At 43.9% G+C, this 63811-nt stretch overlaps 2 protein-coding genes and 1 long non-coding RNA gene across 3 annotated transcripts; all 3 read left to right on the forward strand.

Moving 5' to 3' along the window:
• The first annotated feature begins 2781 nt into the window (after positions 1 to 2781).
• On the forward strand, positions 2782 to 20339 carry LOC112241354 (sialoadhesin-like). The gene is made up of 12 exons (XM_042313663.1): positions 2782 to 2850; positions 11946 to 12024; positions 12705 to 13049; positions 13212 to 14452; positions 16204 to 16422; positions 16565 to 16924; positions 18310 to 18561; positions 18772 to 19035; positions 19510 to 19606; positions 19700 to 19739; positions 19933 to 20013; positions 20108 to 20339. The coding sequence occupies exons 4-12, from the start codon at positions 14083 to 14085 to the stop codon at positions 20204 to 20206; spliced, it is 1782 nt and encodes a 593-aa protein (XP_042169597.1). The 5' UTR covers positions 2782 to 2850; positions 11946 to 12024; positions 12705 to 13049; positions 13212 to 14082; the 3' UTR covers positions 20207 to 20339.
• A 1521-nt stretch (positions 20340 to 21860) lies between these two features.
• LOC121843817 lies at positions 21861 to 22531 on the forward strand. The gene is made up of 3 exons (XR_006081755.1): positions 21861 to 22073; positions 22281 to 22370; positions 22472 to 22531. It is a non-coding gene; the product is annotated as an uncharacterized LOC121843817 (long non-coding RNA).
• Positions 22532 to 23483: 952 nt separating this feature from the next.
• LOC121843816 lies at positions 23484 to 57619 on the forward strand. Its single transcript, XM_042313662.1, has 11 exons — positions 23484 to 23584; positions 26706 to 26755; positions 37864 to 37941; positions 38210 to 38557; positions 38704 to 38922; positions 39151 to 39492; positions 39635 to 39859; positions 41175 to 41507; positions 41618 to 41848; positions 57268 to 57528; positions 57615 to 57619. The coding sequence occupies exons 3-11, from the start codon at positions 37887 to 37889 to the stop codon at positions 57617 to 57619; spliced, it is 2019 nt and encodes a 672-aa protein (XP_042169596.1). The 5' UTR covers positions 23484 to 23584; positions 26706 to 26755; positions 37864 to 37886.
• Positions 57620 to 63811: the final 6192 nt, after the last annotated feature.

Here is a 63811-nt window from a genome sequence, read left to right on the forward strand (position 1 = left end):
ACGTCTGTAGGTCACTGTGGTGACAATGTCGGCGATGCACTTATTAATGAAGCGGTGAAAGACGTGGTCAATTCCTCAATGTTATTGGATGAATCCCGGAACATATTCTTTTCTGTGCAAGTGAAACAGTCCTGTAGCTGAGCTTCCACTTGATCGGACCACTTCTGTATTGAGCGTGTCTCTGGTACGTCCTGTTTGAGTACTTGCTTGTAGGCAGGAAGCAGGAGGACAAAGGTATGGTCTGATTTGCCAAAGAGAGGGCAAGGGAGGGCCTTTTATTAATGTGTAGAGTATAGGTGAACTAGAGTTTTGTTCCTCCTAGTTGCACAGGTGAGGATCCAAAAGTGTTCTTCGGCTGTCCTCATAGGAGCACCCTTTTTGGTTCTATGTAGAATTATTTTTGGTTCCAGGTAGAACCTTTTTGTGTTCCATGTAGAACCCTCTGTGGAAAGGGTTCTACATGGAACCCAAAAGTGTTCAACCTGGAAACAAAAATAGTTCTTCAAAGTGTTCTCCTATGGGGAGAACCAAATAACCCTTTAAGGTTCTAGATAGCACCATTTGTTTTCTAAGAGTGTAGACAAATCAGCAAGATGTAAATCCACAATGTAAATCCATGATGTAAATCCACGTTCAGCCACGACTCTGAGAAACATATATTACAGTTATTCAGGTCCCGTTGACAGGATAGTCTTCGAGCTCATCCAGTTTGTTGGTCTATTTGTTGGTCTATTTGATCTCGTCAGGATGCCTGCTCGCTTGACTCATGGCTACCGGGGATCAGGGTTGCCGGGGATCAGGGTCTGGTCCGGAGTAAGCAGAATGTCCAAAGTTGCAGACTCGTTGAAATTTTAGTCCAAATTAAGTTTAGTGATCACTGTTGTGATGTTTAGAAGCTGTAGGCCAAAGGAAATGTGTCACGACTTCCACCGAAGTCGGTCCCTCTCCTTGTTCGGGCGGCGTTCGGTGGTCGACGTCACCAGCCTTCTAGCCATCACCGATCCACTTCCATTTTCAATTTGTTTTGTCCTTGTCTTACACACCTGGTTTCACTCCCTCAATTACTTGTTCATTATTTAACCCTCTGTCCCCCATGTTTGTTAGTGAGTGATTGTTTGTTGTATTTACGGTCCGTATTGTGGGCTAGGTATTATTGACTATTTTTAAGTCTTGAGTAAAATGACGTGTATTATTTATCTCTGCTGTCCTGCGCCTGACTCCTCTGCCACAGCTACACCCAGACCTATTACAAAATGATGGCAGAGAGATTAAGAACACAAAAAGTTAAGACCAGCATAAAAAACACAAATTAGCATCCACTGCAGCACCATCTCCTTCTATCACCAGCCTCCTCTGCTGTACATAAGGACCAACATTGTAACATAATATAATAGTGGCTTATACTACTATAGACATCAGTGTTTGTGTGCTTAAATGTGACTTGGTCAAGTACTAGTGTCGTGGAAAATTGGTTCAAATATGACGCAATCAAGAACTTTGTGAAAATCAATAGGCTTTTAATAAAAAGATATCGCAAGCCGGAGTGGTCCGCGGAACACACCCTTTTTCAGAGCACTCGCTCTGACTTTATACACCCAATACATGAGTCCATCCTTCATGCAAAATGAAGTTACATCCCACTCCGTGCATCCTGCTTGTTCAGCCCAATAACGCCCACATCTGCTTTCCATTAGATCCTAATGATGACAAGACCCTTGCTTTGTCCCTTCACTCAGCTTAATGCGTTCTCCTGTTTGTGTGTTATCTAGGGTCAGCAGACTATGTGTCTCCTCTGTTTTTAGCGTGCTCAGCTATACTAAAAATACTATACATTCCTCTATGCTATAGGCTTTTATCCTGTATTTAGCTCCATCTGTTCCTTTGTATGTGTGCCTTTATTTCGGATCAATAGACTGTGTGTCTCCTCTAGTTTTAGTGTGTCCAGCTGTCCTGGCACCCATGTGTTGCCCTCTCTCCATGTGGTTACTCTGGCTTCCTGTCCTATACAATAGCCAATGCATTTTACCAGAATGGCAAATGCACTCTATAAATGTATCTCTCTTGCGCCAGAGTATATCGTTCCTCCATATATGTACATCATTCTCCCAAACTAGCCAGTGTTGTGTTTCATTAGTTTGTTATGTTGTTATTGACCCAAAATGTTTGAGGACATTATTATTAGGTACCGGTACTGTACACAATGAAACGAACGTGCAGCTTTGTAGGGCTCAAAATCAACAATACAAAAACAAGATCCCACAAACAGGTGAGAAAAGGCTGCCTAAATATGATCCCCAATCAGAGACAACTATAGACAGATGCCTCTGATTGGGAACCATACCAGGACAACATAGAAATACAAAAAACTAGAGTACCCACCTAGTCACACCCTGACCTAACCAAAATAGAGAATCAAAAGGCTCTCTAAGGTCAGGGTGTGACAGCACCCCCAAGGTGCGTTCTCCGGCCGCAAAACCTGACTCTATGGGGGAGGTTTTTACTCCCTTTTCATCAGTTCTGGAACCTTCAGTACCAGCTGATGAGGAGTGATGGGAATGGGTCACATGTTGTCTCTTGTAAAACATGTAGGTCCACTCCTCATATAAAGAAATGCAACTACAGTATTCTGACTTTAGACCATTTTCTATTTTGATACAGTAACATCCCTTATGTGACATGTTGTTGCTGCATGTTAATGACCTGACTAGACTACTCGATAAGTGTCAACCACAGAACTCACACTTAGGCTATGCCTGCTTCTACTAATACTCACAGTAGACTACTTCTTGTTTCCACACAGTGACAGTAAGTTGACTGACTGTTCAAGACCTCTCCCCTTCACTTCACTCTGTAAGTACACTTGACGGAATCTTGAAATATGGTTTACTTTTGTTGTTTTTAGCCAAACATCAAATTACTTACTGTATCTTTGTACTTGTTGGTTTATTTTGAACTGTGTTTTGGTTGTTACATCAGGGCCTGTATTCATAAAGTGTCTCAGACGGTCCATATAATTATGATCTAAAAGGCTAAACTGATCCAAGATCAGCTCTCCTACTCTGATACACTTTGTGAATACTGACCCTGGACTATGGTTATGTTTAGTTTAGTTCAGTTTATTCATTTACATGGTTAAAACATGATCAGTAGAGTAGAGTATGCCAGTAATACCCAGATCTCCATTCAATGTTCACTGTTTAACAGTTTAATCTGATTGTTGGATACAGAGTCATGACCAAAATGATTTGCACCCTTGACAAATACAGAGATATATTGTATGTTATAAAAAGATGGGATGTACATTGTACATGTGGTTTCACATAAAGACTTGTGCATGCTGTTTTAAGAGCTCTGAGAGTAAAACGTTTTGAAAATGGCCTAAAGCGTGACAGTAAGAGTGATTAAGTGGATTCTTTGTAAGAGCTTTAGGAGTAGTATAAACCTGAGACACAGTGATGGTGGTTGTGTATAGGAGTAGTATTAACATGAGACACAGTGATGGTGGGTTGTGTTTAGGAGTAGTATTAACATGAGACACAGTGATGGTGGGTTGTGTTTAGGAGTAGTATTAACATGAGACACAGTGATGGTGGGTTGTGTTTAGGAGTAGTATAAACCTGAGACACAGTGATGGTGGGTTGTGTTTAGGAGTAGTATTGACATGAGACACAGTGATGGTGGGTTGTGTTTAGGAGTAGTATAAACCTGAGACACAGTGATGGTGGGTTGTGTTTAGGAGTAGTATTAACATGAGACACAGTGATGGTGGGTTGTGTTTAGGAGTAGTATTAACATGAGACACATTTATGGTGGGTTGTGTTTAGGAGTAGTATTAACATGAGACACAGTGATGGTGGGTTGTGTTTAGGAGTAGTATTAACATGAGACAGTGATGGTGGGTTGTGTTTAGGAGTAGTATTAACATGAGACACAGTGATGGTGTATTGAAATGCTGACTAAACGGGTCCTTTCCAACAATGCAGAGTTAAAGATAAAAATACAGAGCATTCGGAAAGTATTCAGGCCCCTTGACTTTTTCCATATTTTGTTACGTTACATCCTTATTCTAAAATGGATTCAATTGTTCCCCCTCATCAATCTACACACAATACTCCATAATAATTCATGCAAAAACAGTATGTTATACATTTTTGAAAATGTATTAAAAAAATGTAAACTGAAAATATCACATTTCCATAAGTATTAAGACCTTTTACTCAGTACTTTGTTGAAGCACCTTGTCAGCAATAACAGCCTTGAGTCTTCTTGTGTATGATGCAACAAGCTTAGCAAACTTGAATTTGGGGAGTTTCTCCCATTCTTCTCTGCAGATCCTCTCAAGCTCTGTCAGGTTGGATGGGGAGCATCGCTGCACAGCTATTTTGGGTTTGTCCTTCCTCTGGCTGGGCCACTGAAGGACATTCAGAGACTTGTCCCGAAGCCACTCCTGCGTTGTCTTGGCTGTGTGCTTCGGGTTGTTGTCCTGTTGGGAGGTCCTGAGTGCTCTGGAGCAGGTTTTCATCAAGGATCTCTCTCTACTTTTTTCATCTTTCCCTCAATCCTGACTGATCTCCCAGTCCCTGCAGCTGTAAAAACATCACCACACCATTATGCTGCCACCACCATGCTTCATCGTAGGGATGTGCCAGGTAACCTCCAGACGTGACACTTGGCTATTGAGGCCAAATACTTCCATCTTGGTTTCATCAGAACAGAGAATCTCATTTAGGTGCCTTTTGGCAAAGTTCAAGCTGGCTGTCATCTGGCTTCCATCTGGCCACTCTACAATAAAAGCCTGATTGGTGGAGTGCTGCAGAGATGGTTGTCCATCTGGAACGTTCTCCCATCTCCACAGAGGAACACTGGAGCTCTGTCAGAGTGAACATCTAGTTCTTGGTCACCTACCTGACCAAGGCCCTTCTCCTCCGATTGCTCTGGTCTTCCATTTAAGAATGATGGAGGCCACTGTGTTCTTGGGGACCTTCAATGCTGCAGACATGTTTTGTACCCTTCCCCAAATCTTTGCCTAGACCCAATCCTGTCTCGGAGCTCTACAGACAATTCCTTCGACGTCATGGCTTGTTTTTTTTCTCTGACATGAATAGTCAACTGTGGGACCTTATATAGACAGGAATTTACCACAGGTGGACTCCAATCACATTTTAAGGATGATCAATGGAAACATGATACACCTGAGATCAATTTCGAATCTCATAACAAAGGTTATGAATATTGTGTAAAAAAACAGTTTTGTTTTGTCTTTATGGTGCATCCTGTGTAGAATGATGAGGGAAATGGTTTATTTATTCCATTTTAGAATAAGGCTGTAACGTAACAAAATGTCGAAATAGGTAAAGGGGTCTGAATACTTACACTGTCAAATGTTTTGAGGGAAATAGTGACACAAGGAATAAATACAGAGTGATGAGCGAATATCAATAACGAGTAAAAAATAACATCTGTTTCACAGTACAGAGTCGATGTGCAGGGGTACGAGGTAATTGAGGTGTTTGTGTACATACATATAAGGGAAAGGGGGATACCTAGTCAGTTGCACAACTGAATGCATTCAACTGAAATGTGTCTTCTACATTTAATTCAACCCTCTGAATCAGAGAGGTGTGTGGGGCTGTATTAATGGGCGTAATCGATGCCCGGGAGCAGTTGTTGTTGTGGGTTAACTGCCTTGATCAAGGGCAGAACTGCAGAATTTACTGCTTTTGCCAGTTCAGGAAGTCAAAACAGCAACCTTTACTGGCCCAACGCTCTTAACCGCTAGGCTACCTGCTGCCCCATAGGGAGGGGTATAGTGACTAGGCATCAGGATAGATAATAGACTAAGTGAGCATAGAAGTAATTTACTGTAGCTCGTCTGGTGGACTTGTGTCACTGGGCAGCTCGCGCTGGATTTCCTTTGTAAATCCATGATAGTTTGCAAGCCCAGCCACAAGCTTCTCGCTTCAGAGCCAGCATAGTAGAATTCAGCCTTAGTCCTGTATTGACGCGTTTCTGGTTTGATTGCTCATCTAGATGTGGTCGCAGAATTTCTTTATGCGTCCGGATTAGTGTCCCGTTGCTTGAAAGCGGAAGCTCTACCCTTTAAATAAAATAAAATCAAAATCAAAATCAAATCAAATCAAATGTATTTATATAGCACTTCGTACATCAGCTGATATCTCAAAGTGCTGTACAGAAACCCAGCCTAAAACCCCAAACAGCAAGCAATGCAGGTGTAGAAGCACAGTGGCTAGGAAAAACTCCCTAGAAAGGCCAAAACCTAGGAAGAAACCTAGAGAGGAACCAGGCTATGTGGGGTGGCCAGTCCTCTTCTGGCTGTGCCGGGTGGAGATTATAACAGAACATGGCCAAGATGTTCAAATGTTCATAAATGACCAGCATGGTCAAATAATAATAAGGCAGAACAGTTGAAACTGGAGCAGCAGCACGGTCAGGTGGACTGGGGACAGCAAGGAATCATCATGTCAGGTAGTCCTGGGGCATGGTCCTAGGGCTCAGGTCCTCCGAGAGAGAGAAAGAAAGAGAGAAGGAGAGAATTAGAGAACGCACACTTAGATTCCCACAGGACACCGAATAGGACAGGAGAAGTACTCCAGATATAACAATCTGACCCTAGCCCCCGACACATAAACTACTGCAGCATAAATACTGGAGGCTGAGACAGGAGGGTTCAGGAGACACTGTGGCCCCATCCGAGGACACCCCGGACAGGGCCAAACAGGAAGGATATAACCCCACCCACTTTGCCAAAGCACAGCCCCCACACCACTAGAGGGATATCTTCAACCACCAACTTACCATCCTGAGACAAGGATGAGTATAGCCCACAAAGATCTCCGCCATGGCACAACCCAAGGGGGGGCGCCAACCCAGACAGGATGACCACATCAGTGAATCAACCCACTCAGGTGACGCACCCCTTCCAGGGACGGCTAGAGAGAGCCCCAGTAAGCCAGTGACTCAGCCCCTGTAATAGGGTTAGAACCCAGTGGAAAGAGGGGAACCGGCCAGACAGAGACATCAAGGGCGGTTCGTTGCTCCAGAGCCTTTCCATTCACCTTCCCACTCCTGGGCCAGACTACACTCAATCATATGACCCACTGAAGAGATGAGTCTTCATTAAAGACTTAAAGGTTGAGACCGAGTTTGCGTCTCTGACATGGGTAGGCAGACCGTTCCATAAAAATGGAGCTCTATAGGAGAAAGCCCTGCCTCCAGCTGTTTTCTTAGAAATTCTAGGGACAATTAGGAGGCCTGCGTCTTGTGACCGTAGCGTACGTGTAGGTATGTACTGCAGGATCAAATCAGAGAGATAGGTAGGAGCAAGCCCATGTAATGCTTTGTAGGTTAGCAGTAAAACCTTGAAATCAGCCCTTGCTTTGACAGGAAGCCAGTGTAGAGAGGCTAGCACAGGAGTAATATGATACATTTTTTTTAGCTCTGTGCAGATGTTGCCTGTAATCCATGGCTTCTGGTTGGTACGTCTGTAAGTCACTGTGGTGACAATGTCGGCGATGCACTTATTAATGAAGCGGTGAAAGACGTGGTCAATTCCTTAATGTTATTGGATGAATCCCGGAACATATTCTAGTCTGTGCTCGTGAAACAGTCCTGTAGCTGAGCATCCACTTGATCGGACCACTTCCGTATTGAGCGTGTCTCTGGTAGGTGCTGTTTGAGTATTAGCTTGTAGGCAGGAAGCAGGAGGACAAAGGTATGGTCTGATTTGCCAAAGAGAGGGCAAGGGAGGGCCTTTTATTAATGTGTAGAGTATAGGTGAACTAGAGTTTTGTTCCTCCTAGTTGCACAGGTGAGGATCCAAAAGTGTTCTTCGGCTGTCCTCATAGGAGCACCCTTTTTGGTTCTATGTAGAATTATTTTTGGTTCCAGGTAGAACCTTTTTGTGTTCCATGTAGAACCCTCTGTGGAAAGGGAACATGGAACCCAAAAGAGAACCAAATAACCCTTTAAGGTTCTAGATAGCACCATTTGTTTTCTAAGAGTGTAGACAAATCAGCAAGATGTAAATCCACAATGTAAATCCATGATGTAAATCCACGTTCAGCCACGACTCTGAGAAACATATATTACAGTTATTCAGGTCCCGTTGACAGGATAGTCTTCGAGCTCATCCAGTTTGTTGGTCTATTTGATCACCGACGTAATCTCGTCAGGATGCCTGCTCGCTTGACTCACGGCTACCGGGGATCAGGGTTGCCGGGGATCAGGGTCTGGTCCGGAGTAAGTTGCAGACTCGTTGAAATTTTAGTCCAAATCAAGTTTAGTGATCACTGTTGTGATGTTTAGAAGCTGTAGGCCAAAGGAATCGTGTCACGACTTCCACCGAAGTCGGTCCCTCTCCTTGTTCGGGCGACGTTCGGTGGTTGACGTCACCAGCCTTCTAGCCATCACCGATCCACTTTCATTTTCCATTTGTTTTGTCCTTGTCTTACACACCTGGTTTCACTCCCTCAATTACTTGTTCATTATTTAACCCTCTGTCCCCCATGTTTGTTAGTGAGTGATTGTTTGTTGTATTTGTGGGCTAGGTTGTGGGCTAGGTATTATTGACTATTTTTAAGTCTTGAGTAAAATGACGTGTATTATTTATCTCTGATGTCCTGCGCCTGACTCCTCTGCACCAGCTACACCCAGACCTATTACAACATGATGGCAGAGACATTAAGAACAAAAAAAAGTTAATACCAGCATAAAAAAACACTAATTAGCATCCACTGCAGCACCATCTCCTTCTATCACCAGCCTCCTCTGCTGTACATACGGGCCAACATTGTAAAAATAATATGATAGTGGCTTACACTACTATAGACATCAGTGTTTGTGTGCTTAAATGTGACTTGGTCAAGTACTAGCCAGTGTTGTGCTTCATTAGTTTGTTATGTTGTTATTGACCCAAAATGTTTGAGGACATTATTATTAGGTACCAGTACTAAACACAACGACCAACAGTGGTTGTGTGTGTGTGTGTGTGTGTGTGTGTGTGTGTGTGTGTGTGTGTGTGTGTGTGTGTGTGTGTGTGTGTGTGTGTGTGTGTGGGTGTGTGTGTGTGTGTGTGTGTGTGTGTGTAGTTTTACTATCGTTGGACCAGAAGTTCTCACAAGGACAGAAAAACAAGGAAAAGTTGGACAAGTGGGTACATTTCACAGGTCCACACAAGGTAAAGTTGGACAAGTGGGTACATTTCACAGGTCCACACAAGGAAAAGTTGGACAAGTGGGTACATTTCACAGGTCCACACAAGGTAAAGTTGGACAAGTGGGTACATTTCACAGGTCCACACAAGGAAAAGTTGGACAAGTGGGTACATTTCACAGGTCCACACAAGGAAAAGTTGGACAAGTGGGTACATTTCACAGGTCCACACAAGGACAAAGGCTATTTTTGTTTGAGGGTTAATTTTCGAGTTAGACTTAGGTTTAGGGGTTAGGATTAAGGTTAGGGTTAGTGGTTAGGAAAAACATTTTGAATGGGAATAGATGTTTTGGTCCCCACAAGGAATGAACACAACATTTTGTCTGTGTTTATCATTAGTTTACTCCAATTAGAGGAGGGGAGGTAGGGTAAGGGGAACATAATAAAGATTCAGATTGTTTAATAGTCACATGCACAGGGTTGCAGGTGTAATTGCAGGGTACAGTGAACATCTTAGGCTTTGAGCTCCAATATGCAGGACTAGTGAAATAAAATGATGAAAAATGGTAATGAAAAAAACAGAAATAGAAATAGAACTATATAGATAATAACTCTGGCAGTGATGAATAATGACCATTGGGGTGGAGGCAGAGTAAAGACTGTAGAGGGGGTGGGGTTGAATGACCATAGGGGGAGCAGCAGCATGATCATTGAGTGGAAAATATATATTTTTTAAATATATAAAAACTGAGCATAAAAAGACTTTATTTACGTTTATTTTCAGCAAACTTAACATGTGTAAATATTTCTATGAAGATAACAAGATTCGAGGACGAGCCTGCAGGAAGGGTACCACATGAGGGAGGAGGATGTCTTCCCTGAAACGTACAGCGTTGAGATTGCCTGCAATGACAACAAGCTCTGTCCAATGATGCTGTGACACACCGCCCCAGACCATGACGGACCCTCCACCTCCAAATCGATCCCGCTCCAGAGTACAGGCCTCGGTGTAACGCTCAGTCCTTCGACGATGAACGCGAATCCAACCATCTCCCCTGGTGATACAAAACCGCGACTCGTCAGTGAAGAGCTCTTTTTGCCAGTCCTGTTTGGTCCAGCGACGGTGGGTTTGTGCCCATAGGCGACGTTGTTGCCGGTGACGTCTGGTGAGGACCTGCCTTACAACAGGCCTACAAGCCCTCAGTTTCAGCCTCTCTCAGCCTATTGCTGACAGTCTGAGCACTGATGGAGGGATTGTGCATTCCTGGTGTAACTCATGCGGTTGTTGTAGCCATCCTTTACCTGTCACGCAGGTGTGATGTTCGGTTGTACCGATCCTGTGCAGGTGTTGTTACACGTGGTCTGCCACTGCGAGGATGATCAGCTGTCCGTCCTGTCTTCCTGTAGCGCTTAGGCGTCTCACAATACGGACATTGCAATTTATTGCCCTGGCCACATCTGCAGTCCTCATGCCTCCTTGCAGCATGCCTAAGGCACGTTCACGCAGATGAGCAGGGACCCTGGGCATCTTTCTTTTGGTGTTTTTCAGAGTCAGTAGAAAGGCCTCTTTAGTGTTCTAAATTTTCATAACTGTGACCTTAATTGCCTATAGTATGTAAGCTGTTAGTGTCTTAACGACTGTTCCGAAGGTGCATGTTCATGAATTGTTTATGTTTCATTGAACAAGCATGGGAAATGGTGTTTAAACCCTTTATAATGAAGATCTGTGAAGTTATTAGCATTTTAAAAATTATTTTTGGAAGACAGGGTCCTGAAAAAGGGACTTTTCTTTTTTTGCTGAGTTTATATGACATATATGATGTATACTGTACATTTATATATATATGATATATCCTGTATATATAGTAATATATATTAAATATAATGTATATATATATATTTAAATGTATATATTGTATATATTTACAAAAATTATAAATAGGGAATTGGAAATGATTCAGACAATTACATTGATGGAAGCCACAATCTATCTGCAATATTGAAGCTGAGCTACCCCCTTAAAAAAGTGTGTGTGTGTGTGTCACTTGCTGTTTATCCTGACAGCTTGGTGATAGCAGCTATCATTCAACCTGGTGGTCAGTCTTTAGGCTGCTGTACAGCTTGGTGATAGCAGCTATCATTCAACCTGGTGGTCAGTCTTTAGGCTGCTGTACAGCTTGGTGATAGCAGCTATCATTCAACCTGGTGGTCAGTCTTTAGGCTGCTGTACAGCTTGGTGATAGCAGCTATCATTCAACCTGGTGGTCAGTCTTTAGGCTGCTGTACAGCTTGGTGATAGCAGCTATCATTCAACCTGGTGGTCAGTCTTTAGGCTGCTGTTCAGCTTGACGGACCGTAAAGGATGGAACATTTATCCTCCTATATTTGTGGTTCTGAGACTAAAACAGCTTCAGAACTATCAATGTAGAAATATGTGTTTACAGTAATACAGATCTGTTCAATATGTGGATGTTGTTGTTGATGATGATGATGATGATGATGATGACTTTATTGTATCCATTAGGAAATAGATTTTTGCATCATACATCATGTCATCTTAAATAGACAGATGTAGACAGACATGCAACACATCACACACATTACAGACAGACAGTATTCACATAGACAACCATATAGCACAATACAACACAACACAATATGAGCCTGGTTCATTTTCAGTAATGAGGCCCTGTACCCCATTTACAGTTTATACTTCAATGTATCAGGTGGAGTTATTCACCAGCTATAGAGTGAGTTGTTGTTTATGTTTCTAGGACTGCAGGGTGGGAGATGTAACAATGGCCTTGGGAACAGCAGGAAGTGTGTTGGTGATCTTTCTCTGGTCTGTAGCAGGTATGTGTCACGTTCTGACCCTAGTCATTGTGTTAATTAGCTGGTCAGGACGTGAGTTGGGTGGGCATTCTATGTTTTGTCTGTCTAGGTTGTTTTTCTGTGTTCGGGCTAGTATGGTTCTCAATCAGAGGCAGGTGTCGTTAGTTGTCTCTGATTGAGAATCATACTTACTGTAGGTAGCCTGGGTTTCACTGTTTGTTTGTGGGTGATTGTTTCCGTGTCTGTGTTTTACACCACACGGTACTGTTTTCGGTTTTCGTTATTTCACGCTGCGTTTATTGTTTTGTATGGAGTTCAGTTTATGTGTTTTAATAAACAACCATGGACACTTACCACGCCGCATATTGGTCCTCCGATCCTTCTCGCCTCTCCTCTTCAGACGAAGAGGAGGAAAACCATTACAGTATGGTCTCATTCTTATCTTTTAGTTGCTCTGTTTAACAATCTACAGACATTTCTAAAAGGATAAGAATCATAATGTTATTCTGGTGTGTTCTGTTAGGCGTCTCCACTTCACTTTAAATAGTTATCTTTCACACCTCATTGAGTGATGCTTTTCTACAGTTTCCATTCACACTCAGCAACTACAGCAACAAAGTGTGAACAAACCCTACTTTCAGTGTGAGCCGATTGGCCTTGGCTTAATTCTGATACCATTGTGTTGTGTGACTGTGTTTCAGTGGTACTGGGTCAGGATGGCTGGAGTGTGACTTACACCACTCATAGTATCTGTACCTTGAAGGGGTCAACAGTAGAGCTGTCCTGCTCTTACACATATCCCAGTGGTTATACAGTCACGACAACCTACTGGTTCAACAAATATGATGCTGTTGGTCCTGTAAGTCTGAGTGATGACCCAGACTACAAAGGACTTGTGACGTACCGTAAGGATAAAGAGAATGGTCACACCCTGACAATCACAGACCTGAGAGAGAGTGACTCAGCTACGTACAAATTCAGATTTACAGATCAGACTGGAACATGGAGGTATACTGGCGATCCTGGAGTCACTCTGTCTGTCACAGGTACAGTTACATTCAATATAGTTAAACTGTTGAATTCCATTTAGTTCAGGAACATTGTCTTGGTTTGTATTTATGTCTGAATAACATAGGATTTCTTCCATCTTTGTATTAGAGTGATAAGTCAGTGATAAAGGGATTTACAGTGATATTGTTTTTCTCCAGGTCTTCAGGTGAAGGTGACTGGTGGACATCAGGATAAGACACTGACCTGTAGCACCAGCTGTACTCTGACTGACAACCCCACCTACATCTGGTACAAGAACGGACACAAAGTAAAGGAGGACACTTCCAGCCTGTATTCAGACTACTTTAGTGATGCAGACAGCTATTCCTGTGCTGTAAAAGACCATGAGGATCTCCTCTCTCCTGCAGTGTTTAAGTGTGGACTTTTACATACAACATTTGTTTCAGGTTGTCAGACAATCATTATTGAATTTGCTGTGAATGTGACGTCCACTTCTGCTTTAGTTCCGTATGCTTTGCCACGCAGTGTTGAATGGGCTTCAAGATATATAATCAAATTCATGAAAATGCAGTCAATGGATGAATTTACTTCTGCCAGATACCTTTCATTATGTTTTTGCACTTGTACACCATTGCACTACATTTTTGAGCAGTGAAGACCCATGAACAAAGAAAAAGTTTAAAAACTACAAAGCTGATGGGATAGTCACTTCCTGGTTACTTTCACAGCATATGATTTAAACATGATTATTTATTTATTTTCATTTATACTTGGAGGTGAGGTGCCCTGATTGGTGTCACTCGTTAGTCAGAATGTGTTACAACTGGGGGGTTTTATTTTGTTTGCCTCTTCTTGGGTAAATGTTGTGGGCGCTCATGTCTTTTTGTTCCAGTTGTTGTTGATAGTACATTTTCAATGGACTCCCCCATGAGTGTCTTTCAGAGCCCACTGGTCTCATTTTTGTCTTTGTCAGTGACTCTTTTGTTAATTCCCCCTTTTGTTTTGGTTACATTTGAGGTTTTCTTGCTGGGGAACGTAACAGCATAAGTGTATACAGTAGATATTGTAATGAAAGATTTTTATAAAGGTGTTATATTGTCTTGTATTTTAGGTCAGAAGTGTTGGAGTGTGACTTACACCCATCAGAGTATCTGTACCTTGAAGGGGTCAACAGTGGACATATCCTGCTCTTACACATATCCCAGTTATCATGAGATCAAACAAGCTTTCTGGTTTACTAAATGGTCTGGTGTGGAGCCTGAAGATCTGAGCTCAGTGCCAGGGTATGAGGGTCATATAGAGTACCTTGGGGATAAGGAGAGTGACTGTACCCTGAGAATCACAGACCTGAGATTGAGGGACTCTGCTGGGTTCAGGTTCAGATTGGTAACATCTGGGGAAAGGTTTTCTGGCTCACCTGTCTACCTGACTGTCACAGGTAATCTGTCACTCATCTCACATCTATTACTGTAATTACCTTATTAAGGGCAGTCATACAGACATAATAGTGGTATGTGATGGAAAAATACTAAATCTAGTATTTCACATAAGAGGACATATTGCACACTGAACAAAAATATAAACACAACATGTAAGGTGTTTGTCCCGTGTTTCATGAGTAGAAATAAAATATCCCCAAAATTTGCCATACGCACAAAAACCGTTTCGCTCAACTTTTGTGCAAAAATGTGTTTACATCCCTGTTAGAGAGAATTTCTCCTTGGCCAAGATAACTCATCCACTTGACAGGTGTGGCATATCAAGAAGCTAATTAAACAGCATGATCACAACACAGGTGCACCTTGTGCTGGGGACAATAAAAGGCCACTCTAAAATGTGTAGTTTTGTCACATAACACAATGCCACGGATGTCTCAAGTTTTGAGGGAGTATGCAGCTGGCATGCTGACTGCAGGAATAGACACCAGAGCTGTTGCCAGAGAATTTGATGTTAATTTCTCTACCATAATTCACCTCCAACGTCGTTTTTGAGAATTTGGCAGTAGTTCCAACCGGCCTCACAACCGCAGACCACGTGTATGGCCAAAATCAACACCCTGATCAACTCTATGCAAAGGAGATGTGTCGCGCTGCATGACGCAAATGGTGGTCATACCTACTGGTTTTCTGATTCACACCCCTACCTTTTTTTAAGGTATCTGTGACCAGCAGATGGATTTCTCTATTCCGAATCATGTGAAATCCATAGATTAGGGCCTAAGGAGTTTATTGAAATTTCAAGGACTGATGACCTTATTTGAAATATAACTCAGTAAAATCTTTGAAATTGTTGCATGTGTGAAACAAGCATTTCGCTACACACAATAATTTTGCTACACTTGCAATAACATCTGCTAACCTGTGTATGTGACCAATGTGTATGTGACCAATAAAGGTTGATTTGATGTTGTGTTTATTTTTTTCTTTGTGGTATTAAATAGATAAGAATAATAACAGAGTTATGTTGAAAACTAACTTATATCCCGGGTGACATGGCTGAATGTATGATGCATAAAACAGGCCAGTCAAGTTCTTCCACACCGATCTCGACAATCCATTTCTGTATGGACCTCACTTTGTGCACGGGGGGCATTGGAAAGAGTCTTCCTCAAACGGTTGGAAGTTGGAAGCACAGAATCTTCTAGAATGTCATTGTTTGCTGTAGCATTAAGATTTCCCTTCACTGGAACGAAAGGGCCTAGCCCGAACCATGAAAAACAGCCCAGACCACTATTCCTCCTCCACCAAACTTTACAGTTGGCACTATGCATTCGGGCAGGTAACGTTCATTTAGCTCATGAAACACTTCACCTGTTGCATTCATATTTCTGTTCAGTGTAGTTGAAACAAAGACCTGAGAGAGACTGTCATGTATTATCTATATAATAGTTGAATCAGATCCAGGAGGGCAGTATGACATGGAGTTACTCTGTCACAGGTAATACCGTGTAAATACTAGAGTAATTCAATACAAATGTGCCTAATCAATCTACGGACTAACATAATTTGAATTCAAACAAAATTAATAGTTTTACTGTAGGTTAGTTCAACATATCTTGATTTGGTTTATTCAGTATAAGGGTCAGGATGATAGTCTGTACAAACTGTAATAGGACTGGCTTGCATCATTTCTTCAGAAGAGAACTCAATAAATTGATACAGTATTTTCATGTGTTGTATTTCTCTCCAGATCTTCAGGTAAAGATGACAACTTCACTGTTTTCAAGGCAGGTGACACTGACCTGTAGCACCACCTGTACTCTGACTGACAACCCCACCTACATCTGGTACAAGAACGGACACAAAGTAAAGGAGGACACTTCCAGACTGGACTCAGACTACCGTAACACTGAAGACAGCTTCTCCTGTGCTGTAAAAGGCCATGGGTACCTCCACTCCCCTGCAGTGTGTGAGTGTAGATTGAACTACAGTATTCCTCCTCATTAGGCTATATTCATTCATGTTGGTGAATTACACATCTGAAACACTCATCACACAGAAAGATCTGAAAAGAATACAGAAAACACTATATTGTCATGTTATTGTTTAAGGTGTCCGTGGTCAGAACTGTTGGAGTGTGACTTACCCCCATCAGGGAGTCTGTGCCTTGAAGGGGTCAACTGTGAATATATCCTCCACGTATGACAGTGGTTATGATACAATCACATCATCACACTGGTTTAGTTCTAAACAAAGTTCCAGCTGGAAGGATAAGTTGGTCCCTGAGGACCTAACCACAGACCCAGAGTATGCAGGTCGTGTGGAGTATGTTGGAGAGAAGGAGAGAGGTCACTCCATCCTGAGAATCACAGATCTGAGAGAAGAGGACTCTGCTGAGTACAAGTTCATATTCAACACACAAACCTCAGGATGGGGGTACAGCTTCCCTGGAACAACTCTGACTGTCACAGGTAACACTGCACTCACAACCTTCAGGTAAATGTGACTCCTGCCTGGTGATGCAACATTTTGGTAACTTTCCCCAAATTCCAGAAATCCTGGTTGGAGGATTATTTTGTTCTGATTCTGGGAATATTGTGTAAATCATGGGGATTTTGGGAGAGTTGTTGAACCCTGTTCCTGCCACAGTGACAATGCAGCAGTGGGTGGATGAATATCTTAACATATTATTTAACATTGATACAATAGGAACCTTCTGTGTAGGAAAGTCTTTGTTAATTGGAACAGACATCAGGTGATTTAGCTTTTTAATGATGTTTTTTACTCCTAGTTTTCAGGTGCGGTTTAAGGATCCGTCTTAGGGCTAGGGGGCAGTATTTTGATGTCTGGATGACAAGTGTGTCCAAAGTAAACTGCCTGTTACTCAGGCCCAGAAGCTAGGATATGCATATAATTGGTAGATTTTGATAGAAAACACTCTGACGTTTCTAAAACTGTTAAGATAATGTATGTGAGTATAACATAACTGATATGGCAGGTGAAAACCAGAGGAAAATTCATCCAGGAAGAAGGATTTCTTTGATGTGAGTGTGTTTTCCATTGAATGCCTATTGAATATGTTATAGGTTAGGGCCCAGATTGAAGTTCCTATGGCTTCCACAAGATGTCAACAGTCTTTAAACATGGTTTCAGGCTTGTTTTCTGAAAAATGAAGAAGAATGAGGCCTTTTGGTCAGGGGATGTTGGAATCATGCAGTACTGGTTTGTGCGCGTGACTGTGTGTGCGCTCTTTGTTGTTTTTCCTTTCTATTGAATACGCTATTGTCCGGTTGAAATATTATTGATTATTTAGATAATTGACACCCTGAGGATTGGTTATGAACATCATTTGACATGTTTCCATGAACTTTACCGGTACTATTAGGATGTATTCGTCTGCATGTTTTGACCGCCTTTGAGCCAGTGGATTAATGAAAACGCGCCAACAAAACTGAGTTTTTGGGATATAAAGAGTGACTTTATCGAACAAAATTGCCAATTATTGTGTAGCTGGGACCCTTGTGATTGCAACCAGATGAAGATCTTCAAAGGTAAGTGGTTCATTTTATCGATTTTTCTGACTGTCGTGACTCCTATACTTGGTTGGAAAATGTTAGTATGCTTTTGTAAGCGGGACGCTGCCCTCAGATAATTGCATGGCTCTCGCCACAAAGCGGCTGGATTAACAAGAAGTACATTTTTTTACCGATGTATAACACTTGTATTTTCATTCATGTTTATTATTACTATTTCTGTCATTTTAATTTGGCGCTCTGCAATTTCACCAGATGTTGGCCAGATGGGACACTAGCGTCCCACCTTGCCCTAAGAGCTTTTAATGATGTTTTTACTCCAGGTCTTCAGGTGCGGATTAAGGATCCAACCAACATCATAGAGGGAAAGGGTCTTTGTCTGTTCTGTGAGTCCATATGCTTTCTGCAGGACAACCACTCTTACATCTGGTACAAGAACGGACAACGTCTGATCAGGCATGAGACCAAGTACCTGTACCTAAAGCCAGTCAGCAGTGAGGATACAGGCAGATACTCATGTGCTGTAGAAAACTATGAGTATCTCCGGTCTCCTGAAGAGGCTCTCACTGTCAGATGTGAGTATGTGGGATATAATTCTAGAACTATACACTGAGTATACAAAACATTAAGAACACCTGCTTTTTCCATGACATAGACCAGATTTCCACAACTGGTGGTCTGCAGGCCAAATTTGCCCCCACTCAAGTTTTCTGAAGAAAACATTTACATATTTTGTTGCATTATACAAAGTGTACTCTGACCTTTTCTGTCATCCTCTTTACCAGATGGCCCAAAGGTCACCTCAGTGTCAGTCAGTCCCTCTGGTGAAATAGTGGAGGGCAGTTCAGTGACTCTGACCTGCAGCAGTGATGCCAACCCACCTGTGGACAAATACACCTGGTACAAGAAGAACGTAACCTCACCAAAAGCATCAGGACAGAGTTACAGCATCACTAACATCATCTCTGAGGACAGAGGAGAATATTACTGTGAGGCTGAAAATAAATATGGACGTCTCAACTCTTCTTCTGTGTTTGTGGACGTTCAGTGTAAGTTCACCTAATCTTCATCTATTCATTGATAATCACACAGGTCAACAACAATAAATAATAGTTATCAATGTTACACACGTATCCTACCATATGACATAGTATTAGTAATATTACACACTTATCATACCATATGACATAGTATTAGTAATATTACACACTTATCATACCATATGACATAGTATTAGTAATATTACACACTTATCATACCATATGACATAGTATTAGTAATATTACACACTTATCATACCATATGACATAGAATTAGTAATATTACACACTTATCATACCATATGACATAGTATTAGTAATATTACACACTTATCATACCATATGACATAGTATTAGTAATATTACACACTTATCATACCATATGACATGGTATTAGTAGGCCTGTATTTAAATAATTGTTTTATTTTCTTCTTCCCTGGTTTCTTCTATGTTAAATCTCCACCTTGCATTTAAAATCTCAAGATACTACAACATTGTTTCTCTGGGTTCCTGTGATGGGGGTGGGGGCTGTCCTGACTGTTGGAGCTCTTCTAGTCACCATCTACTACTATATGAAGAGGTGAGACAGCCATTTACATGAACTCTATTCGTAACATATCAACTTCCACTAGAGGTCAGTAGAGAGCAGAACTCACTCTGTCCCTCATTACAGGAGACACACAGGAGGAAGTGATGACACAGCAGACAGACAGGTAATATTGTCAACAACCAAAGCTATTTCAATCCCAATGCCACAGACATAGACAGTAAGTGAATGGATTCTAGTATTTGTGTTCTATGCAGTATTGAGAGTATTTGTGTTTCTCACTCTCTCTCTTTCTCTCTCTCTCTGTCTCTCTCTCTGTCTCCCTCTCCCTCTCCCTCTCCCTCTCTCCCCCCCCCCAGAGTGTACATCCTGACCCCAACAGTGACATGTACACATCTCTGAACATGAAGACCAGGTCACCAGAGTATGACACCCTGGCAGTAAGTCTCTTATAATGCAGTCTGTGTGTCTGTGTACATAAACGTGTTAGAGGGAGGGGTTTGTATAGTTCTCATTCAATGTGTCTCCTTTCAGAATGTGAGGGACTTCGCAGTGACACACACAGGCCCTCAGATACATGCTGAGCCCTCCGATTATGAGAACTTAAGAGAACCACCACAGAACCTGGACTGAAGAGAACCACCACAGAACCTGGACTGAAGAGAACCACCACAGAACCTGGACTGAAGAGAACCACCACAGAACCTGGACTGAAGAGAACCACCACAGAACCTGGACTGAAGAGAACCACCACAGAACCTGGACTGAAGAGAACCACCACAGAACCTGGACTGAAGAGCAACAGCATCAAACCAAAGCTAGGCCTCACAATGTTATTCTCTTACCATGATATTGCTTTTTAATCTAGAAGGTTTGAGACAATGAGCTTTAACTTCTGAGTAAGTGCTGGAATTTGGATTGTTCTCCTAATGGGGCGGCAGGGTATCCTAGTGGTTAGAGCGTTGGACTAGTAACCGGAAGGCTGCAAGTTCAAACCCCCGAGCTGACAAGGTACAAATCTGTCGTTCTGCCCCTGAACAGGCAGTTAACCCACTGTTCCTAGGCTGTCATTGAAAATAAGAATTTGTTCTTAACTGACTTGCCTAGTTAAATAAAGGTTAAAAAAATTGATAAATACAGTATGTGCACTACCATTCAAAAGTTTGGGGTCGCTTAAAATGTCCTTGTTTTTGAAAGAAAAGCAAAAAAAAATGTCCATTAAAATAGCATCTAATTGATCAGAAATGCAGTGTAGACATTGTTAATGTTGTAAATTACTATTCTACCTGGAAAATGCAGATGTTTTATGGAATATCTACAAAGGCGTGCAGAAGCCAATTATCAGCAACCATTACTCCTGTGTTCCAATGGCACGTTGTGTTAGCTAATCCAAGTTTATCATTTTAAAAGGCAAATTAATCATTAGAAAACCATATTGTAATTATGTTAGCACAGCTGAAAACTGTTGTGCTCGCTGATTAAAGAACCAATGAAACTGGCCTTTTTTACACTAGTTGAGTATCTGGAGCATCAGCATTTGTGGGTTCATTTACAGGTTCAACATGTCAACTTATCTGTTTCCTGTCTGTAGATTGTATTGCTTATCTTTTTTATGGGATTTTGCCAAATTCAGATTTTTATAACATATAAAGTTTTGGCTTGTCTTAGTGACACAAAAATGAATTATATTGACAATAGTTTTAAATATTTGTATCTCTGGAGTTGTTCCTGATGTGTTAAAATATGTTTTACTTTGTATTGCTGTCAGTCATTACTGGTCATTTTATATTTTATATTATGTAATACTATATTGTTCAGTGTCATGATATTCCTTGTTTCATTATCAAATCATTAATAATGACATATTTTAGATACAATGAATACAGTATAAGCATCATGTTGTAAATAAGCTCAAAGGTAGACAATAAAAAGACAAATAAATGGATTATTTTGTTAATTTACATTGAATCATCACTACATCCATTCAGCTTGTTTCTTGTATTTCTGCCCATTGGACACATGAGGGGGGCATTGAACCACATAACTATGAGTGGCTAGGGGCGCGCACACACACACACACACACACACACACACACACACACACACACACACACACACACACACACACACACACACACACACACACACACACATACTTACATGTCTAGATCTTGCCAGATTCTTTCCCAGTAGTTCAGACATTGTATGGGTGTGTTCTGGTTACTTGTGGATGCCTGTGTGTGATAGGGGTATGTTGCTCCCTAGACCATTGAAGGAGCTATCAAATTTAAGTTGTCAAACAGATTTTCTAGGTGGCAAAAGATCTGGACTATTTCTACTTTGATCTCATTTCTTGTATTTCTTTGAGAATGGTTTGTCCTCCTAATGGTGTCTGGAGCTCTACCCCTCTGCCCTATCAGATGCTCAGAAGTCCATCCAGCTCGCCCCTGATTGGCCAAAGGGATACTTCCTCAAGGGGAGTGCACTGATGGGGTTAAAGGTCAGTGTCTGAGCTCTCTACTGTGAAAATGGAAATTGCTGTGTGTGTGTGTGTGTGTGTGTGTGTGTGTCTGTCGGTGAAACCTGACTCTCAATCTCTTCGCCCTCTCCCCACTTATCTTATGTCCCCTCTCTCCCATCCTCTCTCTCTCCCTCCCCTCTACCCCCCCCACTCATGTGTCCCATCCCTCCCCTTTTCTCTTTCCAGCTGTATGGTGAAGCAGAAAGGGCCATGGAGCAGGTGATAAAGCTGGATCAGGACTGAGATGAGTCCTCCACTGAGGTCTTCAACTGCAAGGTCCTGAAGCTCTGTGAGGGGAGACAGGGTTGAAATCTGACTCTCAATCTCTTCGCCCTCTCGGAACCCAGTGGTGGATCTTATCCCTCTCGGAACTCCAGTGGTGGACCTCTCCTCCCTCTCAGGACTCCAGTGGTGGACCTCTCCTCCCCTCCCCTCAGGACTCCAGTGGTGGACCTCTCCTCCCCTCAGGACTCTACTGGGTGAGTATGTTTAAGTCTGGTTATCATACCTGGGTTGTTAGTGCGACTCTAGACCATGCTAGCTCACTGAGCTAAAGTCTAGGCATTAGCCCTGAGAGCTAAAATTAATCTCCAGGTCTCAGACAAGGTTATCTCATTATTACAGACCAGTTTGGTTCACTGAGACCAACTCCACTCTGTTGTTTGGTTATTCCACATCTAAATTATGCATGATTTAATATGAGTATACATACCTATGTTTATAGATTCTATAGACAGTCCCAAATAGAACCATATTCCTATATAGTACACTACTTTCAACCGGAGCCCTATGGGCCATTTAGAACCGTAATGTGTTGTTATAAGGTTGCTTTAATGGATTTATTCTGACCATGGTCCTTCCCTCCCTCTACTCTCATCCTCAGGTCCCCCTGTCCCTCTCACTGGGTGGGGAACGTCACCATGGACCTCACTGGGAAACACATATGGGACCTCTTCAAAATGTATGACCACCACACCCATCTGTTTTAGTTCTGTGTCTGCATCTCTAACTACATATTATTAGTCATTTAACAGCCGCTCTTACCCAGAGTGACGTACAGGAGAAAGTAGGGTTAAGTGCCTTGCTCAAGTGCAGTTTTTTTCACCTATTTGGCTCAGGGATTTGAAACAGCAACCTTTCTGTTATTGGCCCAACACTCATAACCACTAGGCTACCTGCATATCCACTGCTTGGTTTCTCTTGCTGTGAGTTTCTTTGTTTCTGACATGGTGTGATAACCATCAAGTAACATAACATTAACACTTTAAATGGTTCACTCAAAATGGCTGCCGGTCCCCCATTCTAATACTATGACATTTATCTCTGTCTGCTGAGTTGGAATGAGAATCATCATTATTGTACATTCAAATTCAATGTCCTTTACTGTAGGTGTGGGGAGATGGAGTATCATTGTTCAGCATGAGAGATTCTGTGCCTTTGTCAACATCAAGAATGCCAACATGGCCGCTGTCACCTTAGAGAGGCTCCAGGTGAGTGGTGGGATGAAACATAATGCTGTCACCTAAATGGCTTCAACTAGTGGTGGATGAAACATAATGCTGTCACCTTGGAGAGGCTCCAGGTGAGTGGTGGGATGAAACATAATGCTGTCACCTTTCCAGGTGAGAGTTTGAAACATAATGCTGTCACCTTGGGAGGCTCCAGCTATTGGATGAAACATAATGCTGTCACCTTTTGGGACAACGAGTGGTGGGATGAAACATAATGCTGTCACCTTGGAGAGGCTCCAGGTGAGTGGATGAAACATAATGCTGTCACCTTGGAAGGCTCCAGGCTGGTGGTGGGATTGCTTTGCAGCTGTCAGTTATCCACTGAGTTGGGATCAAACCACTCATTGTCACCTTGAGGCTCCAAGGTTGTGGTGGGATGAAACATAATGCTGTCACCTTGGAGAGGCTCCAGGTGATGAGATGAAACATAATTTCACCTAGAATTTCTCTCATATGACAAGGATGAAACATAGATGCTGTCACCTTGGAGAGGCTCAGGTGAGTATGTGGGATGAAACATAATGCTGTCACCTTGGAGAGGCTTTTGAAGGCTCCAGGTATGATGAAACATTGACATCATTTGAGGCTCCAGGTGAGTTTTATCATAATGCTGTCACCTTGAGGCTCCAGGTGAGTGGGGATGAAACATAATGCTGTCACCTTGGCAGCACCAGGTAAGGTGCTTGAAACATAATGCTGTCACCTTGGAGAGGCTCCAGGTAGATTTTGTGGTGGGATGTCCCCATGAATGCAGAACACTGAGCCAATCACAGGTGAGAGGTGGGATGAAACATTATGTCACCTTGGAGAGGCTCCAGGTCAGTGGTTTCCGCTGGCTGTCACCCAGGCACCACTGAGTGGTGGGATGAAACATAATGCTGTCACCTGAAGGCACCTGCAGTTTGGATGAAACATAATGCTCACCTTGAGAGGCTCCAGGTGAGTGGTGGGATGATTGTCATGGAGAGGCTCCAGGTTTATTAACTCAATGATTCACCTTTACAATGTTTGTAAACATAATGCTGTCACCTTTGAGACATAGTGGTAATGAAAATAACACGCCAAAAGTGGTGGGATGCAACATTGCTTCAGTTAAACAGGTGGGGCTGGGATGAAACATAATGCTGACTAAATGCCTTCAACTATGTGAGATGTGTCACCATTAACTTAATCTTTAGGAGTTTGTACTTTTGGGAAAATGCTATTGGTTCCATTGTACTTTTGGGACTATGCTTAAAGTCCAGATTTGTCCATCGGACTGCCAGAGGCTGGTTATTGCTTTGCAGCGCTTGCAGTTATCCACTGATTCCTTTCAAACCACTCATAGTTGAATTTGTGATTTCCAACTTGTTGTGTAATGTTCATGTCCATTGTCTGCTTTAGCTAAGATTTTGAAGTATGATGTTGGCATTGTCAAATCAAAGGTAGATATAACTTGATTTGATGCCATTTTATCTGTGGCCATGACTTTGAGCCATTACCTGGATGGGCACCGGACTAACAGTTCTTGTGCTGAAGTTGCTTCCAGAGACAGTTTAGAACTCAGTAGTGAGTGTTGCAACCGAGGACAGACAATTGTTACGCACTACACGGTTCAGCACACGGCCTGTTCTGTGAACTTGTGTAGCCTATGACTTCGAGGAGAGCTGTTGTTGCTCCTATTCATTTCCACTTCACAATAACAGCATTTACAGTTGACCGGAGCAGCTCTAGCACTGAAGAAATTTGATAAACTGACTTGTTGTCAAGGTGACATTCTTTGACGGTGCCATGTTGAAAGTCACTGAGCTCTTCAGTAAAGCCATTCTACTCCCAATGTTTGTTAACAGAGATGGCATGGCCGTGTGCTCGATTTTCCATATGTCAGCTAAGTAGAACCCCCAAACGGCTTAGACTTTTAGAGGTTCAGAAACCCAGTGTCAGAGGGAGCAATGTTCAGTACCTAAACACACAAATCAAATCTAATTGTATTTGTCACATGCGCCTTAATACAACAGGTGTAGACCTTACTGTGAAATGATTACTGACAAGCGCTTAACTAACAATGCTTTTTATGGAAGAAAATATTTTTGTATTATAAAAATGCAAAAGATATATGTATAAAAAAATCACACAAAAAAATATCAATAATGAAGCAATAACCAATTACATGAAATACTATTCATGGTCATTTTCCAAAAACACACAATAGGACAATAATCCCAGACAGAAAGACAGACTTAGTTATATGGATGTCAGGGTTCACTTTGGGTCCGTTGTTCTGAAGATCAGTGAGCTGAAGACATCTCTTTCACACAAGAACACACTGGAAATACAGAGCAGCTTGCCTTGGCCTTGGCATAATGACAGCTCACTGTTGTCTGTTGTTTCTAGCTAGCTAGCTAACTACGATAGCTAAAAGTTAGGTAACTAACTAGCTCACAAGCTAACTATGTGGTCTTGCTGTAATTCAGCGGCAGCACATCATATTGTTCACAATCCAGTACATTCAGAGTAGCTGTGTAATGCAGAGAAATGCTTGTTTATCACTGAATAACAGCCACTTCATGTAGCTAACAAGCTAGCTGAGCTCACTAGTTCACTCAATTCAAACACCAGTTCAATTTAACTCCCAATAACACAGTATTTTCACATGTGTGCCTGGTTTATTCTATATATATATTTACATTTTCAAATGTTATTTCATCTTAAATTGTGTATATTTTCATCGGACTAGTAGGGACATATGAGGCCTGGAAGCTGCAGTAATGTTGAGATGTCAGTAGGGAGAGCTCTAGTCTAGAACACTGGAACCAAAGATACTCCCCTTTCATCTGTTCTGGAACCTTCAGTACCAGCTGATGAGGAGATGGGAATGGGTCACATGTTGTCTCTTGTAAAACATGTAGGTCCACTCCTCATATAAAGAAATGTAACTACAGTATTCTGACTTTAGACCATTTTCTATTTAGATACAGTAACATCCCTTATGTGACATGCTGTTCCTGCATGTTAATGACCTGACTAGGCTTCTTTAAAATGTGTCAACCACAGAACTCACACTTAGGCTATGCCTGTTTCTACTAATACTTACAGTAAACTACTTCTTGTTTCCACACAGTGACAGTAAGTTGACTAACTGTTCAAGACCTCTCCCCTTCACTTCACTCTGTAAGTACACTTGATGATATCTTGAAATATAGTTTTAGTTTTTATGTTTTTAGCCAAACATCACATGACTTACTGTATCTTTGTACTTGTTGGTTTATTTTGAACTGTGTTTTGGTTGTCACATCAGGGCCTGTATTCATAAAGTGTCTCAGACGGTCCACATAATTATGATCTAAAAGGCTAAACTGATCCCAGATCAGCTCTCCTACTCTGATACACTTTGTGAATACTGACCCTGGACTGTGGTTTCATGTGTTTAGTTTAGTTTAATTTATTCATTTACATGTTTAAAACATGATCAGTAGAGTTTGACAGTAATACCCAGATCTCCATTAAATAGGGTCATGTTCACTGTCATAGTATAACAGGGTCAATGATAACTGTGTGTGTGTGTGTGTGTGTGTGTGTGTGTGTGTGTGTGTGTGTGTGTGTGTGTGTGTGTGTGTGTGTGTGTGTGTGTGTGTGTGTGTGTGTGTGTGTGTGTGTGTGTGTGTAATTGTTGTACATGTGGTTTCACATAGACTTGTACATGCTATTTTAAGAGCTCTGAGAGCAACAGATTGTTGTGGAGACATTTTGAAAATGGCCTAAAGAAAGAGTTAGTGGAGTAGTATTAACATGAGACACAGTGATGGTGGGTTGTGTTTAGGAGTAGTATTAACATGAGACACAGTGATGGTGGGTTGTGTTTAGGAGTAGTATTAACATGAGACACAGTGATGGTGGGTTGTGTTTAGGAGTAGTATTAACATGAGACACAGTGATGGTGGGTTGTGTTTAGGAGTAGTATTAACATGAGACACAGTGATGGTGGGTTGTGTTTAGGAGTAGTATTAACATGAGACACAGTGATGGTGGGTTGTGTTTAGGAGTAGTATTAACATGAGACACAGTGATGGTGGGTTGTGTTTAGGAGTAGTATTAACATGAGACAGTGATGGTGGGTTGTGTTTAGGAGTAGTATTAACATGAGACACAGTGATGGTGGGTTGTGTTTAGGAGTAGTATTAACATGAGACACAGTGATGGTGGGTTGTGTTTAGGAGTAGTATTAACATGAGACACAGTGATGGTGGGTTGTGTTTAGGAGTAGTATTAACATGAGACACAGTGATGGTGGGTTGTGTTTAGGAGTAGTATTAACATGAGACACAGTGATGGTGGGTTGTGTTTAGGAGTAGTATTAACATGAGACACAGTGATGGTGGGTTGTGTTTAGGAGTAGTATTAACATGAGACACAGTGATGGTGGGTTGTGTTTAGGAGTAGTATTAACATGAGACAGTGATGGTGGGTTGTGTTTAGGAGTAGTATTAACATGAGACACAGTGATGGTGGGTTGTGTTTAGGAGTAGTATTAACATGAGACAGTGATGGTGGGTTGTGTTTAGGAGTAGTATTAACATGAGACACAGTGAAGGTGGGTTGTGTTTAGGAGTAGTATTAACATGAGACAGTGATGGTGGGTTGTGTGTAGGAGTAGTATTAACATGAGACACAGTGATGGTGGGTTGTGTTTAGGAGTACTATTAACATGAGACACAGGGATAGTGGGTTGTGTTTAGGAGTAGTATTAACATGAGACAGTGATGGTGGGATGTGTTTAGGAGTAGTATTAACATGAGACACAGTGATGGTGGGTTGTGTTTAGGAGTAGTATTAACATGAGACACAGTGATGGTGGGTTGTGTTTAGGAGTAGTATTAACATGAGACACAGGGATAGTGGGTTGTGTTTAGGAGTAGTACTAACATGAGACACAGTGATTGTGGGTTGTGAGCTAGTTAGAGTAGTTGGTAGAGCACCTGCAGTGTAATGAGTTTGGTTCCCAGGACCACCCATACGTGAAATATTCTAAAAACAGTACAGGTCAAAGTAAAATAGATAATATGGACTGGATAACCAGGATAGTCACTGCTGTCCAGGAGATTCACCCTGTTGGCTAAATTGTCATGATCAGTGGTTTCAAGTTTGTATCCTTCAATTGTTTTACTAAGCTGATCATAGCGGAAAATAGAATATCTCTGTATTTGTAGCTGTGTAAACACATAGGAAATAGGCTCAGGATAACTCCTCCTGATGAAGTTGGGTGGCTGATATTCAGAGCTTAATTAGCCACATTGATTAGTCACAGGAATCAGGACCAATTAAGTTGATGAAACGGACAGTTTTTACAAACGGTGGACCTCCCAAATGGATGGGCAGTCATAGAATTCCATTGTGGTCCGACATGGTAGAAAACCTTCCCCCGTAAGAACAGGCTGACATGGTAGAAAACACCCCGTAAGAACAGGCCGACATGGTAGAAAACACCCCGTAAGAACAGGTCGACATGGTAGAAAACACCCCGTAAGAACAGGCCGACATGGTAGAAAACACCCCGTAAGAACAGGCCGACATGGTAGAAAACACCCCCGTAAGAACAGGCCGACATGGTAGAATACACCCCGTAAGAACAGGCCGACATGGTAGAAAACACCCCCGTAAGAACAGGTCGACATGGTAGAAAACACCCCGTAACAACAGGTCGACATGGTAGAAAACACCCCCGTAAGAACAGGCCGACATGGTAGAAAACACCCCCGTAAGAACAGGCTGACATCTTTTGGACATATTTTTTGGTCATGTCTGAACTGGCTTACCTCAGTAAGCACCGTCCAACACGGACACCTTTTGGATGTTTTTTTTTGGTGCATTCTGGACCTGCCCTGATTTCCACGTTCACGGACGTTGGTTTTTGGTCTGGTCCGGACCAAATCTGAACCAATCATAGACGTCGGTGTTTGGCCAGCTTTCATTTGGCCCAAACACAGACGTCCATAAATCACCTCTTTTCATCTTTCATTCAGAACCTAAAGTCAAACTAACTTCAACACCTTGGAAAAATAATTATTTTAAAACCACGACCTGGAGAGGAAACACCGGCGATCAACTTAACACTTTACAACTAAGCACACTGAAAATAAACAGGACTTCTGCAGAGTTGCACACACTGTGCACCAACCAACAGCTCCACACAGAGAGACAGAAGAGCTGTATTTCCTCCTTCCTGACTGCTGATGTGCTCTTAAAGTGGCAGCACACGGTGAAGGCTCTGTGCAGGATTTCACCACAACATTAAACTATATGTATAACAGGCTACATTAGAATATATATGGATAACAAGCTACATTAGACTATATACAGATAACAGGCTACATTAGACTATACATGGACAACAGACTACATTAGAATATATATGGATAACAGGCTACATTAGACTATATATGGATAACAGGCTACATTAGACTATATATGGATAACAGGCTACATTAGACTATATATGGATAACAGGCTACATTAGAATATATATGGATAACAGGCTACATTAGACTATATATGGATAACAGGCTACATTAGACTATATATGGATAACAGGCTACATTAGACTATATATGGATAACAGGCTACATTAGACTATATATGGATAACAGGCTACATTAGACTATATATGGATAACAGGCTACATTAGACTATATATGGACAACAGGCTACATTAGACTATATATGGATAACAGGTTACATTAGACTATATATGTATAACAGGCTACATTAGACTATATATGGATAACAGGCTACATTAGACTATGTATGGATAACAGGCTACATTAGACTATATATGGATAACAGGCTACATTAGACTATATATGGATAACAGGCTACATTAGAATATATATGGATAACAGGCTACATTAGACTATATATGTATAACAGGCTACATTAGACTATATATGGATAACAGGCTACATTAGACTATATATGGATAACAGGCTACATTAGACTATATATGTATAACAGGCTACATTAGACTATATATGGATAACAGGCTACATTAGACTATATATGGATAACAGGCTACATTAGACTATATATGGATAACAGGCTACATTAGACTATATATGGATAACAGGCTACATTAGACTATATATGGATAACGGGCTACATTAGACTATATATGGATAACAGGCTACATTAGAATATATATGGATAACAGGTTACATTAGTCTATATATGGATAACAGGCTACATTAGACTATATATGTATAACAGGCTACATTAGACTATATATGGATATCAGGCTACATTAGACTATACATGGATAACAGGCTACATTAGACTATACATGGATAACAGGCTACATTAGACTACATATGGAGAACAGGCTACATTAGACTATTGAGGAATAACAGGCTACATTAGACTATATATGGATATCAGGCTACATTAGACTATATATGTATAACAGGCTACATTAGACTATATATGTATAACAGGCTACATTAGTCTATATATGGATAACAGGCTACATTAGACTATACAGTATATGGACAGCAGCCGTCAATACTGCAGACTATGGTGATGATGATACTGATGTCTCTACTAACTAATGCTACTACCAGTACTGTATACAAGTGTAACATAATATGATAGTGGCATGTTGTACTACTACAGACATCAGTGTTTGTGTGATTAAATATGACCTAGTCAAGTGGTAGCCAGTGTTGTGTTTCAACATTCTGATGTATTGTCAGTTTGTAATGTTGTTATTAGCCCAACATTATTGAGGACATTATTATTAGGATGGTGCAGTAATGTTGAGATGCCAGTAGGAGGAGCTCTAGTCTAGAACACTGGAACCTTCAGGACCACTTTGATGCAGCTGATGAGGAGAGTAAATTGAATGTGTTTGTAGAATAGAATGAATGACATCATGGAACTGACCAAATGTAAATGGAACTTTGACCTGTTCTGGTCGTCATGCATGTTAATGTCTTAAAGAGGAAGAAAGGACTGTTCTGCATCAGCTACTTGTGTCCTGACTACATGAATATGTATCAACCACAGAACTGACACTTACTAGCAGTTGCCACACACTACTAGTAAGTTGACTCACTGTACAAGACCTCTCCCCTTCACTTCACTCTGTAGGTACTCTAGACAATATCTTGAAATATAGTTTTGGGTTATTTGTTTTTAGTCATAAGTCATATACTTGACGGTAATATATAATTTTACTTCTTGTTATGTTTTGAGCTGTGTTTTGGTTGTTACATCAGGGCCAGTATTCATAAAGTGTCTCAGTGTAGGAGTGTTGATCTACATAGAGATGAGATGATTAACCAGGGTAAGAAAAGACATGCAAAATAACAATTTAACACTGCAGTGTGTGTGTGTGTGTGTGTGTGTGTGTGTGTGTGTGTGTGTGTGTGTGTGTGTGTGTGTGTGTGTGTGTGTGTGTGTGTGTGTGTGTGTGTGTGTGTGTGTGTGTGTGTGTGCGGGGATTTGTACACTGCTAGACATGACCACCTTGTTAACCTGATAGCCAGCCAGGTGAGACAAGTATTCTCACCAACAGCACACATGCATAAACAATCTTGTGCAAAGGGACACCTTGTTAGCGCTGGGGAAAATGGCTGCCGTTTTATGGTATCTTAAAAACGTATTTGGGATAGGGGGCAGTATTCGGAAATTTTAATGAATGAGGTGCCCAAAGTAAACTGCCTGTTACTCAGGCCCAGAAACTAGGATATGCATGTACAGTGGGTGGAGAATAAGTATTTGATACACTGCCGATTTTGCAGGTTTTCCTACTTACAAAGCATGTAGAGGTCTGTAATTTTTATCAAAGGTACACTTCAACTGTGAGAGACAGAATCAAAAACAAAAATCAGGAAAATCACATTGTATGATTTATAAGTAATGAATTTACATTTTATTGCATGACATAAGTATTTGATCACCTACCAACCAGTAAGAATTCCATCTCTCACAGACCTGTTAGTTTTTCTTTAAGAAGCCCTCCTGTTCTCCACTCATTACCTGTATTAACTGCACCTGTTTGAACTTGTTACTTGTATAAAATATATCTGTCCACACACTCATTCAAACAGACTACAACCTCTCCACAATGGCCAAGACCAGAGAGTCTTGTGGTGGTGGGTTGTGTTTAGGAGTAGTACTAACATGAGACACAGTGATGGTGGGTTGTGTTTAGGAGTAGTATTAACATGAGACACTGTGATGGTGGGTTGTGTTTAGGAGTAGTACTAACATGAGACACAGTGATGGTGGGTTGTGTATTAACATGAGACACAGTGATGGAGGGTTGTGTTTAGGAGTAGTACTAACATGAGACACAGTGATGGAGGGTTGTGTTTAGGAGTAGTACTAACATGAGACACAGTGATGGTGGGTTGTGTTTAGGAGTAGTATTAACATGAGACACAGTGATGGTGGGTTGTGTTTAGGAGTAGTATTAACATGAGACACAGTTATGGTGGGTTGTGTTTAGGAGTAGTACTAACATGAGACACAGTGATGGAGGGTTGTGTTTAGGAGTAGTACTAACATGAGACACAGTTATGGTGGGTTGTGTTTAGGAGTAGTACTAACATGAGACACAGTGATGGAGGGTTGTGTTTAGGAGTAGTACTAACATGAGACACAGTGATGGTGGGTTGTGTGTAGGAGTAGTATTAACATGAGACACAGTGATGGAGGGTTGTGTTTAGGAGTAGTATTAACATGAGACACAGTGATGGTGGGTTGTGTTTAGGAGTAGTATTAACATGAGACAGTGAAGGTGGTTCTGGCTTTGTTGGTATAGATCACACTCAACATCACTCTCCTCTTTACCTTCCTGTCCTAGATTGACCTATTACAGGCCTCCTGAATCATGTCAGAGTACTTTACACAGAAATCCTATGAAATTACTAGTTATTAGATCTAATAAGTAATTTTATGCTTCTTTACAAGGACATGATAAGCACTTTATATGCACTTTACAGTATCTCGATGTCACGAATCCCGCCGAAGATGGTGACTCTTCCTATTCAGGCGGCGCTCGGCGGTCGTTGTCGCCGGCCTATTAGCTGCCATCGATTCCCTTTCCTTTTGTTTCTGTTAATTGGGTCTAATTGGGTACACCTGTTTTGAGTAAGTTTTGTTTCTAGGCTATTTAAGGGCACTAGGCTCGCTGGGTGTTGTGTGGGCTTGTTCTCTGTTTATTTGGTGTTGGTGTATTAGTGTGATCTCTATTTTTCCGGACAGTTTTAGTCCTGTGTATTTTGGACGGGTTGTTTCATGCGTCCTTGTGTTTTGCATGTCCATGTCTCCGCTGTCGTTGGAATAAAAGATCCACGTACGGAATTACCTGCTCTCTGCGCTTGACTCCTCCACTCACCATTCATAGAAGTCGTAACACTGTACAGCATGCTACATTAAACTATATGTATAACAGGCTACATTAAACTATATGTATAACAGGCTACGCTAGACCATATATGGAAACAGGCTACATTAGTCTATATATGTATAACAGGCTACATTAGACTATATATGTATAACAGGCTACATTCGACTGTATATGGAGAACAGGCTACATTAGACTATATATGGATAACAGGCTACATTAGACTATATATGGATAACAGGCTACACTAGACTATATGGGTAACAGGCTACATTAGACTATATATGGTAACAGGCTACATTAGACCATTTATGGAAACAGTCTACACCAGACCATATATGGGAACAGGCTACATTAGACTATATATGGATAACAGGCTACATTAGACTATATATGGATAACAGGCTACACTAGACTATATGGGTAACAGGCTACATTAGACTATATATGGTAACAGGCTACATTAGACCATTTATGGAAACAGTCTACACCAGACCATATATGGGAACAGGCTACATTAGACTATATATGGATAACAGGCTACATTAGACTGTATATGGATAACAGGCTACATTAGACTATATATGGTAACAGGCTACACTAGACTATACATGCATAACAGGCTACACCAGACCATATATGGGAACAGGCTACATTAGTCTATATATGGATAACAGGCTACTTTAGACTATATATGGATAACAGGCTACACTAGACTATATATGGATAACAGGCTACATTAGACTATATATGGTAACAGGCTACATTAGACTATATATGGAAACAGGCTACATTAGACTATATATGGAAAACAGGCTTCATTAGACTATATATGGAAACATGCTACATTAAACTGTAAATGGAAACAGGCTACATTATTCTATATATGGATAACAGGCTACATTAGACTATATATGTATAACAGGCTACATTAGACTATATATGGATAACAGGCTACATTAGACTATATATGGATAACAGGCTACATTAGACTATAAAGTATATAGACAGCAGCAGTCAATCCAGCAGACTCTGGTGATGATGATACAGATGTCTATGCTAGGTAATGATACTACCAGTACTCTACACAAGGGTCAACAGTGTAACATATGATAGTGGCATGTTGTAATACTACAGACATCAGTGTTTGTTTCCTTAATTGTTACTTTGTCAAAGAGCCAGTGTTGTGTTTCACCATTTTATCTGATGTATTGTCAGTTTGTAATGTTGTTATTAGCCCAACATTATTATTAGGATGCTGCAGTAATGTTGAGATGCCAGTAGGTGGAGCTCTTACTCTAGAACCTTCAGTACCACTTTGATGCAGCTGATGAGTAGTGACAGTCATGTGTGTATAAATGGAATGGGTTCTAATTGAATGACATCATTGAACTTTGACCTGTATTTACAGAACTCAGAAGGGCAAGAAAACACAGTAAATTGTTAACGTTATAAATAGTTTATCAACACATTGTTTACATGTCTAACGAACACGATGGGAGACAGAGAGCTGGTTTCAAGCGCAAGGCGCAGCAGGTGTTTCTTTAAAGGACCACAGGAGGAGGCAGGAAGCTGGGTCCAGGGGCAGGCAGAAGGTCATAAACATTACATCACCTAGAACACCCAGACCAACACCAGAGAACATCACATCACCTAGAACACCCAGACCAACACCAGAGAACATCACATCACCTAGAGCACCCAGACCAACACCAGAGAACATCAGATCACCTAGAACACCCATACCAACACCAGAGAACATCACATCACCTAGAACACCCATACCAACACCAGAGAACATCACATCACCTAGAACACCCATACCAACACCAGAGAACATCAGATCACCTAGAGCACCCAGACCAACACCAGAGAACATCACATCACCTAGAACACCCAGACCAACACCAGAGAACATCACATCACCTAGAACACCCAGACCAACACCAGAGAACATCACATCACCTAGAACACCCAGACCAACACCAGAGAACATATATCACCTAGAACACCCAGACCAACACCACATCACCTAGAACACCCAGACCAACACCAGAGAACATCACATCACCTAGAGCACCCAGACCAACACCAGAGAACATCAGATCACCTAGAGCACCCAGACCAACACCAGAGAACATCACATCACCTAGAACACCCAGACCAACACCAGAGAACATATATCACCTAGACCAACACCACATCACCTAGAACACCCAGACCAACACATCACCTAGAACACCCAGACCAACACCAGAGAACATCACATCACCTAGAACACCCAGACCAACACCAGAGAACATATATCACCTAGAACACCCAGACCAACACCACATCACCTAGAGCACCCAGACCAACACCAGAGAACATCACATCACCTAGAACACCCAGACCAACACCAGAGAACATCACATCACCTAGAACACCTAGACCAACACCAGAGAACATCACATCACCTAGAACACCCAGACCAACACCAGAGAACATCAGATCACCTAGAGCACCCAGACCAACACCAGAGAACATCACATCACCTAGAACACCCAGACCAACACCAGAGAACATCACATCACCTAGAACACCCAGACCAACACCAGAGAACATCAGATCACCTAGAGCACCCAGACCAACACCAGAGAACATCACCTAAAACACCCAGACCATAAAGGCAACAGTACAGGCAGGGAAAGGCTAGTAACGTAGTCTGGGAGAACAGGCAAGAGGTTGATAACAGGACATCCGATAGGCTAAGGAACATGCATGGAATAGACAAAAGCATCGTTAGTGAGGAAGGCAAACACTATCATACACAGGTGGACTAAATACGGGAAAGTAGTGTCACAAAACAAACAATACCTCACAATGAGGAGGTGCAAAGAACTGAACTAAATAGTGTGTGATAATGACATACAGGTGTGTGAACAGGTGATCAGAATTCAGGTGATTGGGATCTGGAGAGTGAGCTGCATTCAGGGGATCAATGTGTTTGAGAGTGTGGGCTGGAAAGTGTGCAGTATTTTTCGCAATTTCTATTGAAATACAGACACAGCCCTATTCTGACGTACTGGTCTGGTCATGATGCATGTTAATGTCGTAAAGAGGAAGGAAAAGGACAGTTCTGATTGAGCTACTTGTGTTCTGACAACTTTATAATGTGTCAACACTTCTTGTTTTCACCTCTCCCCTTCACTTCACTCTGTAAGTACGCTTGACAATATCTTGAAATATAGTTTTTGGTTATTAGTCATATACATATACTAGCATTTTAATTATTGTTATGTTTTGAGCTGTGTTTTGGTTGTCACATCAGGGCCAGTATTCAGAAGGTGTCTCCCCGGTGTGGTTGAGTGTGTGTGTGTGTGTGTGAATGACACAGTGGATTTATCTGAGGGCCCTTCAGGACCAGACTGATAGGGAGGAGGGTTGACATCTATACTGATACTACATACTACAGATGTGTGTGTGTGTGTGTGTGTGTGTGTGTGTGTGTGTGTGTGTGTGTGTGTGTGTGTGTGTGTGTGTGTGTGTGTGTGTGTGTGTGTGTGTGTGTGTGTGTGTGTGTGTGTGTGTGTGTGTGTGTGTGTGTGTGTGTGTGTGTGTGTGAGTCACTTGCTACTTATCCTCACAGCTTGAGGATAGGTGCTATCATTGAACCTGGTGGTCAGTCTTTAGGCTGCTGTACAGCTTGATGGACCGTAGAGGATTGAACATTTATCCTCCTATATTTGGGGTTCTGAGAATAAAGCAGCTTCAGAACAATCAATGTAGAAATATGTGTTTACAGTTCTACAGACCTGGTCAATAAGTGATTGTTGTTGATGATGATGAATGTAGTTATTCACCAGCTATAGAGTGAGTTGTTGTTTATGTTTCTAAGACTGCAAGGTGGGAGATGCAACAATGGCTTTGAGAACAGCAGGAAGTGTGTTGGTGGTCTTTCTCTGGTCTGTGACAGGTATGGTCCCTTTCATAATGTTTTATTTGCCCTGTGTTTCAATTTACAGACATTTCTAACATGTCAAGAATCATAATGTTATTCTGTTCTGTTTGGCATATCTACTTCACTTTATATAGTTGTCATTCACTCCTCATTGAGAGATGCTTGTCTGTGGTTTCCATTCACACCCAGCTCAGCAAATACAGCAACAAAGTGTGGACAAACCCTACTGTTAGTGAGAGCCATTGACTCATTTTCATTAAATAAATGTTGTGATGTGTTTCAGTTGTACTGGGTCAGGATGGCTGGAGTGTGACTTACACCCCTCAGAGTATCTGTGCCTTGAAGTGGTCAACAGTGGATCTGACCTGCTCTTACACATATCCCAGTGGTTATACAGTCACAACAACCCTCTGGTTCACTAAATGGGGGACTGGTGTAGAACCTAAAGATCTAGGTCAGGACCCAGAGTATGCAGGTCGTCTGGTGTATAATGGGGATAAGAAGAATGACTGTACCATGACAATCACAGACCTGAGAGAGAGAGACTCAGCTACGTACAAGTTCAGATTATTAACAGATCAGGAAGGAGGGAAATATACTGGCGAACCTGGAGTCACTCTGTCTGTCACAGGTACAGTAAAACAGAGATGTTATGATCAATTCCAATTAGTTCTGTTGTATGTATTATAGTCTGTATAACATAGGATTTCTTCCGTCTTTGTATTAGAGTGATAAGTCAGTGATAAAGGGATTTACAGTGATATTGTTTTTCTCCAGGTCTTCAGGTGAAGGTGACTGGTGGACATCAGGATAAGACACTGACCTGTAGCACCACCTGTACTCTGACTGACAACCCCACCTACATCTGGTACAAGAACGGACAACATCTAGATGAGAGCACCTCCCCCCAGTACAAAGACTCAGTCTCCAGTAACTATGAAGACAGTTACTCCTGTGCTGTAAAAGGCCATGAGAATCTCCACTCTCCTGCAGTGTGTGAGTCTGAATGAAACTAGTATTTTATGTGGTATCATTTAGAACCAATAAGAATGGTTTTACTTTCTCTGTCAATATTCTTAACTATATACATTGGAATGATAAACAGTTTTATAGATGTATGTCAATATATGTATTGTTTATTATTCAAAATGAACCTGTCCAATACATCTAAAATATTGAGTCTCATTATGGTTTCAGGAATTGATCAGTTACATTTTGTTTCAGGTGTTCAGGGTGAGAGTTGTATGAATGTGACTTACACCCATCAGAGTATCTGTGCTTTGAAAGGGTCAACAGTGGACATATCCTGCTTTTACACACATCACAGTTGGCATAACGTCGCAGAAGTGTCCTGGTTTAACAAATGGGAGTCTGGTGTCACTAAAGACCTGAGCCTGAACCCAGAGTATGCAGATCGTGTGGAATACCATCGACAAACAGAAAAGGACTCCACCCTGAGAATCACAGACCTGAGAGAAAGTGACTCAACTGAGTACAAGTTCAGATTTACAACTGATGATGCAAGATGGGGGTCCAGCTTCCCTGGAACAACTCTGACTGTCACAGGTAATACTACACTGTATGATACAACTGTACATCATAATAAGGTAACACTGCATACCATATTATACAGTTTTGAGTCATAACGTTAATAATTAACTCAAACCAATTTTGAACCATGTACCTTTTTTTCTTCCCTTTATTTCAGGTCTGCAGGTGAAGGTGACTCCTGATCAGTTTTCAGAGCATAAGACACTGACCTGTATCACCACCTGTACTCTGACTGACAACCCCACCTACATCTGGTACAAGAACGGACAACATCTAGATGAGAGCACCTCCCCCCAGTACAAAGACTCAGTCTCCAGTAACTATGAAGACAGTTACTCCTGTGCTGTAAAAGGCCATGAGGATCTCCACTCTCCTGCAGTTTGTGAGTGTTTATTTATTAATAAGGGACAGATTGAAATTTACTGGGGGACGGGACAGGACTGGTCTTCAAAGTGTCAAATATTTTCACATGACCCTCCCCTTGTACTGTAAAATAAATTGAACACCCTCCCCCTCATAGAATTAACTCAAAATAATGTTTACGACCACAAATAAGAATAACTGTAGAGACCTGCATTTATAAACGTGAATACTGACTTTACCACTTCAGCCTGCTTTTGAGGCCTGATCGATGCCACGCAGGGCTACGGGCCAGAAGGTTGAGGGTTCCCGACCACCACAGACAAGCTCACCCTGCCTGTTCTATTACACTGCGATCATATACAAAATATATGCAACACATTTTCCACCAACAGGTTTCTGTGCCAATGCAGCACACAACCAATAAACAAAGCATACTGACTTCAGGCACTTCAATGTCATGGTTTGTGTTTTCAACACCACAATAAATAGACAATGTAAATCTGGACAAACAGAGAATACATCCCTCCCTACCTTGTAGTCTTACCCAGTATTGAAGGCCTGACAATCTCTGAATGTCATTCAACTTGTTGGTGTTTTGTAACAAATGTCTCTTTCCGTTCATCAAATGGCTGCTGCTCAGTTTGGATTGATTGACTGATTGATTTTATTTGTCAGATAAAGAAATACATATATAAACAATATTATTTTAAGTGAACAGGATTGTTGTTTTAAAGGATTGCACAATAAAGTTGGGGACTTATATCCATTGTGGTCCCTATGTTTTACATAAATACATATACAATTATACTGAACAAAAATATAAACGCAACGTGCAACAATTTCAACCATATTACTGAGTTACAGTTCATATAAGGAAATCAGTCAGTTGAAATACTGTATATTCATTAGGTCCTAATCTATGGATTTCACATGACTGGGCAGGGTCACAACCATAGGTGGGCTTGGGAGGGCATAGGCCCACCCACTGGGGAGCCAGGCCCAGCCAATCAGACTGAGGTTTTCCCAACAAAAGGGCTTTATCACAGACAGAATTACTCCTCAGTTTCATCAGCTGTCTGGGTGGCTGTTCTCAGATGATCCCACAGGTGAAGAAGCCGGATGTGGAAATACTGGGCTGAATGTAAAAAACCACACAATCCTCCCCAAAACAAGAAATAAATAGATCCCTAATACATCACTGTAAAACTGTATACAATGTATATCAGTGTTGGTTTCATTTTATAATTTGAGAACTGTTAGCATTTCTAGATAGAACTGAGAATAGAACTGAGAATACAATCTAGTTGACCTCTTGTTATGTCACTGTGTTTCAGGTGTTCAGGGTCAGAGATGCAACAGAGTGACTTACACCAAGAGGAGAATCTGTGTCTTGAAGGGGTCAACAGTGGACATATCCTGTACTTATGTTGGTTATTATTCCACCACATCATCATTCTGGTTTAGAAGTGATAAGTCGACCCCTGAAGACCTAACCAGAGACCCAGGGTATGCAGGTCGTGTGGAGTATACTGGAACATACAGAGGTCCCTTCACCCTGAGAATCACAGATCTGAGAGAGGAGGACTCAGCTGAGTATCGCTTCACTTTTAAAACAGACAACTTTGAATGGGGTCATAGTTTACCAGGAACAACTCTGTCTGTCACAGGTAATACTACACTGTATGATACAACTGTATATCATAATGAATTACAGGATAAATATATGAACCATCCTGTTAACACAGAGGTGTATGTGGTTTTATACATATTGTTTCAGGTCTGCAGGTGAAGGTGACTCCTGCTGCAGAGGGACAGAAGACACTGACCTGTATCACCACCTGTACTCTGACTGACAACCCCACCTACATCTGGTACAAGAACGGACAACGTCTAGATGAGCCCACTTCCCAACAATACTCTAGTAATACCCTAGTAGTGTTGGGTCATTCTGTGGACAGTTACTCCTGTGCTGTAGAACACCATGAGGACCTCCACTCTCCTGCAGTGTGTGAGTATGAATTAAACTACAATTATACTTAGAAAGTATCAATCATTTAAGGTCAATAAGAAGGGTATTACTGCTTTATCTATCAATATTCATTACATCATTACATAGAAATTACAGACGATGTCATATATGTATGCATGTCTATAGTTAGTGTAGTGTCTTAACACTTAGTACTTATTTATGTAATAAGAAAGACTCGGAATACAAGCAATGGAACTGGAGCTTCACATTTACTCAAACGAGTTAGTACCAGAATAACATAGAACAACTCTGCGCATGACCAAGGGTGCTCCATCCTTAAAGGGGACATCAGTAATTAACAGAACATAACATTCCTTCTCTTATACAATCAGAGTTACTTTTACCAAACCACAACTTAAACATTTCCCAGAACTTGTTGTAGTTATTTTGCATCTTTTAATTTGAACTTGAACAGTTAGTTTTTGTTTGTTTGTTTATAAGTCTAGTCTGTCTGGTGGACGGTGCCTTCGTTCTGGGTAGCGCCTCGGATTGTCTGGAGGCTCCTGAACATCCTCAGTGTGTGCTTGTTCCATTATAGCTCCTGCTATAGCAGCACCTTCATCAACACGTTCCCTTCTTTCAGCCTGGGGTCTCTCTACTGCCCCACCGTCCTCTACAGTTCCCTGTGTGTCACTCTCAGGATCTCTCTGTGCCTGTTCTCTCTACTGCCCCACCGTCCTCTACAGTTCCCTGTGTGTCACTCTCAGGATCTCTCTGTGCCTGTTCTCTCTACTGCCCCACCGTCCTCTACAGTTCCCTGTGTGACTCTCAGGATCTCTGTGCCTGTTCTCTCTACTGCCCCACCGTCCTCTACAGTTCCCTGTGTGTCACTCTCAGGATCTCTGTGCCTGTTCTCTCTACTGCCCCACCGTCCTCTACAGTTCCCTGTGTGTCACTCTCAGGATCTCTGTGCCTGTTCTCTCTACTGCCCCACCGTCCTCTACAGTTCCCTGTGTGTCACTCTCAGGATCTCTCTGTGCCTGTTCTCTCTACTGCCCCACCGTCCTCTACAGTTCCCTGTGTGTCACTCTCAGGATCTCTGTGCCTGTTGTCTCTACTGCCCCACCGTCCTCTACAGTTCCCTGTGTGTCACTCTCAGGATCTCTCTGTGCCTGTTCTCTCTACTGCCCCACCGTCCTCTACAGTTCCCTGTGTGTCACTCTCAGGATCTCTCTGTGCCTGTTCTCTCTACTGCCCCACCGTCCTCTACAGTTCCCTGTGTGTGACTCTCAGGATCTCTGTGCCTGTTCTCTCTACTGCCCCACCGTCCTCTACAGTTCCCTGTGTGTCACTCTCAGGATCTCTCTGTGCCTGTTGTCTCTACTGCCCCACCGTCCTCTACAGTTCCCTGTGTGTCACTCTCAGGATCTCTCTGTGCCTGTTCTCTCTACTGCCCCACCGTCCTCTACAGTTCCCTGTGTGTCACTCTCAGGATCTCTGTGCCTGTTCTCTCTACTGCCCCACCGTCCTCTACAGTTCCCTGTGTGTCACTCTCAGGATCTCTGTGCCTGTTCTCTCTACTGCCCCACCGTCCTCTACAGTTCCCTGTGTGTCACTCTCAGGATCTCTGTGCCTGTTCTCTCTACTGCCCCACCGTCCTCTACAGTTCCCTGTGTGTCACTCTCAGGATCTCTCTGTGCCTGTTCTCTCTACTGCCCCACCGTCCTCTACAGTTCCCTGTGTGTCACTCTCAGGATCTCTGTGCCTGTTCTCTCTACTGCCCCACCGTCCTCTACAGTTCCCTGTGTGTCACTCTCAGGATCTCTGTGCCTGTTGTCTCTACTGCCCCACTGTCCTCTACAGTTCCCTGTGTGTCACTCTCAGGATCTCTCTGTGCCTGTTGTCTCTACTGCCCCACCGTCCTCTACAGTTCCCTGTGTGTCACTCTCAGGATCTCTCTGTGCCTGTTGTCTCTACTGCCCCACCGTCCTCTACAGTTCCCTGTGTGTCACTCTCAGGATCTCTCTGTGCCTGTTCTCTCTACTGCCCCACCGTCCTCTACAGTTCCCTGTGTGTCACTCTCAGGATCTCTGTGCCTGTTCTCTCTACTGCCCCACCGTCCTCTACAGTTCCCTGTGTGTCACTCTCAGGATCTCTGTGCCTGTTCTCTCTACTGCCCCACCGTCCTCTACAGTTCCCTGTGTGACTCTCAGGATCTCTGTCCCTGTTGTCTCTACTGCCCCACCGTCCTCTACAGTTCCCTGTGTGTCACTCTCAGGATCTCTCTGTGCCTGTTGTCTCTACTGCTCCACCGTCCTCTACAGTTCCCTGTGTGTGACTCTCAGGATCTCTGTCCCTGTTCTCTCTACTGCCCCACCGTCCTCTACAGTTCCCTGTGTGTCACTCTCAGGATCTCTGTGCCTGTTCTCTCTACTGCCCCACCGTCCTCTACAGTTCCCTGTGTGTCACTCTCAGGATCTCTGTACCTGTTCTCTCTACTGCCCCACCGTCCTCTACAGTTCCCTGTGTGTGACTCTCAGGATCTCTGTGCCTGTTGTCTCTACTGCCCCACCGTCCTCTACAGTTCCCTGTGTGTCACTCTCAGGATCTCTCTGTGCCTGTTGTCTCTACTGCCCCACCGTCCTCTACAGTTCCCTGTGTGTCACTCTCAGGATCTCTGTGCCTGTTCTCTCTACTGCCCCACCGTCCTCTACAGTTCCCTGTGTGTCACTCCCAGGATCTCTGTGCCTGTTCTCTCTACTGCCCCACCGTCCTCTACAGTTCCCTGTGTGTCACTCCCAGGATCTCTGTGCCTGTTCTCTCTACTGCCCCACCGTCCTCTACAGTTCCCTGTGTGTCACTCTCAGGATCTCTGTGCCTGTTCTCTCTACTGCCCCACCGTCCTCTACAGTTCCCTGTGTGTCACTCTCAGGATCTCTGTGCCTGTTGTCTCTACTGCCCCACCGTCCTCTACAGTTCCCTGTGTGTCACTCTCAGGATCTCTCTGTGCCTGTTGTCTCTACTGCCCCACCGTCCTCTACAGTTCCCTGTGTGTGACTCTCAGGATCTCTGTGCCTGTTGTCTCTACTGCCCCACCGTCCTCTACAGTTCCCTGTGTGTCACTCTCAGGATCTCTGTGCCTGTTGTCTCTACTGCCCCACCGTCCTCTACAGTTCCCTGTGTGTCACTCTCAGGATCTCTGTGCCTGTTGTCTCTACTGCCCCACCGTCCTCTACAGTTCCCTGTGTGTCACTCTCAGGATCTCTGTGCCTGTTCTCTCTACTGCCCCACCGTCCTCTACAGTTCCCTGTGTGTCACTCTCAGGATCTCTGTGCCTGTTGTCTCTACTGCCCCACCGTCCTCTACAGTTCCCTGTGTGTCACTCTCAGGATCTCTGTGCCTGTTGTCTCTACTGCCCCACTGTCCTCTACAGTTCCCTGTGTGACTCTCAGGATCTCTGTGCCTGTTGTCTCTACTGCCCCACCGTCCTCTACAGTTCCCTGTGTGACTTCAGGATCTCTGTGCCTGTTGTCTCTACTGCCCCACTGTCCTCTACAGTTCCCTGTGTGACTCTCAGGATCTCTGTGCCTGTTCTCTCTACTGCCCCACTGTCCTCTACAGTTCCCTGTGTGACTCTCAGGATCTCTGTGCCTGTTGTCTCTACTGCCCCACTGTCCTCTACAGTTCCCTGTGTGACTCTCAGGATCTCTGTGCCTGTTCTCTCTACTGCCCCACTGTCCTCTACAGTTCCCTGTGTGACTCTCAGGATCTCTGTGCCTGTTCTCTCTACTGCCCCACCGTCCTCTACAGTTCCCTGTGTGTGACTCTCAGGATCTCTGTGCCTGTTCTCTCTACTGCCCCACTGTCCTCTACAGTTCCCTGTGTGTGACTCTCAGGATCTCTCTGTGCCTGTTCTCTCTACTGCCCCACGTCCTCTACAGTTCCCTGTGTGTCACTCTCAGGATCTCTCTGTGCCTGTTCTCTCTACTGCCCCACCGTCCTCTACAGTTCCCTGTGTGTCTCTCTCAGGATCTCTGCCTGTTCTCTCTACTGCCCCACCGTCCTCTACAGTTCCCTGTGTGTGACTCTCAGGATCTCTGTGCCTGTTCTCTCTACTGCCCCACCGTCCTCTACAGTTCCCTGTGTGACTCTCAGGATCTCTGTGCCTGTTGTCTCTACTGCCCCACCGTCCTCTACAGTTCCCTGTGTGTGACTCTCAGGATCTCTGTGCCTGTTCTCTCTACTGCCCCACCGTCCTCTACAGTTCCCTGTGTGTGACTCTCAGGATCTCTCTGTGCCTGTTCTCTCTACTGCCCCACCGTCCTCTACAGTTCCCTGTGTGTGACTCTCAGGATCTCTGTGCCTGTTCTCTCTACTGCCCCACCGTCCTCTACAGTTCCCTGTGTGACTCTCAGGATCTCTCTGTGCCTGTTCTCTCTACTGCCCCACCGTCCTCTACAGTTCCCTGTGTGTGACTCTCAGGATCTCTCTGTGCCTGTTCTCTCTACTGCCCCACCGTCCTCTACAGTTCCCTGTGTGACTCTCAGGATCTCTCTGTGCCTGTTCTCTCTACTGCCCCACCGTCCTCTACAGTTCCCTGTGTGTGACTCTCAGGATCTCTGTCCCTGTTCTCTCTACTGCCCCACCGTCCTCTACAGTTCCCTGTGTGTCACTCTCAGGATCTCTGTGCCTGTTGTCTCTACTGCCCCACCGTCCTCTACAGTTCCCTGTGTGTCACTCTCAGGATCTCTGTGCCTGTTCTCTCTACTGCCCCACCGTCCTCTACAGTTCCCTGTGTGTCACTCTCAGGATCTCTGTGCCTGTTGTCTCTACTGCCCCACCGTCCTCTACAGTTCCCTGTGTGTCACTCTCAGGATCTCTCTGTGCCTGTTCTCTCTACTGCCCCACCGTCCTCTACAGTTCCCTGTGTGTGACTCTCAGGATCTCTGTGCCTGTTGTCTCTACTGCCCCACCGTCCTCTACAGTTCCCTGTGTGTCACTCTCAGGATCTCTGTGCCTGTTGTCTCTACTGCCCCACCGTCCTCTACAGTTCCCTGTGTGTCACTCTCAGGATCTCTGTGCCTGTTCTCTCTACTGCCCCACCGTCCTCTACAGTTCCCTGTGTGTCACTCTCAGGATCTCTGTGCCTGTTCTCTCTACTGCCCCACCGTCCTCTACAGTTCCCTGTGTGTCACTCTCAGGATCTCTGTGCCTGTTGTCTCTACTGCCCCACCGTCCTCTACAGTTCCCTGTGTGTCACTCTCAGGATCTCTCTGTGCCTGTTTCTCTACTGCCCCACTGTCCTCTACAGTTCCCTGTGTGACTCTCAGGATCTCTGTGCCTGTTGTCTCTACTGCCCCACTGTCCTCTACAGTTCCCTGTGTGACTCTCAGGATCTCTGTGCCTGTTGTCTCTACTGGTCCTCTACAGTTCCCTGTGTGACTCTCAGGATCTCTGTGCCTGTTCTCTCTACTGCCCCACCGTCCTCTACAGTGTGACTCCAGGATCTCTGTGCCTGTTGTCTACTCTACAGTTCCCTGTGTGACTCTCAGGATCTCTGTGCCTGTTCTCTCTACTGCCCCACCGTCCTCTACAGTTCCCCCACTCTCAGGATCTCTGTGCCTGTTCTCTCCACTGCCCCACCGTCCTCTACAGTTCCCTGTGTGTCACTCTCAGGATCTCTGTGCCTGTTCTCTCTACTGCCCCACCGTCCTCTACAGTTCCCTGTGTGTGACTCTCAGGATCTCTCTGTGCCTGTTCTCTCTACTGCCCCACCGTCCTCTACAGTTCCCTGTGTGTCACTCTCAGGATCTCTCTGTGCCTGTTCTCTCTACTGCCCCACCGTCCTCTACAGTTCCCTGTGTGTCACTCTCAGGATCTCTGTGCCTGTTCTCTCTACTGCCCCACCGTCCTCTACAGTTCCCTGTGTGTGACTCTCAGGATCTCTGTGCCTGTTCTCTCTACTGCCCCACCGTCCTCTACAGTTCCCTGTGTGACTCTCAGGATCTCTGTGCCTGTTCTCTCTACTGCCCCACCGTCCTCTACAGTTCCCTGTGTGACTCTCAGGATCTCTCTGTGCCTGTTCTCTCTACTGCCCCACCGTCCTCTACAGTTCCCTGTGTGACTCTCAGGATCTCTCTGTGCCTGTTCTCTCTACTGCCCCACCGTCCTCTACAGTTCCCTGTGTGACTCTCAGGATCTCTCTGTGCCTGTTCTCTCTACTGCCCCACCGTCCTCTACAGTTCCCTGTGTGTGACTCTCAGGATCTCTGTGCCTGTTCTCTCTACTGCCCCACCGTCCTCTACAGTTCCCTGTGTGTGACTCTCAGGATCTCTGTGCCTGTTCTCTCTACTGCCCCACCGTCCTCTACAGTTCCCTGTGTGTCACTCTCAGGATCTCTCTGTGCCTGTTCTCTCTACTGCCCCACCGTCCTCTACAGTTCCCTGTGTGTCACTCTCAGGATCTCTCTGTGCCTGTTCTCTCTACTGCCCCACCGTCCTCTACAGTTCCCTGTGTGTCACTCTCAGGATCTCTGTGCCTGTTCTCTCTACTGCCCCACCGTCCTCTACAGTTCCCTGTGTGACTCTCAGGATCTCTGTGCCTGTTGTCTCTACTGCCCCACCGTCCTCTACAGTTCCCTGTGTGACTCTCAGGATCTCTGTGCCTGTTCTCTCTACTGCCCCACCGTCCTCTACAGTTCCCTGTGTGTCACTCTCAGGATCTCTGTGCCTGTTCTCTCTACTGCCCCACCGTCCTCTACAGTTCCCTGTGTGTGACTCTCAGGATCTCTGTGCCTGTTCTCTCTACTGCCCCACCGTCCTCTACAGTTCCCTGTGTGTCACTCTCAGGATCTCTGTGCCTGTTCTCTCTACTGCCCCACCGTCCTCTACAGTTCCCTGTGTGTCACTCTCAGGATCTCTGTGCCTGTTGTCTCTACTGCCCCACCGTCCTCTACAGTTCCCTGTGTGTCACTCTCAGGATCTCTCTGTGCCTGTTGTTCTCTCTACTGCCCCACTGTCCTCTACAGTTCCCTGTGTGACTCTCAGGATCTCTGTGCCTGTTGTCTCTACTGTGTCCTCTACAGTTCCCTGTGTGACTCTCAGGATCTCTGTGCCTGTTGTCTCTACTGCCCCACCGTCCTCTACAGTTCCCTGTGTGACTCTCAGGATCTCTGTGCCTGTTCTCTCTACTGCCCCACTGTCCTCTACAGTTCCCTGTGTGACTCTCAGGATCTCTGTGCCTGTTGTCTCTACTGCCCCACCGTCCTCTACAGTTCCCTGTGTGACTCTCAGGATCTCTGTGCCTGTTCTCTCTACTGCCCCACTGTCCTCTACAGTTCCCTGTGTGACTCTCAGGATCTCTGTGCCTGTTCTCTCTACTGTGTCCTCTACAGTTCCCTGTGTGTGACTCTCAGGATCTCTGTGCCTGTTCTCTCTACTGCCCCACCGTCCTCTACAGTTCCCTGTGTGTCACTCTCAGGATCTCTGTGCCTGTTCTCTCTACTGCCCCACCGTCCTCTACAGTTCCCTGTGTGTCACTCTCAGGATCTCTGTGCCTGTTCTCTCTACTGCCCCACCGTCCTCTACAGTTCCCTGTGTGTCACTCTCAGGATCTCTGTGCCTGTTCTCTCTACTGCCCCACCGTCCTCTACAGTTCCCTGTGTGTGACTCTCAGGATCTCTCTGTGCCTGTTCTCTCTACTGCCCCACCGTCCTCTACAGTTCCCTGTGTGTCACTCTCAGGATCTCTCTGTGCCTGTTCTCTCTACTGCCCCACCGTCCTCTACAGTTCCCTGTGTGTCACTCTCAGGATCTCTGTGCCTGTTCTCTCTACTGCCCCACCGTCCTCTACAGTTCCCTGTGTGACTTCAGGATCTCTGTGCCTGTTGTCTCTACTGCCCCACCGTCCTCTACAGTTCCCTGTGTGACTCTCAGGATCTCTGTGCCTGTTCTCTCTACTGCCCCACCGTCCTCTACAGTTCCCTGTGTGACTCTCAGGATCTCTGTGCCTGTTCTCTCTACTGTCCTCTACAGTTCCCTGTGTGTCTCTCTCAGGATCTCTGTGCCTGTTCTCTCTACTGCCCCACCGTCCTCTACAGTTCCCTGTGTGTGACTCTCAGGATCTCTCTGTGCCTGTTCTCTCTACTGCCCCACCGTCCTCTACAGTTCCCTGTGTGTCACTCTCAGGATCTCTCTGTGCCTGGTCCTCTACAGTTCCCTGTGTGACTCTCAGGATCTCTGTGCCTGTTCTCTCTACTGCCCCACTGTCCTCTACAGTTCCCTGTGTGACTCTCAGGATCTCTGTGCCTGTTCTCTCTACTGCCCCACCGTCCTCTACAGTTCCCTGTGTGACTCTCAGGATCTCTGTGCCTGTTCTCTCTACTGCCCCACCGTCCTCTACAGTTCCCTGTGTGTCTCTCTCAGGATCTCTGTGCCTGTTCTCTCTACTGCCCCACCGTCCTCTACAGTTCCCTGTGTGTGACTCTCAGGATCTCTCTGTGCCTGTTCTCTCTACTGCCCCACCGTCCTCTACAGTTCCCTGTGTGTCACTCTCAGGATCTCTGTGCCTGTTCTCTCTACTGCCCCACCGTCCTCTACAGTTCCCTGTGTGACTCTCAGGATCTCTGTGCCTGTTGTCTCTACTGCCCCACCGTCCTCTACAGTTCCCTGTGTGACTCTCAGGATCTCTGTGCCTGTTCTCTCTACTGCCCCACCGTCCTCTACAGTTCCCTGTGTGACTCTCAGGATCTCTGTGCCTGTTCTCTCTACTGCCCCACCGTCCTCTACAGTTCCCTGTGTGACTCTCAGGATCTCTGTGCCTGTTCTCTCTACTGCCCCACCGTCCTCTACAGTTCCCTGTGTGACTCTCAGGATCTCTCTGTGCCTGTTCTCTCTACTGCCCCACCGTCCTCTCAGTTCCCTGTGTGACTCTCAGGATCTCTCTGTGCCTGTTCTCTCTACTGCCCCACCGTCCTCTACAGTTCCCTGTGTGACTCTCAGGATCTCTCTGTGCCTGTTCTCTCTACTGCCCCACCGTCCTCTACAGTTCCCTGTGTGTGACTCTCAGGATCTCTGTGCCTGTTCTCTCTCTTGCCCCACCGTCCTCTACAGTTCCCTGTGTGTGACTCTCAGGATCTCTGTGCCTGTTCTCTCTACTGCCCCACCGTCCTCTACAGTTCCCTGTGTGTCACTCTCAGGATCTCTCTGTGCCTGTTCTCTCTACTGCCCCACCGTCCTCTACAGTTCCCTGTGTGTCACTCTCAGGATCTCTGTGCCTGTTCTCTCTACTGCCCCACCGTCCTCTACAGTTCCCTGTGTGTCACTCTCAGGATCTCTCTGTGCCTGTTCTCTCTACTGCCCCACCGTCCTCTACAGTTCCCTGTGTGACTCTCAGGATCTCTGTGCCTGTTGTCTCTACTGCCCCACCGTCCTCTACAGTTCCCTGTGTGTGACTCTCAGGATCTCTGTGCCTGTTCTCTCTACTGCCCCACCGTCCTCTACAGTTCCCTGTGTGTCACTCTCAGGATCTCTCTGTGCCTGTTCTCTCTACTGCCCCACCGTCCTCTACAGTTCCCTGTGTGTGACTCTCAGGATCTCTGTGCCTGTTCTCTCTACTGCCCCACCGTCCTCTACAGTTCCCTGTGTGTCACTCTCAGGATCTCTGTGCCTGTTCTCTCTACTGCCCCACCGTCCTCTACAGTTCCCTGTGTGTCACTCTCAGGATCTCTGTGCCTGTTCTCTCTACTGCCCCACCGTCCTCTACAGTTCCCTGTGTGTCACTCTCAGGATCTCTCTGTGCCTGTTCTCTCTACTGCCCCACCGTCCTCTACAGTTCCCTGTGTGTCACTCTCAGGATCTCTGTGCCTGTTCTCTCTACTGCCCCACCGTCCTCTACAGTTCCCTGTGTGTGACTCTCAGGATCTCTGTGCCTGTTCTCTCTACTGCCCCACCGTCCTCTACAGTTCCCTGTGTGTGACTCTCAGGATCTCTGTGCCTGTTCTCTCTACTGCCCCACCGTCCTCTACAGTTCCCTGTGTGACTCTCAGGATCTCTGTGCCTGTTCTCTCTACTGCCCCACCGTCCTCTACAGTTCCCTGTGTGTCACTCTCAGGATCTCTGTGCCTGTTCTCTCTACTGCCCCACCGTCCTCTACAGTTCCCTGTGTGTCACTCTCAGGATCTCTGTGCCTGTTGTCTCTACTGCCCCACCGTCCTCTACAGTTCCCTGTGTCACTCTCAGGATCTCTGTGCCTGTTGTCTCTACTGCCCCACCGTCCTCTACAGTTCCCTGTGTGTCACTCTCAGGATCTCTGTGCCTGTTGTCTCTACTGCCCCACCGTCCTCTACAGTTCCCTGTGTCACTCTCAGGATCTCTGTGCCTGTTCTCTCTACTGCCCCACCGTCCTCTACAGTTCCCTGTGTGTGACTCTCAGGATCTCTGTGCCTGTTCTCTCTACTGCCCCACCGTCCTCTACAGTTCCCTGTGTGACTCTCAGGATCTCTGTGCCTGTTCTCTCTACTGCCCCACCGTCCTCTACAGTTCCCTGTGTGACTCTCAGGATCTCTGTGCCTGTTCTCTCTACTGCCCCACCGTCCTCTACAGTTCCCTGTGTGACTCTCAGGATCTCTGTGCCTGTTCTCTCTACTGCCCCACCGTCCTCTACAGTTCCCTGTGTGTCAGGATCTCTGTGCCTCTCAGGAGTTCTCTGTGACCTGATCTCTGTCTCTCTACTGCCCCACCGTCCTCTACAGTTCCCTGTGTGACTCACTCTCAGGATCTCTGTGCCTGTTCTCTCTACTGCCCCACCGTCCTCTACAGTTCCCTGTGTGACTCTCAGGATCTCTGTGCCTGTTCTCTCTACTGCCCCACCGTCCTCTACAGTTCCCTGTGTGACTCTCAGGATCTCTGTGCCTGTTCTCTCTACTGCCCCACCGTCCTCTACAGTTCCCTGTGTGACTCTCAGGATCTCTGTGCCTGTTCTCTCTACTGCCCCACCGTCCTCTACAGTTCCCTGTGTGACTCTCAGGATCTCTGTGCCTGTTCTCTCTACTGCCCCACCGTCCTCTACAGTTCCCTGTGTGACTCTCAGGATCTCTGTGCCTGTTCTCTCTACTGCCCCACCGTCCTCTACAGTTCCCTGTGTGACTCTCAGGATCTCTGTGCCTGTTGTCTCTCGATTGTTGTGCTGTTTTCTGTGGAATGCATTTGGTTAATGTGACGCCGCCACATTATGTCTGGGCTCACTTGAACCTGGTAAGTTCTGGGTCCCGTTTGTGTGTGTACGGTCCCTCTTGTCCATTTCCCTCCTCTTCTGTAGTCTCGCACCATCACTTCCTGTCCTGTTTGGAGATGGCGCTCCCGGCCACCGGAGAGCATCTTGGCTTGTTTGTTCAGCACTTCATTACGCCTGTTTGGCTTCATGATGTCCAGCTGTGTGCGGAGAGGCCTCCCGAACATCAGTGCGGCTGGGCTTTCATTTGTCGTGGCATGTGGGGTGTTTCGGTAGGAGGCCAGGAACTTGGCCAGTTTTGTTTGCAAAGTCCCTTCGTCTCGTTTTGCTGCACGGAGTCCTTGCTTTAGGGTTTGCACAAAGCGTTCTGCCAGCCCATTGGTGGCAGGGTGGTATGGAGCTGAGGTTGAGTGTTTGATTCCATTTACTGACATGAATCTTGTAAACTCGTCACTTACAAAAGCTTGCGTGTTGTCACTTACCAGCTGCAGTGGCAAACCGAAGCGTGCAAACGTTGTTCTGAGACACTCTATCGTCTGAGCTGAGGTGGAGGAGTCAGTGCAAAACACCTCTGGCCATTTGGAATGGGCATCAACTATAACCAGAAACATGTGCTTTTCAAAGGGACCAGCGTAGTCCACATGAATTCTCTACCATGGCTCTGCGGGCCATTCCCATGGGTGGACTGGGACAGGAGCAGGCATGTGAAGGGTTTCCAAACATCCACTACAGTTCTTCACCATGTTTTCTATCTGTTGATCCAGACCTGCCCACCAGAAGTGGCTCCTTGCGAGCAGCTTCATTTTGACAACATGACCTTCATGTAATTGCTGCAAAACTAGATGTTGGCATTTCTGGGGTATCATGACTCTCATTCCCCACATCAAACATCCTTGGTACGTTGTAATTTCGTTTCTCCGCTGGAAATACGGAGTCAGCTCCTTTCTGCCAGTAGCTGGCCATCCTGACATGGTGTAGGTGTACACTTTTGACAAGGTCACATCTTTCCTTGTCTCCTGTTTGATAACTGTGCTTGTGACTGGTAGTGCCTCAAGCTGAGTGGTATGGAACATGTCCACTGCATCCACCCTCCTTTGTCTTTCTCTTGTACACGGCAGTCTGGATAATCCATCTGCATTTGTGTGGAGGGATGACGGCTTAAACTCAATGTCATACATATGACTGGCAAGGAACAGGGCATATCGCTGTAACCTGGCTGCTGTCATCGCCGGAATGCCTTTCTTTGGACTGAAAATGGAAAGCAACGGCTGGTGATCTGTAACCAGTGTGAAACACTGCCATATAGGTATGGGTGGAATGTCTTGCCGCCCCACACTAGTGCCAGTGCTTCTTTGTCGATTTGTGAGTAGTTTCTCTCTGCATCATTCAATGTTCGTGACGCGAATGCAACTGGCCTCTCTGACCCATCTTTCAGTGTGTGTGAAAGGACGGAACCTAAGCCATAAGGGGACGCATCACAAGCCAACTTCACTGGCATTTCAGGGTCGTAATGTATCAGGACCTGTTCAGATGTTATGAAAAATGCAAAAAAATGCATTTTCACACGGCTCTGTCCACCGCCATGTCCTATTCTTTTCCAGGAGCTGATTTAGAGGCTGGAGTACTGCTGAAAGGTTTGGGAGGAATCTTCTGTAGTAATTGATCAGTCCCGTGAAAGATCTCACTTCTGTGATATTTTGTCGTCGTGGTGCCTGTACCACTGCCTCGATTTTGTCCTGTGTTTTGTGCAATCCATTACAGTCAATCTCATGTCCACAGAAGACAATCTTGTCTTTGAAGAACTCACACTTCTTTAAGTTTGCCTGTAGACCATACTCTTTCAGTCTTTTCAGGACCTCTTCCAGGTTAGCCAGGTGCTCTTTGTCGGTGCGTCCTGTTATGATCATGTCATCCAGGATACACTGGGTTCCTGGGATTCCTTGCAAAATCTGGTCAATAGTTCGTTGCAAATGGCTGGGGCTGATGCAATGCCAAAAACCAGGCGGTTTACCTGTATAGACCTTTGTGTGTGTTTATTGTCAGGTACTGTTTGGAACTCTCTTCAACCGGTAGCTGCAGGTAAGCCTGTTTCAGATCGATTTTACTCAAGTGTTTCCCACCAGCTAGTGCAGCAAAGATGTCATCCAGGCGTGGCAGGGGGTATTGGTCCACATGCAACATTGAATTCACAGTTACCTTGAAGTCCCCACACATTCTAACAGACCCCTCTTTCTTCACAAAGGAACTATGGGTGTGGCCCATTCGCTTCTGTCCACTTTCGTCAGGATCCCTGTATCCTGCAAGCGATCGATTTCCGCTTCCACCTTTGGTCTCAGGGAGTATGGAACAGATCTGGCTTTGCAGAATTTTGGGGTTGCATCATCTCTTAGTACAAGTTTTGCTGTGAAGCCTTTTACTGTTCCCATCTGATCACTGAAAACTGTGTTGTATTTCTTCCGCAAGTGTTCCAGTGTTTGGTCTGTACCATTCTCTTTGGACTGGAACGTGTGGAGCATTTTCAAGTCACACCAGTTCAGCTTTATTTTTGAAAGCCATTCCCTGCCAAATAATGGGGGGCCAGTTCCAGGCACCACATACAGCTGTAACTGCTGTGTTTGTTTCCCCCCCATAATGCACTCTGACCTGCAACGCCCCCATTGGGCTCAATCTCTCTCCTGAGTATGTCTTCAGCAACACATTTGTGTTCTTCAGCTTGATAGCCTTAAAGTGCTCATTGTAGACGGTAGTGGAAATTATAGACACTGCAGATCCTGTGTCCAGCTCCATTTTGAGGGGTTTGCCTTCGATATCTGGTGTCACCCATATTATGCTACTGCTGGGAGAAGTCACTGTGTTTAACTCCATTGTACCAATTAATCGTTCATCTGAATCACTGCCTCTGTTTTCTGCTAGTGCATTCACAGACCCTTTCATTTTCTCAGTTTTCCTGTTGTGACTGAATTTTGCTTTGCATGCTCTTTGAATGTGCCCCCTTCTACTGCATTTGTGACAAATTTTGTCTTTGAAACGGCAGTCCTCTGCTCTGTGACCATCTCTGTCACACCTGTTGCATTTTTCGGCCACACGGGGGCGCTGTCGACTGTGTGAAAACTTGTGCAGGGAAATTTGTGACAGGTCAGTACTTCTTTTACTTTGCAACTCAAATGCATCTTTAGTCGCGATTTCCATAGCCACAGCAATTTCAACAGCCTTTGCAAACGTGAGCTCTGATTCTGTGAGCAAACGTTTTTGAATGTGTTCATGTTTCAGTCCACAAACAAATTTATTAATGTGTCATTTAGGTTCTCTCCAAACTGGCAATGTTCAGACAGTTTCTTCAACACTGCTACATATGTACTAACACCCTCCCCCTCATTCTGATCTCTCTTGTGGAAACGAAAACGTTCCGCGATGAGGAGTGGTTTAGGTGATAGGTGATTTTGCAATATCTCCACAATCTCTGTGAATGTTTTATTTGAGGGCTTCAGAGGGGCAGTCAGATCTCTTAGCAAACTGTATGTTTTTGGGCCAATTAAACTCAACAACGCTGGTACTCTTTTGTTATCAGCAATGTCGTTTGCAATGAAGTACTGTTCCAGTCGTTCAATGTAAGTTGCCCAGTTTTCTTGCGTGTCATCAAACACATCTATTTTCCCGATGCTAGCCATTCTCATTACCTCCGGCTCCATGGGTCTTTGATTTGCCGCCTCGTTCTCGTCAGCTCTCCCTCGTCTTCACTGCTTGCTAGTTGTTGTGCTACAGGGTCAAAATCTTCCTCTCTTCCTACGAACTCCATCTGTATTCGTGATGCACACTGCAGGTAATCATCCTCGTCGCCATTGTAGTGTCTTAACACTTAGTACTTATTTATGTAATAAGAAAGACTCGGAATACAAGCAATTGAACTGGAGCTTCACATTTACTCAAACGAGTTAGTACCAGAATAACATAGAACAACTCTGCGCATGACCAAGGGTGCTCCATCCTTAAAGGGGACATCAGTAATTAACAGAACATAACAGTTAGAATGTTCGGTACCTCAAACACTTGAAGAATAGTTTAGTAGACACTCAAGCCCTAAAGTATCTCCAAATGTATTATTGTTCATGTTTTGTGTAAGTGATAGTTTTAGATAGTCCCCTGACTTTAGATATTATTTTTTTTTAGACATGACGTCATTTGAGGTAGTATACAACAGTCCTAAACCTCTGACAAATTCTGCTTTACTAGATGCTCCAAAGAACACCTCAGTGTCAGTCAGTCCCTCTGGTGAAATAGTGGAGGGCAGTTCAGTGACTCTGACCTGCAGCAGTGATGCCAACCCACCTGTGGACAAATACACCTGGTACAAGAAGAACGTAACCTCACCAAAAGCATCAGGACAGAGTTACATCATCACTAACATCATCTCTGAGGACAGAGGAGAATATTACTGTGAGGCCCAGAATGGAAGAGGATCTGAACTCTTCTACAGCTCTGATGATCATTCAGGTAAAGTTACATCTCAATACAAACAAAATGATTTTTTGATCAGAGAATCTTATTTATTAATTGGTTTTAACTTAATTCAATACAAGTGTAAGTTCCATGATGTCCTCATTTGTTGTATATTCATTTTGAACAAATAACCTGTACTATTATCATCCATATTATCTTTTAGGGAAACAAACCTCAGTTCTGACTGCAGCTGTAGGAATCATAGTGGTTGTTCTGGTTCTCATCCTCTGTCTCTCTGGACTCATGTGGTTCAGGTGAGTGAAAAGTTTTCATGTTGTTCATTATTTAAATTTCTGATTTGATTAATTCATTAATGTAATCATTCATTCATTCATACAAAACAGGAAGAAGGCCTCCAAACCCTCCAACACAAGAGACACAGCAGATGATGGACAGGTGAGTCTGTTGGAATCAGAAGGTGACTGTGATGACTGTGTATTCTTTGTGGAACATTTCCACTCCTCATGTTTCCTGTCCTCTCTCTCCATCAGGGAGACTCTAGTCCAGTGTATGACAACATCTCAAACATGGCCATGAACCCTACTGCAGCACAGACAGCTGACACAGATGACCAGGATGATGTTCACTACGCCAGTGTCCACTTCTCTGGCTCCAAAAACCAGGAAGGTCCTCTGTACTCCACCGTCCAAGTGCCTCAACCCCAGAAAGAGGATGAGGATGTCCACTACGCTGCTGTGAATTTCAACCTCCCCAGTGCTGCCACCCGGTGAGCATATTCTGCATTAAGGTCATTCATATGCTGCAGTTTATTGTAGGAGATGTCATCAATAAGCAAAACAGTTGACCCTAAGTGAACACTATGAAGTCAAACTATGAACCCAACAATGGACATCTCAGGACAATTACTATGACATGTCTATAATGAGGGAGTGACGTGATGATGGCTTTGAGGAACTGTTCTTCTGTTCCAAATGGCACCCTATTCCCTAATTAGTGCACTACTTTAGACAGAGCCCTATAGGGTGCCACCATTTGGGACGCTGTCTTTGTTTCATTGTTGTTTCTCTCTTCAGACCCGCAGCAGCACAAGCAGCTGAGGAGGACTCCTCTGTTCTCTACAGTACAGTCAACAAACCCTGAACCAAGAAGACCTGAACACAACAAACCCAGAACCAAGAAGACCTGAACACAACAAACCCAGAACCAAGAAGACCTGAACACAACAAACCCAGAACCAAGAAGACCTGAACACAACAAACCCAGAACCAAGAAGACCTGAACACAACAAACCCAGAACCAAGAAGACCTGAACACAACAAACCCAGAACCAAGAAGACCTGAACACAACAAACCCAGAACCAAGAAGACCCAAACACAACAAACCCAGAACCAAGAAGACCTGAACACAACAAACCCAGAACCAAGAAGACCTGAACACAACAGACCCAGAACCAAGAAGACCCGAACACAACAAACCCAGAACCAAGAAGACCCGAACACAACAAACCCAGAACCAAGAAGACCCGAACACAACAAACCCAGAACCAAGAAGACCCGAACACAACAAACCCAGAACCAAGAAGACCCAAACACAACAAACCCAGAACCAAGAAGACCTGAACACAACAAACCCAGAACCAAGAAAACCTGAACAGAAGAAGTTTGACAATAACCTTGTGTATCAGGACCTGTATATCTAAACTAAGTGATATAATGCCTGTGGAGGTGTGGAATATTGACCATTATAAACTGGGTGGTTTGAGCCCTGAATGCTGATTAGCTGACCGGCGTGGTATACCAGACCGTATACCATGGGTATTAACATTGGTATTTACTGGTCTAAGTACATTGGTAACCAGTTTAAAATCAGGCACCTCTATGTTTGTGGTACGTGTGGGTTGTGGTACGTGGCCAATATACCATGGCTAAGGGCTGCATCCAAGCACTCCGAGTTGCATTGTGCATATGAACAGCCCTTAGCGGTAGTATATTGGCCATATACCACACCTCCTCGGGCCTTATAGCTTAAGTTTATAATGGCAACAAGGCACTTCAGGGGTTTGTGTTATATGACCAACATACTGTTCCACGGCTTATTTTAAACTGGTTAACAACATAAATAGAACAGTAAACAAGTCTTTTTACGTCATACCCGTGGTATATTGTCTGATATACAGTATAGTCTTCTGAAATGCTGTTTCAGCCAATCAGCATCCAGGACTAAAACTACCCCGTTTATAATAGTATTTAATAATATATGCCATCAAGAAGACACTGTCACTGTCATTACAGTCATGCCTGAATACATTTTTCGTATGGGAAGTCCCAGCAGGAATGGAACCCATGCTCCATGCTGTACCAACTGAGCCACAGGACGACTCTATTCACACTTAGAGTAGGAGTTCTGATCTAGGGTCAGTTATGACTTTGAAACAATTATGAATTAGAAAGGGACCTTAACATGTTTTTACATCTTTTTTTACATTGAAAAATGTTGTATTCCTGACGTAGGAAACCTTGAGTTCCAGTTATATTTTACAGAGCATTCAGAAAGTATTCAGACCCCTTGACTTTTTCCTCAAATTGATGAAATAGTTCTCTCCTCATCAATCTACACACAAAGCCCCATAATGCTGAAGCAAAAAAAGGTTTTTAGACAATTTTGCAAATGTATAAATACAAAAAACTACAATATCACATTTACATAAGTATTCAGACCCTTTACTCTGTACTTTGTCGAAGCACCTTTGGCAGCGATTACAGCCTCGAGTCTTCTTGGGTATGACGCTACAAGCTTGGCACACCTGTTTTTGGGGAGTTTCTCCCACTCTTATCTGCAGATGCTCTCAAGCTTGGTCATGTTTGATGGGGAACATCACTGAACAGATATATTTAGGTCTCTCCAGAGATGTTCGATCAGGTTCAAGTCCGGGCTCTGGCTGGGCCACTCAATGACATTGAGATTTCTCCCGAAGCCACTCCTGCTTTGTCTTGGCTGTGTGCTTGTGGTCCTTGTCCTATTGGAAGGTTGAACCTTCACCCCAGTCTGAGGCCCTGAGCCCTCTGGAGCTGGTTTTCATCAAGGATCTCTCTGTACTTTTCTCCATTCATATTTCCCTCGATCCTGACTAGTCTCCCAGTCCCTGCCTCTGAAAAATATCCCCTCAGCCTAATGCTGCCAACACCATGCATCACCGTAGGGATGGTGCCAGGTTTCCTCCAGACGTGACGCTTGGCATTCAGGCCAAAGAGTTCAATCTTGGTTTCATCAGACCAGATCATCTTGTTTCTCATGGTCTTAGGGTCTTTTGGTACCTTTTGACAAACTCCAAGCAGGCTTTCATGTGCCATTGGCTTCCATAAAGGCCTGGCCATGGCTGTCCTTCTTACCATCTCCACAGAAAGGCCTGATTGGTGGTCAGTGCCCTTCTCCTCAGACCAGATCATCTTGTTTCTCATGGTCTTAGGGTCTTTTGGTACCTTTTGACAAACTCCAAGCAGGCTTTCATGTGCCATTGGCTCCAACTGGCCACTCTACCATAAAGGCCACAGAGATGGCTGTCCTTCTTGAACTCCCATCTCCACAGAGGAACTCTGGAGCTCTGTCAGAGTGACCATCGGGTTCTTGGTCACCTCGCTGACCAAGGCCCTTCTCCCCGATTGATCAGTTTGGTCAGGTGGCCAGCTCTAGGAAGAGTCCTTGGACATTAAAAAATAAAAATTGGTGGTTCCAAATTTCTTATATTTAAGAATGATGGAGGCCACTCTGTTCTTGGACCTTCAGAAATGTTTTGGTACCCTTCCCCAGATCTGTGCCTCAGCACAATCCTGTCTCTGATTCTAAAGACAAATCCTTCAACCTTTTGCTCTGACATGCACAAATCCTCCTTTTTCTCTGACATGCACTGTCAACTGTGGGACCTTATATAGATGGGTGTGTGCCTTTCCAAATCATATCCAATTAATTGAATTTACTACAGGTGGTCTTCAATGAAGTTGTAGAAACATCTCAAGGATGATTCATAGAAACAGGATGCAGCTGAGTTCAATTTCGAGTCTCAAAGCAAAAGGTCTGAACACTTATCTAAATGAGATATTTCTGTTTTTTTAGTTTTAAAACATTTTCAAAACTTTCTAAAAAACCTGTTTTTGTTTTGTCATTATGGGAAAGTGTGGTATATTTTATTGAATCTATTTTAGAATAAGGCTGTAACGTAACAACATTTGAAAGAAGTCAAGGGGTCTGAATACTTTCCCAATGCATTGTATATAATTATATATTTATTATGTTATGTTTCTGAAACAAACTTGTGAGACTTTTGCCTCAACGTCCAGGAAAGAGTTCTGCTTGATGCAACGTTTCTTAATGCTTTTATCAAATCTTTTTTTTTGTAAACTGTGTTGTGACATTTTTTCAACTAAACTTTTAAGAATAAACTTCATTGTCATTGTTTTTACCTTGTTATAACAGTATCTTCAGTAGAGAGAAAATGGAACACTTTCAAAATCACACCTCTTGTACTTTACAGTACATACAGAAACTACAAATAAGAGATTTGGGCAATAGTGGTTCATTCATCTTCATCATCATGTCTGTACAAAATATACACAGACACTTTCAGAAGGAGCAATGTTCAGCACCTAGACACACAACCAGTTACATTAAATATTATTAATTGTCATTTTTAAAACACAGAACATGACATAACATCTATGTTTGGAGTGTGGAGGGTAATTCAGTCAGCGAGGGCATTCCATTCCAGAACACAGAGAGATAGAACATTCTGGAATGTTTGATGATTGATAATAATACATCTCACAGTTAACAAGTTCAGACCAGGCAGTGAGATTATTGCCTGATATAAGAATGACAGTCCACCATTTTGTCCAACTAGTAGTTAGTGAATACATTACATCATTGTTAAGTGAGAATGTGATGTCATATAGAATGAGTGTTATGGTCTCCAACATCGCATGGCTCTTGACCCCTAACTGTTGACCAACCATCCCAGGTAGGTATCTCTCTTTGGGGACAGAGAGGGCCAAGGAGTGGAGGGAGAGTGGAGATCCCATGGAGAGATACATTTACACCCTGACAGCACCACTGGGTGTTTTTGGGATAGAGCTTGGGGCAGGGGCAGTGGGGGGTAAATATGTGTGTCCCTTCTGTTAGGCCACACCCACAGGAGTGTCACTAAATGACGTTGTCAAACAGATGCATGATGTTCTAATCCTGGACGGGAGGCAGGAAGGGACAAAAAGCACAAAGGATAAGAGCAGTTGGAGAGAAGGTTTAATAAAATAACAGAAGCAGGTCCTTAAAGTAACTGTCCAATGAAAATCTCACTTTTAAAACCTGATATTTGTAATATTTGTGTTGTGGAGAAATGACCAGGCAGGAGACTGTTACAGTTAGTTTTCGTTTAGTCAAAACCCCTTGTGCTCTACAGTTCGCGGCATTCCAGTGCGCATGTGCATTTCCTATTAGGTGTAGTAACGTAACACTGCAGTAATACATTACTGCTTAGTAACAGCACAGTAACTAATATAAACAGATGTAGATCCCAGATACTACACTTATTAAAGTACATATTATACACTATATACTGTATGTTTACACACGTTAAAATATCCTGTTATCCATACATAGTCTAATGTAGCCTGTTATCCATATATAGACTAATGTAGCTTGTTATCCGTATATTGTCTAATGTAGCCTGTTATCCATATATGGTCTAATGTAGCCTGTTATCCATATATAGTCTAATGTAGCCTGTTATCCATATATAGTTTATTGTAGCCTGTTGTCAAAATATAGTCTAATGTAGCCTGTTATCCATATATAGTTTATTGTAGCCTGTTGTCAAAATATAGTCTAATGTAGCTTGTTATCCATATATAGTCTAATGTAGCCTGTTATCCATATATAGTCTAATGTAGCCTGTTATCCATATATAGTCTTATGTAGCCTGTTAGTCATATATAGTCTAATGTAGCCTGTTATCCATATATAGTCTAATGTAGCCTGTTATCCATATATTGTCTAATGTAGCCTGTTATCCATATATGGTCTAATGTAGCCTGTTATCCATATATAGTCTAATGTAGCCTGTTATCATATATAGTCTAATGTATCCTGTTATCCATATATAGTCTAATGTAGCCTGTTATCCATATATAGTCTAATGTAGCCTGATATCATATATAGTCTAATGTAGCCTGATATCCATATATAGTCTAATGTAGCCTGTTATCATATATAGTCTAATGTAGCCTGTTATCTGTATATAGTCTAATGTAGCATGTTATCCATATA

Source organism: Oncorhynchus tshawytscha, unplaced genomic scaffold, assembly GCF_018296145.1.
Source record: "Oncorhynchus tshawytscha isolate Ot180627B unplaced genomic scaffold, Otsh_v2.0 Un_contig_2575_pilon_pilon, whole genome shotgun sequence".
Lineage (NCBI taxonomy): Eukaryota > Metazoa > Chordata > Actinopteri > Salmoniformes > Salmonidae > Oncorhynchus > Oncorhynchus tshawytscha.

Bases quoted from the DNA above. Each gene is read 5' to 3' on its own strand.
- LOC112241354 (XM_042313663.1), top strand. From the start codon at position 14,083: ATGAAAGATTTTTATAAAGGTGTTATATTGTCTTGTATTTTAGGTCAG. The intron at 16,423-16,564 runs GTGAGTGTAGAT...TTATTGTTTAAG, and splicing joins CCTCCACTCCCCTGCAGTGT to GTGTCCGTGGTCAGAACTGT. The intron at 18,562-18,771 runs GTGAGTATGTGG...CCTCTTTACCAG, and splicing joins AGAGGCTCTCACTGTCAGAT to ATGGCCCAAAGGTCACCTCA.
- LOC121843816 (XM_042313662.1), top strand. From the start codon at position 37,887: ATGGCTTTGAGAACAGCAGGAAGTGTGTTGGTGGTCTTTCTCTGGTCT. The intron at 38,558-38,703 runs GTACAGTAAAAC...GTTTTTCTCCAG, and splicing joins AGTCACTCTGTCTGTCACAG to GTCTTCAGGTGAAGGTGACT. The intron at 41,508-41,617 runs GTAATACTACAC...ATATTGTTTCAG, and splicing joins AACAACTCTGTCTGTCACAG to GTCTGCAGGTGAAGGTGACT.